The sequence below is a fragment of the Leucoraja erinacea genome, chromosome 8 (genome assembly GCF_028641065.1).
Source record: "Leucoraja erinacea ecotype New England chromosome 8, Leri_hhj_1, whole genome shotgun sequence".
NCBI classification, from domain to species: domain Eukaryota; kingdom Metazoa; phylum Chordata; class Chondrichthyes; order Rajiformes; family Rajidae; genus Leucoraja; species Leucoraja erinaceus.
The window spans coordinates 5,591,057-5,663,145 of NC_073384.1; the positions used below are offsets into that span (position 1 = coordinate 5,591,057).

The 72,089-nt window shown below is 48.8% G+C and overlaps 1 protein-coding gene across 3 annotated transcripts; it reads right to left on the reverse strand.

The window, feature by feature from the left end:
- Positions 1-2,523: 2,523 nt before the first annotated feature.
- On the reverse strand, positions 2,524-56,404 carry btbd3b (BTB (POZ) domain containing 3b). Of its 3 annotated transcripts, none has more exons than XM_055638920.1 (5): positions 56,182-56,404; positions 30,403-30,622; positions 21,907-21,997; positions 17,662-17,780; positions 2,524-3,808 (listed from the first exon to the last, which is right to left on the reverse strand). In XM_055638920.1, the coding sequence occupies exons 1-5, from the start codon at positions 56,216-56,218 to the stop codon at positions 2,776-2,778; spliced, it is 1,500 nt and encodes a 499-aa protein (XP_055494895.1). In that variant the 5' UTR covers positions 56,219-56,404; the 3' UTR covers positions 2,524-2,775. The 3 variants fall into 3 exon arrangements, with proteins under 3 accessions (XP_055494895.1, XP_055494896.1, XP_055494894.1); XM_055638921.1 differs by lacking the exon at positions 56,182-56,404 and adding an exon at positions 45,008-45,119; XM_055638919.1 differs by lacking the exon at positions 56,182-56,404 and having other exon boundaries at positions 30,403-30,762.
- Between the last annotated feature and the right edge of the window lie 15,685 nt (positions 56,405-72,089).

A 72,089-nucleotide genomic window follows, 5' to 3' on the forward strand; every position in this document is an offset into this window, starting at 1 on the left:
TACATCCTTAAATAAACCATTGTTTGTATAGAAACAGGGAACAGACAGGTTTGCTTTTAGGAACAGCTTATGGCTACGGATAAATATAGATCAAACTGATGATCAAGTGGCCGTCATCTTGCAATAAGGAGGAGCAGCCCAGACGCTGGTTCACACCGCAGATAGACACAAAATCCTGGAGTAACTCAGCGGGTCAGACAGCATCTCTGGAGAGAAGGGATAGGTGACGTCTCGGGTCGAGACCCTTCATCCCTGCACCCGAAACGTCACCTATTCTCCAGAATTGAATCTGAATCTGAATCTGAAATGCTGTCTGACGCTCTGAGTTACTTAAGGTTCCCCCAAAATGGAATTCCCTGCCACAGAGGGCAGTGGAGGCCAAGTCACTGGATGGATTTAAGAGAGAGTTAGATAGAGCTCTAGGGGCTAGTGGAGTCAAGGGATATGGGGAGAAGGCAGGCACGGGTTATTGATTGGGGATGATCAGCCATGATCACAATGAATGGCGGTGCTGGCTCGAAGGGCCGAATGGTCTCCTCCTGCACCTATTTTCTATGTTTCTAAAAGGTTCACGAGGTTAATCCCCGGGATGGCGGAACTGTCATATGAGGAAAGATTGAAAAGACTGGGCTTGTATTCACTGGAGTTTAGAAGGACGAGAGGGGGATCTTACAGAAACGTATAAAATTATAAAAGGACTGGACAAGCTAGATGCAGGAAAAATATTCCCAATGTTGGGGGAGTCCAGAACCAGGGGCCACAGTCTAAGAATAAAGGGGAAGCCATTTAAAACTGAGACGAGAAAAGACCTTTTCATCCGGAGAGTTGTGAATTTGTGGAATTCTCTGCCTCAGAAGGCAGCGGAGGCCAATTCACTGGATGTATTCAACTGAGAGTTAGATAGAGCTCTAGGGGCTAGCAGAATCAAGGGGATATGGGGAGAAGGCAGGCACGGGTTACTGATTGTGGATGATCAGCCATGATCACCATGAATGGCGGTGCTGGCTCGAAGGGCCGAATGGCCTCCACCTGCACCTATTGTCTATGTTTCTATGTTCTAATTTGAGTGTCTGCACCTGGAGGCCTAGGTTTAAGGATGAGCCTGTAGAAGGGTTCTGACCCGAAACGTCACCTATTCCTTTCACCAGAGGTGCTGCTTGACTCGCTGAGTTACTCCAGCATTTTGTGTCTATTTTCGGTGTGAACCAGCATCTGCGGTTCCTTTGTACACGATTTAAGGATGTGTTTGGGTAGAGTTTTGGGGAATTCCTCTCACTTAAAATGGACTCCATTAATAAAAAACAACAACAAAGTGGTGGAGGAACTCAGCAGGCCGGGCAGCATCTTGGGAGGGAACGTCTCAGGTCAGAGTTACTCTAGCATTTAGTGTCCATCTTCGGTTTAAACCAGCTTCTGCAGTCCCTTCCTGCACACATGACATTAGACTAAAGGGCCTGTCCCACATACGTGACCTTGTCTCGCAAATTACGCGACCTCGTGGTCGCTTGAGGCGTTTGGGCACCGTATGGCCGCGCGGGGCCGGTCCCACTTAGAAGCGCGGAGTTGTGCGGGACTGGTCCCGACATCGCGCGGGGCTCCGAAATTCCGACAGTGCCCGAAATCTTTGCGCGCCAACGGCCTCGGCACGCAGCGTCTTGACGTCGTACGCAGCGTCTTGACGTCGTACGCCAAGCGCGTGGCATTGCACGATGACATCACCCGCCCGCGTGACATTGAGTGATGACATCACTGCCCGATGCCCAAATTTGGTCGGCCCACCTCCTGCCCAGCTGATTGGTAAGCATGACGCAAATGACACCACTCGTGAACTTAGCGTGAACTTAGCGTGAACTCTGCTTCCTTTGGTCGGGCCAAACGCACACAATCGCAGGCAAGTGGGACAGGCCCTTAAACTGAACTGAACTGCTACATAACAATAATGAGTGTGGAAGAGTTCCCCTTACTGTCAACTTCATCTGTGAACATTTCAAGGCAAGAACCTTCACACCAGTTTAAAAGAAAGTACACCCGAGGGCCTGTCCCACTTGGCGAATTTTTCGGCGACTGCCGGCGCCATTGACCTACGTATCAGGGTCGCCGAAAGGTTTGGAACATTTCAAAACCCAGCGGCGACAAACAAAATGGCGCCGCACTCAAGGAGACGCCGCGCGTCAATACGTCGTCACGCCGCGACTTTTTCGGTGACCTGATGCGTCCGTCAACGATGCTGGCAGTCGCCGAAAAAAATCTCCAAGTGGGACAGGCCCTTTAGACACCAAAGTGCTGGAGTAACTCAGTGGGGTCAGGCAGCATCTGTGGAGAACATGGATAGGTGACGTTTCACAGAGTGCTGGAGTAACTCAGCGGGTCAGGCAGCATCTGTGGAGAACATGGATAGGTGACGTTTCACAGAGTGCTGGAGTAACTCAGCGGGTCAGGCAGCATCTGTGGAGAACATGGATAGGTGACGTTTCACAGAGTGCTGGAGTAACTCGGGGTCAGGCAGCATCTGTGGCTAGAACGCGGATTGGGTGACGTTTCGGGTTGGGACTGTACGTCAGGCTAGTTGGAGACTTACTCCAGCACTTGGTGATTTTTTTGAGTAAACCAGCATCTGCGGTTTCTTCGTTTCCGCCAGGGAGTGACACAGGAAGTGCCGCAACCTGGGAACCTTTGTAGTGAGAGGAGGAGGGCGTGGGCGGCTTGTGGCTTCTCCGTGAGAGGCCCCACAGGAGGTGCGGGTGAAGGGGAGGTGTGGCGGGCATCCCAACGCTCTCAGCCGTAGAAGATGAGCTCTGGCAGTTGTCCGCCCTGCACGCCAGTGCCGTTGGTGCTGTCGGACGAGCACTGGAACTGGAAGGTGACCTTCCCGCACTGGACCTCGGTCATGCCCTCCTGCCCGAAGTAGCTGAGCTCGCTGCCGTCCAGCACCACGCTGGCCGTGTAGAAGGTGTCGGCCTCCACCTGGACCGGGTGCTCGAACCAGACGGGGAAGGTGCTGCTGGAGCCGTCCGAGAAGAAGGTGCTGAAGTTCTGGCCCAGGACCAGCCCCTGCCGCTTCAGCTCCACGGTTACGGAGTATTCCGCCGAGCCGCAGCTCGAGCCGTAGAGGCCGAAGCCGGCCAGGAAGACGCGCCGGTCTGCGGCGAACTGGATGCTGTCGCAGCGGCCGCGGTAACGCCACTGGTTGCTGCGGTAGGCGCAGGACTGGAAGCGGTGGCAGCGCTGGGGGCTGAGTCCGCGGCGGGGCCGGCAGACGAACTCCAGCTCGGGCTTCTTGGCCGCCGTGTACCACAGGAAGATGTCGTTGGTCTCGTTGAGGGTGAGGAGGCCGGACTGGGCGGCGCCGTTGGCGAAGTCGTCCAGCGACATGGCGGGGACGCGGATGAGGTAGAGCGCTTTGCCCAGCACCTTGCGCTGGTTCTCCACGCTGGTGGCCAGCTCCTGCCGCTGGCACTCCACCTCCGCCCATCCCAGCGCCGCCTCGAACAGCGTGATCTCCTTGGCGTTGAGGCTCTCCCGGCTCAAGATGCTCTGCAGAGTCCGCTGGTCGATGTCGCAGAAGCCCTCGGACTTCAGGGCCAACTCGGCCTGGGCGTCGATGACCTCCCAGCACCTCTGGGTCAACTCGGGCTCTTCGAACAGGCAGCTCTGGGACAGCAGGACGCAGGCGTTCTTGGCGCTCAGGCTGGTCTCCAGGAAGTTGACGCAGGCTCGGGCCAGGTGAGGGACAATGTACTTCTTGGCCGCGTACAGGATGGCCAACACCGTGTCTGCGGCCAACTCAATCTCATCGCAGTAGATGTACCTGACACAACACAAGACAACATGGAATTAGCGGGGAAAGACCGACACACAAAGTGCAACACAGCACAGCAAACGGCACGGTGGCGCAGCAGCGGCAACAGAGTCACTGCCTTCAAGTTCAAGTTCAAGTGAATTTATTGTCAATGTGACCCTGATAGGACAATGAAATTCTTGCTTTGCTTCAGCCCAACAGAACATAGTAGGCATTTACTACAAAGCAGATCAGTGTGTCCATATACCATAATATAAATATATACAAACATGTTAGATTCTATTCATTTGTCTCGTTCTGCCCGTCAGCTGATTGCTTTTGCCACATCAATTGCCAGATCTATTTTATTTCAATGGAAAGACTAACCCTGCATTCGTACTCTGAAACGATATAGAAACATAGAAACTAGGTGCAGAAGGAGGCCATTCGGCCCTTCGAACCAGTACCGACATTCATTGTGATCATTGTGATTCATTGTGATATCATATATAAATTTAGAAAAATCAGGAGTGACATTGTTGAACCCTTGGTTAAATTTGATAAGACTTGGGGAAGATTTATTCAAGTTCAAGTTCAAGTTCAAGTGAGTTTATTGTCATGTGTCCCTGTATAGGACAATGAAATTCTTGCTTTGCTTCAGCACACAGAACATAGAAGGCATTTACTACAAAACAGATCAGTGTGTCCATATACCATGATATAAATATACACACACACATGAATAAATAAACTGATAAAGTACAAATAACAGATAATGGGTTATTAATAATCAGAGTTTTGTCCGAACCAGCCTGATGGCTGTGGGGAAGTAGCTATTCCTGAACCTGGTTGTTGCAGTCTTCAGGCTCCTGTACCTTCTACCTGAAGGTAGCAGGGAGATGAGTGTGTGGCCAGGATGGTGTGGGTCTTTGATGATACTGCCAGCCTTTTTGAGGCAGCGACTGCGATAAATCCCCTCGATGGAAGGAAGGTCAGAGCCGATGATGGACTGGGCAGTGTTTACTACTTTTTGTAGTCTTTTCCTCTCCAGGGCGCTCAAGTTGCCGAACCAAGCCACGATGCAACCGGTCAGCATGCTCTCTACTGTGCACCTGTAAAAGTTAGAGAGAGTCTTCCTTGACAAACCGACTTTCCGTAATCTTCTCAGGAAGTAGAGGCGCTGATGAGCTTTCTTGATAATTGCATTAGTGTGCTCGGACCAGGAAATATCTTCAGAGATGTGCACGCCCAGGAATTTGAAGCTCTTGACCCTTTCAACCATCGAACCGTTGATATAACTTACAGCGAATGCAGCGCCGTTCAATCCCGACTACGGGTGCTGTCGGTACGGAGTTTGTACGTTCTCCACCGTCGGCTTTCTCCGAGATCTTCCGTTTCCTCCCACACTCCAAAGACGTACAGGTTTGATTGGTTTGCAGGACTGGGTGTTACAGTCCCTAAGATTTCACTACAATTGACATTCTTGGGGGTGACCACGAGGTGAATTTGCCAACAATCAGACACATCTTCAGTTGTGTACCTCAATGTCACTGGTAGTGTATCGGCCTTTTATCACGACAACCTCAGTCGAGGCAGGCCCACCGCGGGGTGATCAGACCTGGGTGTGTGTCTTATTGTTGGCTTCTAGGTGGTGGCGTGGCAGAAGGATAATTGGCTTGGGAAATGTAACATTTGTCCCCAGTGTGTGTAGGGTAGCGTTAGTGTGCGGGGATAGCAGGTCGGCACGGACCCGGTGGGCCGAAGGGCCTGTTTCCGCACAGTTTCTCTAAACTTAACTAAACATGGAATTCGTGGAGAAGATGATTCCAGGAATGAATGGGTTAGCAAACGATGAGCGTTTAACGGCACTGGGCTTCTCTCCACTCGCTGGAGGTTAGAAGGTTGGGGGGGGGACCTAATTGAAACCTACAGAATAATAAAAGGCATAGATAGAGTGGATGTGGAGAGGATGTTTCCGCTGGTGGGAGAGTCTAGGACCATAGGTCATAGCCTCAGAATTATGGGGCTTTCTTTTAGAAAGGAGGTGAGGAGGACCTGAAACGTCACCTATCCATGTTCTCCAGAGATGCTGCCTGTCCCGCTGAGTTACTCCAGCACTCTGTGTCTATACTTGGCCTGAGGTCAAGGTCTGAAGAGAGGTCTCGTCCCCTAGCTTTCACTAGTGGGAGAGTCTAGGACTTGAAGGACATTCCTTTAGGAAGGTGATGAGGAGGAATTTCTTTAGTCAGAGGGCAGTTAATCTGTGGAACTCATTGCCACAGAGGGCCGTGGAGGCCAAGACAGTGGATATTTTTTAAGGCAGAGATAGACAAATTCTTGATTAGTACAGGTGTCAAGAGTTATGGGAAGAAGGCAGGAGAATGGGATTAGGAGGCAGAGATCAGCCATGATTACATGGCGGAGTAGGCTCGATGGGCCGAATGGCCTATTCTACTCCTATAACATGAACTTGTGAAGGTAGACACAAGGTGCTGGAGCAACTCAGCGGGTCAGGCAGCATCTCTGGAGAAAAAGGACTGGCGACCTTTCAAGGACGTAAGTGATAGGAGAAAAACTAGGCCATTCGGCCCATCAGTCTACGCCATTCAATCATGGCTGACCTATCTATCCCTCCTAACCCCATTCTCCTGCCTTCTCCCCATCATCCCTGACACCCCTTATAAACAAGATATCTATCCATCTCTGCCTTAAAAATACCCACTGACTTGGCCTCCACTGTCTTCTGTGGCAAAGAATTCCACAGATTCCCCACTAAAGAAATTCCTCCTAATCTCCTTCCCAAAGGAACGTCCTTTAATTCCGAGGCTGTGACCTCTAGTCCTAGACTCTCCCACTGGTGAAAACTAGGGGTCCAGACCTCTCTTCAGACCTTGACCTCAGACCAAGTATAGACACAAAATGCTGGAGCAACTCAGCGGGACAGGCAGCATCTCTGGAGAGAAGGAAAAGGTGACGTTTCAGGTCGAGACCCTTCTTCAGACTGTAATTCAGACTAAAATTCAGATCTATATTTTAATACTTTCTCCCTTATGAAGTCTAATGCAATCTCTGGGATAAAAAGAATCATGTTTAAATAATGAGCAAGAATAGCGGAGCTGAGCAGTAATGCACAAGGCCAGGAATATTTTCAATAAATGGCGATTCAGACTGTGGGTGGGGACTAGAAGCTCGAGAAGGCCAAAGCAAACCAGTGCCTGTCTACACATGACCTCAGGTGCATGCCATGTTTTAACATATTAACCATTATCAATTGTAAATGACTCTGTAAACAAGGAAGAAACACCTCTGAAGAAACAGCTTTCTCTCCTCCCACCACCCCCCCTCCCGTCCTCGTCCCATCCCCTACAATCAGTCTGAAGAAGGGTCTCGACCTGAAACGTCACCCATCCATGTTCTCCAGAGATGCTGCCTGACCCGCTGAGTTACTCCAGCACTCTGTGAAACGTCACCTATCCATGTTCTCCACAGATGCTGCCTGACCCGCTGAGTTACTCCAGCACTCTGTGAAACGTCACCTATCCATGTTCTCCACAGATGCTGCCTGACCCTGGGATGTCAGGACTGTCTTATGAAGAAAGACTGGATAGACTTGGTTTATACTCTCTAGAATTTAGAAGATTGAGAGGGGATCTTATAGAAACTTACAAAATTCTTAAGGGGTTGGACAGGCTAGATGCAGGAAGATTGTTCCCGATGTTGGGGAAGTCCAGGACAAGGGGTCACAGCTTAAGGATAAGGGGGAAATCCTTTAAAACCGAGATGAGAAGAACTTTTTTCACACAGAGAGTGGTGAATCTCTGGAACTCTCTGCCACAGAGGGTAGTTGAGGCCAGTTCATTGGCTATATTTAAGAGGGAGTTAGATGTGGCCCTTGTGGCTAAGAGGATCAGGGGGTATGGAGAGAAGGCAGGTACGGGATACTGAGTTGGATGATCAGCCATGATCATATTGAATGGCGGTGCAGGCTCGAAGGGCCGAATGGCCTACTCCTGCACCTAATTTCTATGTTTCTATGTTTCTATGACCCGCTGAGTTGCTCCAGCACTCTGTGAAACGTCACCCATCCATGTTCTCCACAGATGCTGCCTGACCCGCTGAGTTACTCCAGCACTCTGTGAAACGTCACCTATCCATGTTCTCCCAGATGCTGCCTGACCCGCTGAGTTACTCCAGCACTCTGTGAAACGTCACCTATCCATGTTCTCCACAGATGCTGCCTGACCCGCTGAGTTACTCCAGCACTCTGTGAAACGTCACCTATCCATGTTCTCCACAGATGCTGCCTGACCAGCTGAGTTACTCCAGCACTCTGTGAAACGTCACCTATCCATGTTCTCCACAGATGCTGCCTGACCCGCTGAGTTACTCCAGCATTCTGCGTTCTGCATCTCAATTCCAAAGTGTAGTATATGGGCAGAGGAGAATTATTGGGCGAATGTAACAATTCAGAGTTTAGAGTTTAGATTTGTTTACAGATACAGCATGGAAACAGGCCCTTTGGCCCATCGAGCCCAGGCCGACCATCAATCACCCTTTCACGCAAGTTCTATGTTATCCCACATTCACATCCACTCCTACACAACAGGGGCAATGTACAGAGGGCCGATTAACCTACAAACCCGCACGTCTTTAGCATGTGAATGGTGCAACTGGAGTAAACACACGCAGTCACAGGGAGAACGTGCAAACTCCATAAAGACAGCATCTGAGGTCAAGTTCGAACCTGGGTCTCTGGCGCCGTGAGTCAGCAGCTCTACCAGCTGTGCCCTTTTAGAAACATAGACATAGAAATTAGGTGCGGGAGTAGGCCATTCGGCCCTTCGAGCCTGCACCGCCATTCAATATGATCATGGCTGATCATCCAACTCAGTATCCTGTACCTGCCTCCTCTCCATACCCTCTGATCCCTTTAGCCACAAGGCCCACATCTAACTCCCTCTTAAATATAGCCAATGAACTGGCCTCAACTACCTTCTGTGGCAGAGAATTCAAGAGATTCACCACTCTCTGTGTGAAAAAAGTTTTCCTCATCTCGGTCCTAAAAGAATTCCCCCCTTATCCTTAAACTATGACCCCTTGTTCTGGAGATCTACACACTTCAGTGGGTCTAAAATCGGAGGAGTAACTCAGCGGGTCAGGCAGCATCTCTGGAGAACAGGGGCAGGTGGCGGTTCCGTTAGCCCATCTAATGATTTTAGAGGTTGGACGAATAATCTACGGTCTAGTTAACTCGCGCTCACTGTGGGGCGGGCACGACGGCGCAGCGGTAGAGTTGCTGCCTTACAGCGCTTGCAGCGCTGGAGACCCGGGTTCCATCCCGACGACGGGTGCTGTCTGTACGGAGTTTGTACGTTCTCCCCGTGACCTGCGTGGGTTTTCCTCCGAGATCTCCAGTTTTCTCCCACGCTCCAAAGACGTACAGGTTTGTAGGTTAATTGGCTTAGAATAAGTGTAAATTGTCCCCAGTGTGTGTAGGATAGTGTTAATGTGCGGGGATCGCTGGTCGGCGCGGACTCGGTGGGCCGAAGGGCCTGTTTCCGCGCTGTATCTCTAAAGTAAAAGCATTAAATAAGTTGTTGAAGGTGAGGACAAGTTCTGTCAGGCAGAGGAGAGGGGAATGTAATGCACACAGTTCATTAAATAAATCTGGAATCAAAAGCTATTAAACATGAAACTATCAGAATGACATTAAAACCCATCTGGAACAATACAACTGATGGTTTGTAAATATAAGTGTGGCAATCTCAGTAACGTGGCCAGCACTTCATTCTCCCCAGCAACAAGCCACAACCCACTCAAGGGCCATTGGGGATGAAGTCCTGCTGTGAAAACTCCAATTACCTGAATTCATAAAGAAAAAGAAAATGCACCAAAGAAAGTAATAGAAAGGAACTGCAGATGCTGTTTTATATCAAAGGAAAAACACAAAGTGCTGGAGTAACTCAGCGGGTCAGGCAGCATCTCTGGAGACCATGGATAGAGTGATACATTGAAACATAGAAAATAGGTGCAGGAGTAGGCCATTCGGCCCTTCGAGCCTGCACCGCCATTCGATATGATCATGGCTAATCATCCAACTCAGTATCCTGTACCTGCCTTCTCTCCATACCCCCTGATCCCATTAGCCACAAGGGCCACATCTAACTCCAGTGCGAAAACAGGCCCTTCGGCCCAACTTGCCCTCACCTGCCAACAATGTCCCAGCTACACTAGTCCCACCTTCCTGTGCTTGGTCCATATCCTTCCAAACCTGTCCTATCCATGTACTTGTCTAACTGTTTTCTTATACGTTGGGATAGTCCCAGCCTCAACTACCTCCTCCGGCAGCTTGTTCCAGCTCTGTGAAAAAGGTTACCCCTCAGATTCCTATTAAATCTTCTGAAGGTGGGTTCCCCTTAAATATTCTCCAGAGATGCTGCCTGACCCGCTGAGTTACTCCAGCACTCTGTGAAACGTCACCTATCCATGTTCTCCAGAGATGCTGACTGACCCGCTGAGTTACTCCAGCACTCTGTGAAACGTCACCTTTCCATGTTCTCCAGAGATGCTGCCTGACCTGCTGAGTTACTCCAGCACTCTGTGAAACATTATCTATCCATGTTCTCCAGAGATGCTGCCTGACCCGCTGAGTTACTCCAGCATTCGGTGTCTTTTGTGACCTCATCACACAGTAAAACAGGACATGAGATACTGTAGCTGTTTAGGAAGGAACTGCAGATGCTGGAAAATAGAAGGTAGACAAAAACGCTGGAGAAACTCAGCGGGTGAGGCAGCATCTATGGAGCGAAGGATAAGGGTTTTTGAAGGGTCTGAAGAAGGGTTTCGGCCCGAAACGTCGCCTATTTCCTTTGCTCCATAGATGCCGCCTCACCCGCTGAGTTTCTCCAACATTCCTGTCTACATAAGAGACTGTAGATTGGTTGAATGCACGCAGATGAAACCGGAACATCAAGGTTAAGTAGAGAGGGAGAATGAATCGTAAAGAATGACGTGGGAACAATGAACCAAGAACAAGAGCTCCATTATTATGAATTATAATTGCACTTTAATTGGTTCATTTTGAGCTTTAGAGTTGTTGGGATCAGAGAACGCTATAATGATATTGAAGGTGATTATTCGGTGTGTCAAGTATATGGTCATTCCTAAGAGAGAAAATCCCATTAGTTCCATTCCCTGTTCTTTTCCCTCTTCTATTACCCGTCTCGAGCTACGATGCGGCAACAGGCCCTTCGGCCCATCGACCAAGTCCGCACCGACCAGCGATCCCCGCACACTAACACTATCCTACACACACTAGGCACAATTTTACATTTAGACCCAGCCAATTAACCTGCAAACCTGCATTCAAAAGAGAGTTGTATAGAGCTCTTTGGGATAGCGGAGTCAGGGGATATGGGGAGAAGGCAGGAACGGGGTACTGATTGGGGATGATCAGCCGCGATCACATTGAATGGCTCGAAGGGCCGAATGGCCTACCCCTGCACTTATTTTAAGAATAAGGAGCAAGCCATTTAGAACGGAGATGAGGAAACACTTTTTCTCACAGAGAGTGGTGAGTCTGTGGAATTCTCTGCCTCAGAGGGCGGTGGAGGCAGGTTCTCTGGATGCTTTCAAGAGAGAGCTAGATAGGGCTCTTAAAAATAGCGGAGTCAGGGGATATGGGGAGAAGGCAGGAACGGGGTACTGATTGGGGATGAGCAGCCATGATCACATTGAATGGAGCTGTTGGCTCGAAGGCCTGAATGGCCTACTCCTGCACCTATTGTCTATTGTCTATGTATGTGCGGGGGGGGGACTGAAGATCTCGGGGAAACCCCACGCAGGTCACGGGGAGAACGTACAAACTCCGTACAGACAGCGCCCGTAGTCAGGATCGAATCTGGGTCTCTGGCGCTGTGAGGCAGCAACTCTACCGCTGCGCCACCGTGCCTTTCAAATGCCTCTCCAATTCTGAAGATCTCATTGAGCCTCCTTCCACCAGAGTGAATTTGCAGAGGGTTGTGGACGTATCCCAGTACATCACACGAACCTGACTCCCCACCATCGATGCCATCTACACTTCACGCTGCCTCGGGGAAGCAGCCAACCCAATCAAAGGCTCGTCCCACCCCGGTCATTCCCTCTGCTCCCCGCTCCCGTCCGGCAGAAGGTACGGAAAGCGCGCACCACCAGACTCAGGAACAGATTCTTCCCCTCTGTTATCAGGTTTCTGAACGGTCCTTCCATAAGCTAGGGCACTGTCCGATTCACCTCTACCCCATTGCGGACATTGGACCTGGGGCACTACAATACTGAGAACTATATTCTGCACTCTCTGCTCTGCTTATTATACTTGAGTTTGGCTTGGTTGCGTTTGAGTGAACTTCATTAGAGATGAATAAATTGATTTCAGTTTAGTTTAGAGTTGAGAACTACAGTACATACTGAACGCTGTATCTCTCGCCTTCCTCTACCTACTGTATTTGAGTTTGTCTTGATTATGTCTATCGAAAGCCAAGAACTAAAGGGCCTGTCTCACTTAGGAAACCTGAACGGAAACCTCTGGAGACTTTGCGCCCCACCTAAGGTTTCCGTGCGGTTCCCGGAGGTGGCAGGTGGTTGCCGGAGGTTGCAGGTAGCGGAAGCAGGTAGGAGACCGACAAAAACCTCCAGGAACCGCACGGGTGGGGCGCAAAGTCTCCAGAGGGTTCCGTTCAGGTTTCCTAAGTGGGACAGGGGCATAAGGGACTAGAGTGTTTTATTGTCATATGTCCCAGATAGAACAGTGAAATTGCATCGTATCTTATTGAAATGCATCGTATTATGCGGTTTGATTGGAAGGCATGCAAAACAAAGTTTTTCACTGTACCTCAATAGACAATAGACAATAGGTGCAGGAGTAGGCCATTCGACCCTTCGAGCCAGCACCGCCATTCAATGTGATCATGGCTGATCATCCATAATCAGTACCCCGTTCCTGCCTCCTCCCCGTATGACTCCGCTATCTTTGTCATGTGTACCTTGTTACATCCTTTCAGATCCCAAATTATGGCTGTGCTCCACATACTCACCTTTCTACAAAACGGTGGTCGGCATGGACTCGGTGGGCCGAAGGGCCTTTCACCATGCTGTTCCTCCCAAATCAATAAAATCGAGGCCTGGTAACTGGTAAATCCTATGAACCATTCACTAATTAGCGCGGGTGTCAGGGGTTATGGGGAGAAGGGCAGGGGAATGAGGTTGAGAGGGAAAGGTTGATTCAGCCAAGATTGAACGTGCAGACTAGACCTGATGGGCTGAATGGCCGACAGTAATTCCGCCCCTGGAACTTATGAACCGTGATACGCAGGGAATGGAGGGATATGGATTAACGTGCAGGCAGAGGGGATTAGTGGACCTTGGCATCAGGTTTAGTCAGTTAGTTAGTAGGCCTAATTCTGCTCCGAGAACCATCTACTTGTCAACCAAAGGAACAGCTGCCCATCACAATGTCACAATTAGAAGCCTATTTTTACTTCGACACGTCATTGGCACTCAGAATCAGATCCCACTAGGTGATCTTTACTCAATCAATCAGTCCCTTTGTGCTTCAAGCCAAGCGTGGAAACTGAAAACAAACTTGCCAAAGTTACAGCGCCCGAGACCTGGGTTTGATCCTGACCTCGGGTGCTGTCTGACAATAGACAACAGACAATCGGTGCAGGAATAGGCCATTCGGCCCTTCGAGCCAGCACCACCATTCAATGTGATCATGGCTGATCATCCCCAATCAGTACCCCTGTTCCTGCCTTCTCCCCATATCCCCTGACTCCGCTATCTTTAAGAGCTCCATCTAACTCTCTCTTGAAAGCATCCAGAGAACTGGTCTCCACCGCCCTCTGAGGCAGAGAATTCCACAGACTCACAACTCTCTGTGAGAAAAAGTGTTTCCTCGTCTCCATTCTAAATGGCTTACCCCTTATTCTTAAACTGTGTGGCCCATGGTTCTGGACTCCCCCAACATCGGGAACATGTTTCTTGCCTCTAGCGTGTCCAAACCCTTAATAATCTTATATGTTTCAATAAGATCCCCTCTCATCCTCCTAAACTCCAGAGTGTACAAGCCCAGCCGCTCCATTCTCTCAGCATATCACAGTCCCGCCATCCCGGGAATTAACCTTGTAAACCTACGCTGCACTCCTTCAATAACAATTTTATTGTGTTCTATCGTCATTCCAACCACAAATCCCACGTGATTGAGACAAACACCTGCACGGGTCCACCACTGATTTTCCGACAACTGGTGGTCCGGTGCCTCCTTTAATCCGGCCAAAATTACGAGAGCGCACTTGGAATCCTCCCGCTGAAGTCCCCCCCCCCCCCCCCCTCATAATGTGTCCCCTAGGCCGGGTGAGGCTGCCGATCTCATCGGGACTTGCGCGGCCAATCGGCCGGTGGAATTTTCCCCCCGTGGCCCGGCCGGAGCCGGCAGATCCGTTCCCGCGGCCGGCTTTGCGGGCCGCTATCTCGGCCCCTCGACAACCGAGGCGGGACGTTCCAGTACCGTTGAACTCCTCTCTGAGGCTGTGACCCCTGTTGGTCCTTGAGTATTGTGTACAGTTTTGACCTGGAGTATTGTGTGCAGTTTTGGCCCCCTAATTTGAGGAAGGACATTCTTGCTATTGAGGGAGTGCAGCGTAGGTTCACCAGGTTAATTCCCGGGATGGCGGGACTGTCATATGCTGAGAGAATGGAGCGGCTGGGCTTCTACACTCTGGAGTTTAGAAGGATGAGAGGATATCTCATTGAAACAATTAAGATTGTTAAGGGTTTGGACACTCTAGAGGCAGGAAACATGTTCCCGATGTTGGGGGAGTCCAGAACCAGGGGCCGCAGATTAAGAATAAGGAGTAAGCCATTTAGAACGGATGAGGAAACACTTTTTCTCACAGAGAGTGGTGAGTCTGTGGAATTCTCTGCCTCAGAGGGCGGTGGAGGCCGGTTCTCTGGATGCTTTCAAGAGAGAGCTAGATGGGGCTCTTAAAGATAGCAGAGTCAGGGGATACAATACAATACCATACAATACCTTTATTTGTCATTTGAACCTCATATGAGGTTCAAACGAAATGTAGTTTCTGCAGCCATACAATAAAAGAACCAAAACACACACCAACACTATTCACATAAACATCCATCACAGTGGCTCTCCTCCTCACTGTGATGGAAGGCAAAGTTCTTGTCTCTCCCCTGCATTCCATTTCCCTCCCGAAGTCGAGGTCAAAGCCCCCGGCGGGCGCTAGTCCGCGGCAAATTAAGGCCGCGCCGGGCGTTGTAGGGCCCCCCTCCAGGTCACTCTCAACCCCGCAATTCGGGCGGGAGAAGTCGCCACTGCCGGTGCCCCGCAAAGCAGCCTCCCACCGGGGATCCGCGAGCTCCCGTTGTTCCCGGTGTTGGGGAGAGTATGGGGAGAAGGCAGGAACGGGGTACTGATTGGGGATGATCAGCCACGATCACATTGAATGGCGGTGCTGGCTCGAAGGGCCGAATGGCCTACTCCTGCACCTATTGGCTATTGTCTATCAAAACGGATAACCCGGAAAGGCTCTGGAACCAAGGGTGCCGGAGAATCAGTGGTGGACCTGTACAAAGAGTGTTGGTCGTACATAATGATATCTAAAGCAACTGGTAACACAGTGCCTCAAGCTTGAGTACTTTGCGTAATGGAATTACCCTTCTATTTGACCTTGCCTTCACACTGAAATCCCTGCAGCACTCCAACTTTTATAAATTACCAGGGACCTCAGGGCCATGCAAGAGAGTTCCCCAGCATGACCCATTTAAAATATGAATGTAAATATTGTCCGTTGAAACATTTCTCTCTCCATCTCTCCCTCGCACAGAAACGACACATTCACACCTAGGTCTCAGTACTTTTTTCAGATGTGCTAATAATTAAACCCTATAAAACAAACAGTTGTACTCGATGACATTAAGGCTGCCTGTTTAACCGCCTGGCTTTGCAAACACTAACTGTTTGCATGTGAAGTTCATATCAAAAGTTCACCACCCTTGTAGAATGATCTCATTACTAAAAGACCTATTCAGCCGTGGTGGAATGTAATGTACCTCCTGAATGAAAATACAACCACAGTGCACAGTGGCTCAGCGGTAGAGTTGCTGCCTCACAGCGCCAGAGACCCGGGTTCGATCCTAACTACGGCTGCTGTCTGTACGCAGTTTGTACATTCTCCCCGTGACCTGCGCGGGTTTTCTCCGAATACGGGACGATCGCTGGCCGGCGCGGGACTCGGAGGGCCGAAAACTAAAACTACATTAATCTGTGGAGTTGATTGAGGGCTGCAAATATCTGAAGTTAACAGAAAGCTTTCGTTTTTAATTTGGTTTGGTTTAGCGATACCGCGCGGAAACAGGGCCGCCGGCCCACCGTGTCTGTGCCGTCCAGCGATCACCCTGCAGACTAACACTATCCTGCACACACTAGGGACAATTTACAATTCTTCCAAGCCAATTAGCCTACAAACCTGTACGTCTTTGAAGTGTGGGAGGAAACCGGAGCACCCGGAGAAAACCCACACAGTCACGGAAAGAATGTACAAACTGCGTACAGACAGCACCCGTAGTCAGGATCGAACCCGTGTCTCTGGCAGCTACTCACCGCTGTGCCACTGTGCCCTACAGTTTAGGTTTATTAATGTCACGTGTACCGAGGTCTGGTGAAAAGCTGTGTTTTCCATACTCTTCAAGCTAAGCAATGGTCAATGGTCAATGGTCCTTTATTATTCTTTACTTTGCATATAGTTCAGTCAGCGATTGTCAAACCTCAATCCTCCATTAGTAGAAGGAGCATAGAAACAGTCCACTGAGACTGCATGCAAAAATCGCTAGGTTGTGGCACCATTAAGGTCATAAGGTTATAAGGAATAGGAGTAGAATTAGGCCATTCAGCCCATCAAGTCTACTCCACCATTCAATCATGGCTGATCTATCTCTCCCTCTTAACCCCATTCTCCTGCCTTCTCCCCCTAAACCCCTGACGCCCGTACTGATCAAAGTCCAGTCCGGTCAGTAAAATTTAATCAGGGGGACAGTGAGGAACTAGGGTGGGGGAGGGATGGAGAACAGGGGGACTCGTCAGAGAACTAGGGTGGGGGAGGGATGGAGAGGAAAGAAAAGCAAGGGTTATTTGAAGTTAGAGAGGTCAATGTTCATACAAGTAACAAGTAGCCTTTATTGTCATTCAGATCTTGCGGTCTGAACGAAATCTTGTTGCCTTGCAGTCCTACATACAGTAAAAATGACAAAACACACAATAAACACTAATACAGCTGGGGTGTAAGCTGCCCAAGCAGAATATAAGGTGCTGCTCCTCCAATTTGGTTTGGGCCTTGGTCTGCATGATCTCCCGGTTGCTAAACACTCCCCCTCCCCCCCCCCCTCCCATTCTTGATGAGTACAGGTTAGATGTTATGGGGAGAAGGCAGAAGAATGGAGTCAGGAGGGAGAGATAGATGGGCCTTGATGGGCCGAAAGGCCCAATTCTACCCCTATCACCTATGACCTTGTGCCTACAATGACCTTTCTGTCTTGGATCACCTCCACTGTCAGAGTGAGGCCCAGCGCAAATTGGAGGAACATGAGGCCTGCCAGCAGTTCAAAGCCAAGTTACTGATGTTCAGTAATAATATATTGAACAGCTTTACATACAAGATAAATCTTAGATCAACTTTCTTGGGCATTTTAACAACAGATGTCTGGAACTGTTTGACACAATTTAATTTATGCTTCTCTCTTTCCCACTCCTGATTTACATAGACAGCAATTCTTTCATAACAAAACACTGATGCGTAAAGGGAGTTGAACAGAATTAATGAAAGGCTCCTTACTTCATCATAGCCAGGAATGCAGCGGGTTCAACATCAGGGATGCGGATTTCTTCCTTATCTTCAGCCAGTTCGCCATAGAACATGGCATGAAAGACCGAGCTCCCGACAGCCAAGACATACTTGGAGAAGAAAGAAGACGATGTTGTAATGATTGTATACATCGCTATAAAATCACCCCGCATCCTCCTGCGCTCCAAGGAGTGGAGTCCAAGGAATTCCAGAACCAGGGTCCACAGTTTAAGAATAAGGAGTAAGCCATTTAGAACAGAGACGGGGAAACACTTTTTTTCACAGAGAGTGGTGAGTGTGTGGAATTCTCTGCCTCAGAGGGCGGTGGAGGCAGGTTCTCTAGATGCTTTCAAGAGAGGGCTAGATAGGGCTCTTAAAAATAGTGGAGTCAGGGGATATGGGGAGAAGGCAGGAACGGGGTACTGATTGGGGATGATCAGCCATGATCACATTGAATGACGGTGCTGGCTCGAAGGGCCGAATGGCCTACTCCTGCACCCTGTTGTCTATTGAGTCCCGGCCTACTCAACCTCCTCTCCCTATCGCTCAGGCCCTCTAGTCCTGGCAACCTCCTCGTAAATCTTCTCTGTACCCTTTCCAGGTGGGACTTAGTGTAGCTGGGACATGTTGCCCGGAGTTGGGGAATCGAGGGTCAGAGGACATAGGGTCACGGTGAAGGGGGAAAGATTTAATAGGAATCTGAGGGGTAACTTTTTCACACATGGGGTGGTGGGTGTATGGAACAAGCTGCCAGGGGAGGTAGTTGAGGCTGGAACTATCCTTAAGAAACAGTTAGACAGGTACATTGGTCGGTGGGGGCGCTGTGAGTCGGCTGCCCTGCCAGCAGAGTGTTCGTTATTTGACTTTTTTTGACTCTGTGCTGCCCAGGTTTAATGTGAAAGGGACAACGTTTTTATTCAGAGGGTTGGTGGGTGCCTGGAGCGTGCTGCCAGGGATGGTGGTGGGGGCAACCACCATAGTGGCGTTTAAGGGCTTTTTATAATAGGCACATGGATATGCAGGGAATGGAGAGCAGGCGGAGAAGATCAGTTTAACTTGGCATCATGTTTGACACGGATATTGTGCGTCGAAGGGTCCCTGTGTCCACTTCTAGAAGATCACCCCTTATCCTCCTGCGCTACAAGGAATAGAGTCCTAGCCTGCCCAACCTCTCCCAGTAGCTCAGATCCTCTAGTCCTGGCAACATCCTCGTAAATCATCCCGGCACCTTTTCCAGCTTGATAACATCTTTCCTATAACACCTAGATCTAGCTCATGTTCATAAGTGATAGGAGCAGAATGAAGCCATTCGACCCACCAAGTCTACTCCGCCATTCAATCTATCTCTCCCTCCTAACCCCATTCCCCTGCCTTCTCCCCATAACTCCTGACACCCGTACTAATGGCGAACCTATCAATATCCACCTTAACAATATCCATTGACTTGGGCTCCACAGCCCACTGTAGCAATGAATTCCACAGATCGAAGACCAGATCAGTCTTTGGTAATCCTAAAGGGGAACTTTTGTGTTGCAACATTTTTTTTGTTGTCGCTGAATTTTGAAATGCTCAAAATTTTTGCCGACCATGATATGACGCCGGCAGTCGCCGAAATAATCGCTAAGTGGGACAGGCCCTTTAGTTTCCAACTGTTCCTTGGTTTCGCTCAGCGACCAAGACTCCAGTACATGTCTCTTCAATGCATTTGACTTAATGTACCGTCAAAAAGATGCACAGATCCTTGCACCTCGAATAACACATTTCTTAATTTGCAAGTTGACATTCAAGTACGCCCCACTATTTTCGGGAGAGGAAATGAGCTCCATAAATGTTCTCATCCCATTTAGGCAGCTTTTTTTGTTGTTGCTGTAAATGTATAAAATCATGAGAGGAATAAATCAGGTAGATCTGGGACTATCCCAATGTTTAAGAAACAGTTAAAGCCCTTTCCCACGGTACAAGCTCATTCAAGAGCTCTCCCCGAGTTTGCCCTGATTCGAACACGGAGATTTACGGTAATGGCCGCTCGTAAGTACTCGGGGCTCTCGTGGACATTTTTCAACATGTTGAAAAATCTTCACGAGTCTTCCCGAGCTTACCTGCCGTTCGCGAGTCTTTACCTGCCGTTAGCGTTACGAGCCGCTAAGAGACGTCCCCGCTACGTTCATTCTCCGTGCATTACCACGAGTTTGATTTTTTTTGTTAACTCGGGAGAGCTCTTGGAATGAACTCGTACAGTGGGACAGGGCCATGAGGCAGGTACATGGAACGGACAAGTTTGGAGGGATATGGACCAAGCGCAGGCAGGTGGGACTGGTGTAGATGGGGGCTTGTTGGCTGGTGTAGGCAAGTTGAGCCGAAGGGCCAGTTTCCACGCTGTATCACTCTACGACTCTAAGTGCCTGTTTTAATTCTAGCAAACGCACTTTATTTATTTTCCTTAGCTGGGGGTTTGTGGAAGAGGCTCCTCTGTTTAATCTTTTAATCACATGCAAGCACCACATGCGGTGAGCAGCAGTTGGCATGCCTCTTGTCATAATGCGATCAGTTTGACGGCTTTGTGGCCAATGCAGAATGATCAGCAATCCCTTTGCACCAGAAACTGGGTCACTGTCCAAGTGTCTGCCATGTGCACAGAGAACAGTGCAGCCCAGGAATAGATCGGGTAGATGCACAGAGTCTTCTACCTAGAGTCAGTGATCCGATAACCAGAGGACGTAGGTCAAAGGTGAAGGGGGAAAATATTTAATTGGAACGCAAGGGGTAACTTTTTTTTTACATAAAAGGAGGTGGGTGTGTGGTATGTCAGCCTGAAGAAGGGTTTCGGCTCCAAACGTTGCCTATTTCCTTCGCTCCATAGATGCTGCTGCTCCCGCTGAGTTTCCCAGCATTTTTGTGTACCTTCGATTTTCCAGCATCAGCAATTCCTTCTTAAACACAGGGTTTAGAGGGATATGGGCCAAACATAGGCAGGTGGGACTAGGTGGATAAAAATGCTGGAGAAATTCAGCGGGAGAGGCAGCATCTACGGAGCGAAGGAACAGGTGACGTTTTCGGGTCGAGACCCTTCTTCAGACCCTTGAACTCAACTCAACTCAACTTTAGCGGATGGCTGATTGCAGTTACAGAAATGGCTCCTTTTAAGCAGTCACAGGTAACTTGTGGGTGGACACAAAATGCTGGAGTAACTCAGCGGGTGAGGCAGCATCTCTGGAGAGAAGGAATGGGTGACATTTGTGGATGATCAGCCATGATCACAGTGAACGGCGGTGCTGGCTCGAAGGGTCGAATGGCCTACTCCTGCACATGGCCACCTACTATTGTCTGTTATCTATTATCCCCAGCCCTGCATGGCCTGGTTTTACCTTCTCCCCAAAATCCACAAACACAACTGCCCCGGCAGACCCACTGTTTCTGCCTGCTGCTGTCCCACTGAATTCCATCTCCACGTACCTCAACTACATCCTATCCCCCCCACCCTGGTCCAATCCCTCCAGGCCTATGTCCAAGACACCTCACACATCCCTTCGTCCCTTCAATGACTTCCATTTTCCCGGCCCCCACTCCCTCATCTTTACTAAGTCTGCAGAAGTTGTCTCGACCCGAAACGTCGCCCCGGCACGAAACCCGAAAAGTCTTCACTGGAGTTTAGAAGGATGAGGGGCAGGATCTTATAGAAACATATAAAATTATAAAAAGGACTGGACAAGCTAGATGCAGGAAAAATGTTCCCAATGTTGGGTGAGTCCAGAACCAGGGGCCACACAGTCTTAGAATAAAGGGGAGGTCATTTAAGACTGAGGTGAGAAAAAAACTTTTTCACCCAGAGAGTTGTGAATTTGTGGAATTCCCTGCCACAGAGGGCAGTGGAGGCCAGATCACTGGATGGATTTAAGAGAGAGTTAGATAGAGCTCTAGGGGCTAGTGGAGTCAAGGGGTATGGGGAGAAGGCAGGCACGGGTTATTGATTGGGGACGATCAGCCATGATTGCAATGAATGGCGGTGCTGGCTCGAAGGGCCGAATGGCCTCCTCCTGCACCTATTTTCTATTTTTCTATGTGTCTATGTCGCCCATTCCTTCTCTCCAGAGAGGTTGCCTCACCCGCTGAGTTACTCCAGCATTTTGTGTCTCCCTTCGATTCAAACCAGCATCTGTGGTTCTTTCTTACACAGGGAGGTCGCGGATTCATTTGAAGCTGATCGTAGTTATATAATGAGCAGGGATGATGTTTTACCTTGTGTCCCGGCAACCTTTGTGTACCGCCTTGAGGTCCGACCAAAAAATGAATATCAGCCATCAGATCATTGTTAAACATCACTGCATTTCTGGAGTTGGGGTTGTGGGGGGGGGGACAGAGAGAAGAACAGTCACACATGCTTTCCATTAGAAAATATTACGCAGATAAATACAATGTCCGTTCAAACATTTAGACCAGAAGACAGACAACAGCAAGCGCTGTCTGCGGAGGGCGCTCAGCATCGCCAAGGACTGCTCTCACCCCAACCATGGACTGTTTACCCTCCTACCATCCGGGAGGCGCTGCAGGTCTCTCCGTTGCCGAACCAGCAGGTCGAGGAACAGCTTCTTCCCGGCAGCTGTCACTCTACTCAACAACGTACCTCGATGACTGCCAATCACCACCCCCCCCCCCCCCCCCCGGACACTTATTATTATTTATTCAAATCATTTGCTATGTCGCTCTTCCAGGGAGACGCTAAATGCATTTCGTTGTCTCTGTACTGTACACTGACAATGACAATTAAAATTGAATCTGAATCTGAATCTGAATAGACACAAAGTGCTGGAGTAACTCAGCGGGTGAGGCAGCTTCTCTGGAGAGAAGGAATGGGCGACGTTTCGGGTCGAGACCCTTCTCTCGACCCGAAAGGTCGCCCGTTCCTTCTCTCCAGAGATGCTGCCTCACCCGCCAAACATTTAGACCAGAAGTTAGGCACAAAGTGCCGGAGTAACTCAGCGGGACAGGCAGCATCTCTGGAGAACATGGGCCAGTGAGGTTTCCGGGTCAGGTCTCGAGGGATTGCAGAAGGCTCGATGCAGGAAAAATGTTCCCGATGTTGGGGGAGTCCAGAACCAGGGGTTACACAGTTTAAGAATAAGGGGTAGGCCATTTAGGACTGAGATGAGGAAAAACTTTTTCAGCCAGAGTTGTACATTCTCTGCCACAGAAGGCAGTGGAGGCCAATTCATTGGATGTTTTCAAGCGAGAGATAGATTTAGCTCTTAGGGCTAAAGGAATCAATGGGTATAGGAGCAGGGAGAGGTGGATTATAGGAGCAGGGAGGTTCTACTGCAGTTGTACAGGGTCTTGGTGAGACCACACCTGGAGTATTGCGTACAGTTTTGGTCTCCTAATCCGAGTACAGAAAAGGTTCACCAGAGACTGTCAGGACTTTCATGTGAAGAAAGACTGGATAGACCCGGCTTGTACTCGCTAGAATTTAGAAGATTGAGGGGGGATCTTAGAGAAACCTACGAAATTCTTAAGGGGTTGGACAGACTAGATGAGGCCAGTTCATTGGCTATATTTAAGAGGGAGTTAGATGTGGCCCTTGTGGCTAAAGGGATCAGGGGGTATGGAGAGAAGGCAGGTACAGGATACTGAGTTGGATGATCAGCCGTGATCATATCGAATGGCCGTGCAGGCTCGAAGGGCCGAATGGCCTACTCCTGCACCCAATGTCTATGTTTCTATGATATGGGGAGAAAGCAGGAACAGCACCTGAGGTCAGGACCGAACCTGAGGGGGAATGATAGGGTGATGGAATGACAGAGTCTTTGACCCAGAGTTGGGGAAGCAAGAACCAGAGGATTAAGGTGAGAGGGACAAGATGGAGTTAACCTGAGGGGCAGCTTTTTCGCACAGTGGGTGGTGGGTGCATGGAACGAGCTGCCAGAGGTGTTGTTGAGGCTGGGACTAGAACAATATTTAAAAGATATTCGGGCAGGTACATAGACATGAAAGGTTGAGAGGGATATTGGCCAATTGTAAACAAATGGGTCTAGTGTAGATGGGGCATCTTGGTCAGCATGGACAAGATGGGCCTAAGAGCCTGTTTCCGTGTTGCATGTCCCTATGACTCTCGCACAGCTGCATTGTCCTTCAAGTCCTTTTTAAAATCAATTTGGTTTTAGTTTATTGAGATGCAGCGTTGAAAAAGGCCCTTCGGCCCAACAAGACCATGCCGGCCAACGATTACCCATGCACTAGTTCTATGTTATCCCACTTTCCCCTTGGTGTGTAGTACACACCAAGGGGAATTTACAGAGGGCCAATTAACCACGTCTTTGGGATGTGGGAGGAAAACCGGAGAGAACCCACGCTGCAGCAGGGGGAACGTGCAAACTCCGTAAAGACAGCGCCCGTTGTCGGGATCGAACCCAGGTCTCTGGAGCCGCAAGGCAGCAATTCCACTGCTGTGCCACCATGCCACAATTCAGCCAACCCGATTGTCCACTCCGGATCCCAGCAACCAGAAGGAATTGCTTTCTCCCTGCATCTTCAACTAATGACTTTAAAACAGGTTTTGCTCCCCAACCAATTTGCCAAAGAAACATTTTTATAGAGAGTCAGAGAGTCATACAGTGTGGGTACAGGCCCTTCAGCCCAACTTGCCCATGCCGACCACGGTGCCCCATCCATACTAGCGTCGTAGATAGAGTCATAGATTAACACAGTGTGGAAACAGGCCCTTCGGCCCAACTTGCCCATGCCGGCCAACATGTCCAGCTACACTAGTCCCACTTGCCTGCGTTTGGTCCATATCCCTCCAAAACCTGTCCTATCCATGTACCTGTCCAACTGTTTCCTAAACGATGGGATAGTCCCAGCCTCAACTACTTCCTCTGGCAGCTCGTTCCATACACCCACCACCTTCTGTGTGAAAAAGTTACCCCTCAGATTCCCATTAAATCTTTTCCCCTTCACCTTGAACCTGTGTCCTCTGGTCCTCGATTCCCCTACTCTGAGTAAAAGACTCTGTGCATCTGCCCGATCTAGTCCCGCCTGCCTGGGCTTGGCCCATATCCCTCCAAACCTGTCCCATCCAGAGTCAGAAGAAGGGCCTGGACCCAAACCGTCACCTAGTTCCTTTTCCTTAGAGATGCTGCCTGACCCGCTGAGTTACTCCAGCTTTTCCAGCCATTTTTCTGCCCTTTCTGCTAGTTTTAAAAAACTCACAGGTTTAAGAACTCACTCCCCATCATCACAGTTGTTTTTTTAGCTAAGTGGATTTTTATTCAAAGTAAAACCAGTGCAGGATTGTAAAGGTACACAAAAAAGCTGGGGAAACTCAGCGGGTGCAGCAGCATCTATGGGGCGAAGGAAATAGGCAACGTTTCGGGCCAAAACCCTTCTTCAGACTGATCTGGGGGGGGGGGGGGTGGGGGGGGACAAGAAAGGGAAAAGAGGAGGAGGAGCCCGAAGGATGGGGGATGGGAGGAGACAGCAGGGAGACTGAGGAAGGGGAGGAGACAGCAAGTTTATTGTTAGTCCTTGCTATCTCCTCCCCTTCCTCAGTCCCCCCCCCCCACCCCCGAACAGTCTGGAGAAGGGTTTTGGCCCGAAACGTTGCCTATTTCCTTCTCTCCATAGATGCTGCTGCACCCGCTGAGTTTCTCCAGCTTTTTTGTGTACCTTCGATTTTCCAGCATCTGCAGTTCCTTCTTGAACACAGGATTGTAAAGGTTGTTTTGAACTAGTTTTGACAAGCAATTTGCAGCATTTTTCTATTTGGGTTCAGAAGATCTTTAGGACACAGCTTCAGAGTGTTAAATGCTGTGGACATCCCCATTGTCTATTTAACACTCCAAGCTTTGAAGAGCAAAGAGCATTTGACCCAAATAGTACAAATGAGACACAAAATGCTGTAACTCAGCGGGACAGGCAGCAACTCTGGATAGAAGGAATGGGTGACGTTTCGGGTCAAGATCCTTCTTCAGTCTGAGGATTTAAATATTATCACTGCTGGCTGCGTTTTCCCCACATCCTCCAACCTTATTGATTCTTGCTATTGAGTGAGTGCAGCGTAGGTTCACAAGGTTAATTCCCGGGATGGAGGGACTGTCGTAGGCTGAGAGAATGGAGCAGCTGGGCTTGTACACTATGGAATTTAGAAGGATGAGAGGGCATCTTAGGGAAACATATAAGATGATTCAGGGTTTGGACACGCTAGAGGCAGGAAACATGTTGGTGGAGTCCAGAGCCAAGGGCCACACAGTTTATGAATAAGGGGTAAGCCATTTAGAACGGAGACGAGGAAACACTTTTTCACACAAGAGTGATGTGAGTCTGTGGAATTCTCTGCCTCAGAGGGCGGTGGAGGCCGGTTCTCTGGATACTTTCAAGAGAGAGCTAGATAGGGCTCTTAAAGATGGCGGAGTCAGGGGATATGGGGAGAAGGCAGGAACGGGGTACTGATTGGGGATGATCAGCCATGATCACATTGAATGGCGGTGCTGGCTCGAAGGGCCGAATGGCCTACTCCTGCACCTATTGTCTATTGTCTATTGTCCCCAGCCTGGTTTTACCTTCTCCCCAAAATCCACAAACACAACTGCCCCGGCAGACCCACTGTTTCTGCCTGCCTCTGTCCCACTGAATTCCATTTCCACGTACCTCGACTACATCCTATTCCCCCCCCCCCTGGTCCAATCCCTCCCGACCTATGTCCAAGACACCTCACACATCCCTTCGTCCCTTCAATGACTTCCATTTTCCTGGCCCCCACTCCTTCATCTTTACTGTGTCTGAAGAAGGGTCTCGACCCGAAACGTCAGGGAGGATCTTATAGAAACGTACAAAATTCTTAAGGGGTTGGACAGGCTAGATGCAGGAAGATTGTTCCCGATGTTGGGGAAGTCCAGAACTAGGGGTCACAGTTTAAGGATAAAGGGGAAATATTTTAGGACTGAGATGAGAAAATCATTTTTCACACAGAGAGTGATGAATCTCTGGAATTCTCTGTCGCAGAAGGTAGTTGAGGCCACAGTTCCTTGGCTGTATTTAAGAGGGAGTTAGATGTGGCCCTTGTGGCTAAAGGGATCAGGGGGTATGGAGAGAAGGCAGGTACGGGATACTGAGTTGGATGATCAGCCGTGATATGATCATATCGAATGGGCCGAATGGCCTACTCCTGCACCTATTTTCTATGTTTCTATGTCAGCCAGTCCTTCTCTCCAGAGATGCTGCCTGTCCCGCTGAGTTACTCCAGCATTTTGTGTCTATCTTCGGTGTAAACCAGCATCTGCAGTTCCTTCCTACACAAATAATTGAAAACGGCAAGCCAAGCTGTATAATATATCTTTTGAAATATCAGTGATTTCAGCCCCAATGCAACCAATATCCTTTGAATAACAGAGTCTTTCTGGAGCCATGGCAACCACTGACAATTATTTTATTGCTGCCCTAAATAAAAAGAGTATATAGGACAGGAACAAAAAAAATGATATATAAAAAAAACATTTTGTTAGAAAAGAGACACAGCGTTGAAAAAGGCCCTTCGACGGGGAAAAGATTTAATAGGAATCTGAGGGGTAACTTTTTCACACAAAGGGTGGTGGGTGTATGGAACAAGCTGCCAGAGGAGGTAGTTGAGGCTGGGATTATCCCAACATTTAAAAAAACAGTTAGACAGGTACATGGATAGGACAGGTTTGAAACATAGAAAATAGGTGCAGGAGGAGGCCATTCGGCCCTTCGAGCCAGCACCGCCATTCATTGTGATCATGGCTGATCGTCCCCTATCAATAACCCGTGCCTGCCTTCTCCCCATATCCCTTGACTCCACTAACCCCTAGAGTTCTATCTAACTGTCTCTTAAATCCATCCAGTGACTTGGCCTCCACTGTCCTCTGTGGCAGGGAATTCCATAAATTCACAACTCTCTGGGTGAAAAAGTTTTTTCTCACCTCTGTCTTAAGTGACCTCCCCTTTATTATAAGACTGTGTGTGGCCCCTGGTTCTGGACTCGCCCAACATTGGGAACATTTTTCCCGCATCTAGCTTGTCCAGTCCTTTTATAATTTTATAGGTTTGGAGGGATATGGACCAGTCGCGGACAGGTGGGACTAGTGTAGCCAGGACATTGTTGGCCAGTTTGGGCGAGTTGGGCCGAAGGGCCTGTTTCCACACTGTGTCACTCTTTATGACCCTACTTTGAATGAAAAAAACCTTACGGCTGACTGATTGCTGAGTGTCGATTGTTGAATGACGGAGGTGTGAAAACATTGGCATTAAATGGGTCAAATTTACAAGGCTGGATCTTTAACCTGTTCGTGACTAGATTCGGGTCATGTGGATAATGTGGAGAAACGGATTGAGAGGGGATCTTATAGAAACTTATAAAATTCTTAAGGGGTTGGACAGGCTAGATGCAGGAAGATTGTTCCCGATGTTGGGGAAGTCCAGCACAAGGGGTCACAGCTTAAGGATAAGGGGGAAATCCTTTAAAACCGAGATGAGAAAAACTTTTTTCATACAGAGAGTGGTGAATCTCTGGAACTCTCTGCCGCAGAGGGTAGTCGAGGCCAGTTCATTGGCTATATTTAAGAGAGAGTTAGATGTGGCCCTTGTGGCTAAGGGGATCAGGGGGTATGGAGAGAAGGCAGGTACGGGATACTGAGTTGGATGATCAGCCATGATCATATTGAATGGCGGTGCAGGCTCGAAGGGCCGAATGGCCTACTCCTGCACCTAATTTCTATGTTTCTATGATAGTGAAAAACAAAACTTGGCAGTGAATGGGTTAAGTTTTAGACACTCTTGTCGCCTGGCTAAATGTGAAGGTTTCCAGGCGTGAAGGATTCAGGTGGAGGATTCTCTACAAGTCACGTCTGATGCTTGGGGTGAAGGGGAGAGGGATTTAGGTGCAGATTTGCTTTTATCCTTAGGTTCTGAAACTTGAGGAGAAGGGGAAAGGAGGGGGGGAGGAGGGGGGAGAGGGATTTAAGAGGAGATTTCCTCATCTCAGGAGTCTGACATTTGGGGAGAGAGAGAGAGAGAGAGAGAGCGAGAGAGAGAAGGGTTTAGGTGGTTTAACCCAACATCTGCAGTTCCTTCCGACACAGGGTACAGGCAAAGATTTCCTTACCTGTCACATCTGATACTCGGGGAGAGGGGGAGAGGGGGAGACGGAGGGGAGGGGACGGAGGGGGGGGGAGGGGGGAGGGGGAAAGGGAGAGAGGGGGGAGGGAGGGGGAGAGGGGGGAGAGGAGGGAGGGAGACGGAGAGGGGGAGAGGGGGGGAGGGAGGGGGGGAGGGGGAGGGGGAGAGGCATTTAGACGGAGATTTCCTTACCTGCAGGTTCTGAAACTTTGGGAGAAGGTGAGACGGAGAGGGTTTCAGGTGGAGATTTCTTTTTACCAGTGGGATGTGATATTTGGGAAGAGGAGAGGGGTTTAAGTGAAGATTTGTTTACGCTGCCGGTTCACAGAGTGATACAGCGTGAAAATAGGCCCTTCGGCCCAACTTGCCCACACCGGCCAACATATATCATCCCAGCTATACACTAGTCACACCTGCCCACGTTAGGTCCACATCCCTCCTGACCTGTCCCATCCATGTTGATGGTTCTGCTACTTGGGAGGGGGATTAAGGTGGAGGTCTCCTCAGGTGCACAGTAGAGCGCATGCTGACCGGTTGCATCGTGGCTTGGTTCGGCAACTTGAGCGCCCAGGAGCGGAAAAGACTACAAAAAGTCGTAAACACTGCCCAGTCCATCATCGGCTCTGACCCCCCTTCCATCGAGGGGATCTATCGCAGTCGCTGCCTCAAAAAGGCTGGCAGCATCATCAAGGACCCACACCATCCTGGCCACACACTCATCTCCCCGCTACCTTCAGGTAGAAGGTACGGGAGCCTGAAGACTGCAACGTCCAGGTTCAGGAATAGCTACTTCCCCACAGCCATCAGGCTATTAAACTCAACTAAAACAAAACTCTGACCATTAATAGCCCATTATCCGTTTATTTGCACTTTATCAGTTTATTTATCCATGTGTGTATATATTTATATAATGGTAAATGGACACACTGATCTGTTCTGTATTCATGCCTTAATCATATAACAATTACAGCACGGAAACAGGCCATCTCGGCCCTACAAGTCCGTGCCCTACAAGTCCGTGCCGAACAACTTTTTTTTCCCCCTTAGTCCCACCTGCCTGCACTAATACCATAACCCTCCATTCCCTTCTCATCCATATGCCTATCCAATTTATTTTTAAATGATACCAATGAACCTGCCTCCACCACTTCCACTGGAAGCTCATTCCACATCGCTACCACTCTCTCTGAGTAAAGAAGTTCCCTCTCTTCTATATTCTATAGTCTGAAGAAGGGTTTTGGCCCGAAACGTTGCCTATTTCCTTCGCTCCATAGATGCTGCCTCACCCGCTAAGTTTCTCCAGCATTTTTGTCTGCCTACTATATTGTGTTGTGCTGAAGCAAAGCAAGAAATTCATTGTCCTATCTGGGACACATGACAATAAACTAACTCTCTTGAATCTTGACACAGGTGGGGGTTAAGGTGGAGGTGTCCTCACCTGTCCAGTCTGACACAATGTGAGACTTTGAGGAGGTGAGGGTGGGCGTGAGGAAGGTTTAAGGTGGAGGTCTCCTCACCTGTCCAGTCTGACACAATGTGAGATGGTTACTCGATAAGTTACTTTGAAGAGGTGGGGAGGGGAGGGGGACAGAGTCGCTGGCCGCTTACCTCTCTCTGATAGTTGGGTAGAGACCCTGCCAGTTGGCGGGCACTGTGTTGTTGTTGAGGTTGTGTTGGTGGCTCTGGGCGCTGGAGCTGGCACTCGCGTTGCCGGGCGCTTTCTTTGCGCTGTACATCTCCGCAGCCATCCGCTTCTTCAGGGTGAGGATCTCGTAGCAGACCGGCAGCCGGCTGCTCTTGGACGCCTTCTTCGACTTCTTCACCGCCTCTGGAAGCATCAGGAAGAAGGTGAGGCACTTCATGTTCCTGGTTTTGCAATCCACCATTGGTGCATTTGTGTCTCTCAGCCTTGGAGAGGCAACAGGGCTGGGGCAGTAACACAGGGGGGAGGATTCTCTCTACCCCCCCCCCCCCTGCCGCTGCAGAGGGTAAAACCTTTCACCCCCCCAAATCTCTCTCCCCCACCCCCGGTTTTTCTTTGCGCTTCAAGTAAGGTCCGAGATCAAGGAGATGTTCTCAGCTGCAAGCCCATGCATCTCCATCCAGCTGTGACTTGTACCATCCCCTCCAGATGTGCAGAGCCCGGGAGCTTCTCTGCTGATGCTGGCGACACTTGTTCTCAACTGAGTCCTGCCGCAGATCGGGCTAGAAAATAAACAAGTCTCTCTCTCGCTGCTTTTGCATTTGCGCTCTCTCTCTCTCTTTCTCCCTCTCTCCTTCTCTTATTTCTCCTCTCCTCCTCCTCCCTCCCTCTCCCACTCTCTCTCTCTCCCCCTCTTTTCTCTCTCTCTCTTCCCACTCTCCCTCCCCCTTCCACCTCTCCCTCTTTAGAGAGAGAGAGGGGAGTCTCTCCGTTCCCACTCTCTCTCTCTCTCTCCCACTTCCCCCTCTCCGTTCCCACTCCCTCTCTCCCTTCACACTCTCTCTCCCTCTCCCCCTCTCTTTCTCTCTCTCTCCTTCTCTCTCCCTCTCTCTCCTTCTCTCTCCCTCTTTCCCCTCTCTTTCTCTCTCTCCTCTCTCCCCCTCTCTCCTTCTCTCTCTCTCTCTCTCCCCCTCTCCCCCTTCCACGCTCCCTCTCTCCTTCTGCTGCAAGCACCGGCTCCGAGCTCCACCCTTTGGGATTCCTGCTTCTCCAGGCGACGCTGCAAGTTGCCGTGGGTTTAAAAAAAAAAATGTTTTCCCTTCTCCTCCCGACGTAAGGCAAATCAAAAAACAAGAAAACACAGCGAGCAAGATTGTCCCTAGGTGCTGAGAGAGACACAGAGAGAGAGAGACAGACAGAGCCTTGGAGAGCCGGCAGCGACCCAGCGCAACATCAACACTGACACCTACTGTAAGGATAAAGCGCTCGCCTTTAAAGGCGGTGGTTTTGTGCTGGAAGGACTTCAGATGCTGGTTTAAACCCAAGCCAGACACAAAATGCTGGAGTAACTCAGCGGGACAGGCAGCGTCTCTGGAGAGAAGGAATGGGTGACGTTTCTGAAAAAGGGTCTCATCTCGAAACTTCACCTGTTTAAGAGGGAACTGCAGATGCTGGAGAATCGAAAGTCGCTCCATAGATGCTGCTGCACCCGCTGAGTTTCTCCAGCTTTTTTGTGTAACCTTCGATGTGGCCTCGACTACCCTCTGTGGCAGAGAGTTCCACAGATTCACCACTCTCTGTATGAAAAAAGTTTTTCTCATCTCGGTTTTAAAGGATTTCCCCCTTATCCTTAAGCTGTGACCCCTTGTCCTGGACTTCCCCAACATCGGGAACAATCTTCCTGCATCTAGCCTGTCCAACCCCTTAAGAATTTTGTAAGTTTCTATAAGATCCCCCCTCAATCTCCTAAATTCTAGAGAGTATAAACCGAGTCTATCCAGACACAAACCAACGCAAGCCAGAGATGCTGTCTGTCTCGCTGAGTTACTCCAGCTCTTTGTATCTATCTCCTGGTATTTAAAGGGGAACAGGTTGTGCCTAACACTGATAGTCACAGAGTGGAAACTTTGGCCCAACTCCCCCACACAGGCCAACATGTCCCAGCTGCACTAGTCCCACCTGATTCCATTTGGTCCACATCCCTCCAAACCTGTCCTATCCATGTACCTGTCTGAAGAAGGGTTTCGGCCCGAAACGTCGCCTATTTCCTTCGCTCCATAGATGCTGCTGCACCCGCTGAGTTTCTCCAGCAATTCTGTGTACTATCCATGTACCTGTCTAGTTAGAGTTTACGAAGGAACTGCAGATGCTGGAAAACTGAAGGTAGGCAAAAATGCTGGAGAAACTCAGCGGGTGCAGCAGCATCTATGGAGCGAAGGAAATAGGCAACGTTTCGGGCCGAAACCCTTCCTCAAACCCGAAGGAAATAGGAAAAGAGTGATCTCTCAAGAATGAGGCAGCATCTCTGGAGAAACAAGGAACTGCAGATGCTGTTTTACCAAAAGAAGACACAAAGTGCTGGAGTAACTCAGGGTGACTGCAGATGCTGGAATCATGAGCAAAGCACAAAGTGCTGGAGGAACTCAGCGGGCCAGGCATCATCTCTGGAGGAGATTATGGCTTCTGAACAAATGTCCCGACCCAAAACGTCACCTATCAATGTTCTACAGAGATGCTGCCCGACCAGCTGAGTTACTCCAGCATTTCGTGTCTATCTTCCATATATCCTGGAAGGCACTGGGACTGTAGTCGCTGGAGTTTTGAAGGATGAGGGGGTAACCTTGTTGAAATGCACCGATTAGTGAAAGGCTTGGATAGAGTGGATGTGGAGAGGATGTTTCCACTAGTGGGAGAGTCTAGGACCAGAGGTCACAGCCTCAGAATTAAAGGACGTTCTTTTATGAAGGAGATGAGGATTACAGCATGGTATGGCAGCTGCACCATGGCAGACAGGGAGAGGCTTCAGAGGGTAACTAGGACAGCGCAGAAGATCATTGGTTGCCCTCTCCCCTCCCTGATGGACATCTACACCTCCCGCTGCCTTAGCAGGGCAAAGAATATTATCAAAGACAGCTCCCATCCTGCGTTTGGACTGTTCGACCTGCTGCCTTCTGGAAGGCGCTATAGGTGCATCAAATCCAGGACAAATAGACTCAGAAATAGTTGCTTTCCGAAAATTATAACTACTCTTAATTCAAATTCACACATGCACTGACTTCACAGCCCAACACCCGGACTTCCATCTGTATATATGTATATAGCGCCGCAGAATTGTGCACCTATCCCCCCCCCTTCTCCCTTCTGTTTTTGTTTTTCTGTTTCTTGTTTTTTGTACTAAATTATATGTATGCACTGAGTACGAGCAGCTTTCAATTTCACTGTACATGTATAGTGACAATAAATGGCATATCATATTAGGAGGAATTTCTTTAGTCAGAGGGTGGTGGTGAATCTATGGAATTCTTTGTAGGGCAAATCAGTGGACATACTTAAGGCAGAGATTAATAGATTCCTGATTAGTACAGGTGTCAGTGGTCACGGGGAGAAGGCAGGAGAATGGGATTAGGAGGGAGAGATAGATCAGCCCTGATTGAATGGCGGAGTAGACTAGATGGGCCGAATGGCCTAATTCTGCTCCTATCACTTATGATCCTGACATTGACCAAGGAGAATCGACCCTCAAACTGTTCACATTCTTCAGTACAGTCAATGGGATGTCTTTAGAAACATGGAAAATAGGTGCAGGAGGAAGCCATTCGGCCCTTCGAGCCAGCGATATGATCATGGCCGATCATCGAAAATCAGTATCCCGTCCCTGCTTTCTCCCCCCATCCCCTGGTTCCGTTAGCCCTAAGAGCTACATATATCATCTTCCTCGCAAAGAGAAACACATTCAGTGCAGTGGCGCTCAGAACCTTCCTCCCGCAGTGTGAGTGGCCAACACTAAACGTTAATGGAGATGTGTGGGGCAGGTTTTTTTGACGCACAGTGGTGGGGAGCTGGAACACGCTGCTGGGGGTGACAATAGACAATAGACAATAGGTGCAGGAGTAGGCCATTCAGCCCTTTGAGCCAGCATCGCCATTCACTGTGATCATGGCTGATCATCCCCAATCAGTACCCCGTTCCTGCCTTCTCCCCATACCCCCTGACTCCGCTATCTTTAAGAGCCCTATCTAGCTCTCACTTGAAAGCATCCAGAGAACCTGCCTCCACCGCCCTCTGAGGCAGAGAATTCCACAGACTCACCACTCTCTGTGAGAAAAAGTGTTTCCTCATCTCCGTTCTAAATGGCTTACTCCTTATTCTCAAACTGTGGCCCCTGGTTCTGGACTCCCCCAACATCGGGAACATGTTTCCTGCCTCTAGCGTGTCCAAACCCTTAATGATCTTACATGTTTCAATAAGATTCCCTCTCATCCTTCTAAGCTCCAGAGTGTACAAGCCCAGCCGCTCCATTCTCTCAGCACATGACAGTCCCGCCATCCCGGGAATTAACCTTGTGAACCTACGCTGCACTCCCTCAATAGCAAGAATGTCCTTCTTCAAATTTGGTGACCAAAACTCCTCAATGTGGTAGAGGGTGAAGGCAGAGGGTGAAATTACAGGAAAGATGTGGAGGCTTTGGAAAAGGATAGAATGAAGCAGCTGGGCTTGCACACTCTGCAGTTTAGCATGATGAGAGGGGATCTTATTGAAACATATACGATTATTAAGGGTTTGGACACGCTAGAGGCAGGAAACATGTTCCCGATGTTGGGGGAGTCCAGAACCAGGGGGCCACAGTTTAAGAATAAAGAGTAAGCCATTTAGAACAGAGACGAGGAAACACTTTTTCTCACAGAGAGTGGTGAGTGTGGAATTCTCTGCCTCAGAGGGCGGTGGAGGCAGGTTCTCTGGATGCTTTCAAGAGAGAGCTAGATAGGGCTCTTAAAGATAGCTGAGTCAAGGGGATATGGGGAGAAGGCAGGAATGGGCTACCGATTGTGGATGATCAGCCATGATCACATTGAGTGGCGGTACTGGCTCGAAGGGCCGAATGGCCTACTCCTGCACCTATTGTCTGTTGTCTATTGGTGGACAGTTTTATCCACGAGTCGCTGCTCTACTCAACAGCCAAACATCTGTGGTCGAGGGTGGAGGCAGATATGATAGTGGCTGTCCACTGGAAGTGCAGGGAATGGAGGGATATGGATCACATGCAGGCAGATGAGGTTAGCTCATCTTGGCATCATGCTCGGCACAGACATTGTGGGCCGAAGGGCCTGTTCCTGTGCTGTACTGGCCTATCTCCTGAAAAAGACGTGTTACATTTTCAGAAGGATAATCAAAGATGCTCTCGATGGAACAAATGCAGTAATTGCAGCGTACATTATTAGATCTTGCCTCGGGGAATTACACAGAGACTGAGAATAGTTCATGTGCTGTAGTGCTTATGCCTGTGTCGTTCGGTAAGAAGCAGCCAATCTCACCTCTGGTTCAGGATGCTGACCGTGAAGGCTGATGAAGGGTCACTGCCGACCTTTGGACAGTACAGCACAAGAACAGGCCCCTCAGCACCCAATGTCATAACCGAAGGGGTTGGACAGGCTAGATGCAGGAAGATTGTTCCCGATGTTAGGGAAGTCCAGGACAAGGGGTCACAGCTTAAGGATAAGGGGGAAATCCTTTAAAACCGAGATGAGGAGAACTTTTTTCACACAGAGAGTGGTGAATCTCTGGAACTCTCTGCCACAGAGGGTAGTTGAGGCCAGTTCATTGGCTATATTTAAGAGGGAGTTAGATGTGGCCCTTGTGGCCAAGGGGATCAGAGGGTATGGAGAGAAGGCAGGTACGGGATACTGAGTTGGATGATCAGCCATGATCATATTAAATAGCGGTGCAGGCTCGAAGGGCCGAATGGCCTACTCCTGCACCTCATTTCTATGTTTCTATGAACATGATGCCAAAACCAACTCTGACCTGCCTGCACGTGATCCAAATCCCTCCATTCCCTGCATATCCAAAAGCCTCATAAACACCACTATCGTATCTGCCTCCACCACCACCCCTAGCAGCGCGTTCCAGGCACCCACCACCCTCTGTGTAATAAAGGTTGCCCCACACAGGGTAGCCCGGTGGCGCAGCATTAGAGCTGCTGCCTTACAGCGCCAGACACCCGGGTTCAATCCTGTACGGGTGCTGCCTGCACAAAGTTCGCACGTTCTCCCCGTGACCTGCGTGGGTTTTCTCTGGGAGCTCCGGTTTCTTCCCGCACGCCAATGACACACGAGGCTGTAGGCTAACATAAGGTAGACACAAAATGCTGGAGTAACTTAGCGGGTGAGACAGCATCTATGGAAAGAAGGAATGGGTGACTTTTTAGGGTCGAGACCCTTCTTCAGACTGAAGCTCAGTCTGAAAAAGGGTCTCAACCCAAAACATCACCTATTAGCAAAAGGATTTGAGTATAGGAGCAGGGAGGTTCTACTGCAGTTGTACAGGGTCCTGGTGAGACCACACCTGGAGTATTGCGTACAGTTTTGGTCTCCTAATCTGAGGAAGGACATTCTTGCCATAGAGGGAGTACAGAGAAGGTTCACCAGACTGATTCCTGGGATGTCAGGACTTTCATATGAGGAAAGACTGGATAGACTCGGTTTGTACTCGCTAGAATTTAGAAGATTGAAGGGGGATCTTATAGAAACTTACAAAATTCTTAAGGGGTTGGACAGGCTAATGTAGGAAGATTGTTCCCGATGTTGGGGAAGTCCAGAACAAGGGGGTCACAGTTTAAGGATAAGGGGGAAACCTTTTAGGACCGAGATGAGGAAAACATTTTTCACACAGAGAGTGGTGAATCTGTGGAATTCTCTGCCGCACAAGGTAGTCGAGGCCAGTTCATTGGCTATATTTAAGAGGGAGTTAGATGTGGCCCTTGTGGCTAAAGGGATCGGGGGGTATGGAGAGAAGGCAGAGATGAGATACTGAGTTGGATGATCAGCCATGATCATATTGAATGGCGGTGCAGGCTCGAAGGGCCGAATGGCCTACTCCTGCACCTATTTTCTATGTTTCCAGCATTTTGTGTCTACCTTCGATTTTATCCAGCATCTGCAGTTCTTTCTTACACAGGTTGTAGGCTTATTGGCTTTGGTGTAACTGTAAATTGTTCCTAGTGTGTGTAGGATATTGCTAGTGTACAGTGATCGCTGGTCGGGTCGGACTTGGTGGGCCGAAGGGCTTTGCCCCACTCACCTTGAAGCTATGCCCTCTAGTCTTTGATATTGCCATCCTGGGAAAACGAGGCTATCTATACCTTTCATAATATTACTTCATACTTCTATCAGATCTTCTATCCATATAAACGGGACTGAGGTGGAGCGCGTCTCCAGCTATAAATTCCTCGGAGTACATATCTCGGAGGATTTGTCCTGGTCCCTCAACACCTCCAAGCTGATCAAAAAGGCACAGCAGCGCCTTTACTTCCTGAGGAGGCTCAAGAAAGCCCACCTGTCCCCCCAGATCCTGACCAACTTTTACCGCTGTACCATAGAGAGTATCCTGACCACCTGCTTCACGGTATGGTACAGCAGCTGCACTGCTGCGGACAGGAAGGCACTGCAACGGGTGGTGAAAACCGCTCAGTACATCATCGGTGCCCCGCTCCCTGCCATGGATGCCCTCCACCGAAAACGGTGTCTGAGACGGGCCGGGAAGATCATCAAAGACCCCTCACACCCCAACCATGGACTGTTTGCCCTCCTCCCATCAGGGAGGCGGTACAGGAGCCTCAGGTCACGTACTAGTAGGATGAGGAACAGCTTCTACAACAACACAATCACACTGCTGAACTCGGGAGGTCCCGACGATAGATTTCTCTGGTCCCTCCGTCCCCTTTGTTTAATTATTCTGTATTTTTTGATTATTCTGCATCTTCCCTCTTTCTATTTATTTTTTTTCTTTATGTACAACTACTACGGACTGACGCAAAACTGCATTTTGTTGTACTGATACTTGTATTTGTGCGATGACATTAAAGTTGAATTGAATTGAATTGAATCCCATTTTCCTGCAACCTCTGGTGTTCCAGAGAAAACAGTCCACGTCTGTCCCACCTCTCCCTAATTGTAAATTGTCCCAAGTGTGTGTGTAGGATAGTGTTAGTGTGCGGTGATCGCTGGTCGGCGCGGACACGGTGGGCCGAAGGGCCTGTTTCCGCGCGGTATCTTTAAAGTAAATTGAACGCAACTATCGTATTTGTCTCCACCATCAACGGCAGTTTTTAATCTAAACTAGAAAAACTAAGAGGAGTTCTATTTGAGTCCGCACCGACCAGCGATCCCCGCACAATAATATACACGCACCAGGGACTATTTACATTTAAACCTCCAAACCTGTAAGTCGTTTTTTTTGTTGGAGTGTGGGAGGAAACCGAAGATCTCAGAGAAAACGGGGAGAACGTTCAGACAAGCGCCCGTAAGGGCCTGTCCCACTTGGGCCGTCTCTTCTGCGACAGGCCGGTAGTGATTGAAGCGCGCAACGGTCCCGTGAGAGTCGCACGCGCCATCGTGCGCCCGCACAGCCGTCTGGCGCGCGTGACGTCATTTGAAGATAGACACAAAATGCAGGAGTAACTCAGCGGGACCGGCAGCATCTCTGGTTGAAGGAATGGGTGACATATCGGGTTGAGACCCTTCTTCAGACTTGGAGAGATACATGGATATGAAAGGCTTATATCGGGATACAAGCCAAACGCGGGCAGGTGGGACTAGAGTAGATGGGGCATCGTGGCCAGCATGGGCAAGTTGGGCCGTAGGACCTTTTTCCGTGCCGTTCATCTCTGTTGGCCAACACAGGAACAAGCACTTCGGAAAGAGGTACAGAAGTGTGAAAACGCACACCTCCTGGTTTGGGAATTGCTCTGCCAAGGACAAGAAGGCTCTGCAGAGAGTAGTGCGTTTGGCCGAACGCACTATGGGAACTTCACTCGCCCCCCTGCAGGAACTATACAACAGGAGGTGCAACTCCAGAGCAAATAAAATTATGGGAGACCCCTTCCACCCCTGCAACGGACTGTTCCAGCTGCTACGGTCAGGCAAACGCCTCCGTTGCCATGCGGCGAGAACGGAGAGGTTGAGAAGGAGTTTCTTCCCAGAGGCAATTCGGACTGTAAACGCCTATCTCACCAGGGACTAACTCTACTGAACGTTTTTCCTCCATTATTTATTATGTAAAAGAATATGTGTGTTATGATTGTGTTTATAATTTGTTTGGTTGTTTTGTTGTTTGTCTTTTGCACAAAAGTCCGTGAGCATTGCCACTTTCATTTCACTGCACATTTCATATGTGTATGTGACAAATAAACTTGACTTGACTTGACCTCCAGATTCAAGGACAGTTCCTTCCCAGCTGTTATCAGGCAACTGAACCATCCTGCCACCAACTAGAGAGCGGTCCTGACCTCCCGTCTACCTCATTGGAGGCCATCGAACAATCTTTCACCAGACTTTACTGGACTTTATCTTGCACTAAACGTTATTCCGTTTATCATGTATCTGTACACTGTGGACGGCTCGATTGTAATCAGGTGTGGCCTTTCCGCTGACTGGTTAGCACGCAACAAAGGCTTTTCACTGTACCTCGGTACACGTGACAATAAACTAAACTAACTAACTGACTAACATGATGCCAAGGTAAACAAATCTCCTCTGCCTGCAAGTGACCCCCATCCCTCCATTCCCTGCGTATCACGGTACAATGAACAAATCCGTTTATTGGCCAAGTATATTCACATACAAGGAATTTGCCTTGGTGCTCTGCCCGCAACACATAAGTTCATAAGTGATAAGGAGCAGAATTAAGCCTACTCCACCGTTCAATCATGACTGATCTATCTTTCCCCCTCAACCCCATTCTCCTGCCTTCCCCCCATAACCCCTGACACCCGTACTAATCAAGAATCTATCTATCTCCACCTTAAAGAAAATCCACTGACGGCCTCCACTGCCCTCTGTGGCAATGAAGTCCACAGATTCACCACCCTCTGACTAAAGTAATTCCTCCTCATCTCTTTTCTAAAGGTACGTCCTTTTATTCTGAGACTGTGGCCTCTGGTCCTAGAGTCTCTCACCAGTGGAAACATCCTCTCCACATCCCACTCCATCCAAGCCTTTCACTATTCGATATGAGCAGTAACTTTGCGAAAGACATGAAAGTTAGTGTCGCAGATCTTGAGGAAGTGTCACAGGTCGTCTCAGACTCCAGCGGGACATAGATTAGGTGGAAGGTTGAGAATAAGGTCATAAGTGATAGTGGCAGAATTAGGCCATTCGGCCCATCAAGTCTACTCTGCCATTCAATCATGACTGATCTATCTCTCCGTCCCAACCCCATTCTCCTGCCTTCTCCCCATAACCCAACACCCGTACTAATCAAGAATATATCTATCTCTGCCTTAAAAATATCAACTGACTTGGCCTCCACAGCCTTCTGTGGCAAAGAATTCCACAGATTCACCACCCTCTGACTAAAGAAATTCCTCCTCATCTCCTTCCTAAAAGAACGTCATTTAATTCTGAGGCTGTGACCTCTGGTCCTAGACTCTCCCACCAGTGGAAACATCCTCTCCACATCCACTCTATCCAAGCCTTTCATTACTTGGTAAGTCTCAACGAGGTCACCCCCTCATCCTTCTAAATTCCAGCAAGTACAGGCCCAGTGCCGACAAACCCTCATCATAGATTCACCCATCAAGGTACAAAGAAGATCTGTATGATTTATGATTCCATGAGCTAAACCAGGGGTGGGGAACCTTTTCATGTTGGAATGCCGCATTAAGTTAGCTGTAATCTAATAAGGTCGCATCCCAAGAAACTTCAATTTGATATAGGATTATTTCATTGACTGGACAAGCTCGATGCAGGAAAAATGTTCCCAATGTTGGGCGAGTCCAGAACCAGGGGCCACAGTCTTAGAAGAAAGGGGAAGCCATTTAAGACTGCGGTGAGAAACTTTTTCTCCCAGAGAGTTAGGAATTTATTGAATTCCCTGCCACTTAGATAGAGCTCTAGGGGCTAGTGGAATCAAGGGCTATGGGGAGAAGGCAGGCACGGGTTATTGATTGGGGACGATCAGCCATGATCACAATGAATGGCGGGTACACAAAAAAGCTGGAGAAACTCAGCGGGTGCAGCAGCATCTATGGAGCAAAGGAAATAGGCAACGTTGCCTATTTCCTTCGCTCCATAGATGCTGCTGCACCCGCTGAGTTTCTCCAGCTTTTTTTGTGTACCTTCGATTCTCCAGCATCTGCAGTTCCTTCTTAAACACAATGAACGGCGGTGTTGACTCGAAGGGCCGAATGGCCTGCTCCTGCACCTATTTTCTATCTTTCTGTGTTTCTATGTTACTCTTTGGTATTTTAAGTACGTTCATGTTAAGATTAAAATAAAAAAGAATGAATGACGAACAAAAACATATTAATAAAAATAAAAGGATTTGTTCTACAAAATTTGGATTCATTCAAAAGCCCGCACTTAGTGGCCTAGAAGGCAGCAAGTTCCCCACCCCTGAGCTAAACAGTGGTGATCGATGTGCAGATAAATCTCCCAATAACATTGGTAATATCAGTGATTCACAGTTGGACAATATAAGGCCAGTCCAATTACCTCATCGTGGTAGCCCACTACAGCTGGTGATTGAAGTTGATTTCATGCACATGATGTAGCTAATATCCAGCCTCTACACTTTTGTGAACACATCACCCTTTTTTTATGGGGAAAAGTTGCTGTAATTGTTGTCAGTTCCGTTTCCCTCTACTCTTTAAACAGACTTTTCCAAATAAATTGGTATTGGGGGTAGGGTACTGACATGGATAGAAAAATGGTTGGCAGACAGGAAACAAAGAGTAGGGATTAACGGGTCCCTTTCAGAATGGCAGGCAGTGACTAGTGGGGTACCGCAAGGCTCGGTGCTGGGACCGCAGCTATTTACAATATACATCAATGATTTGGATGAAGGGATTCAAAGTAACATTCGCAAATTTGCAGATGACACAAAGCTGGGTGGCAGTGTGAAGTGTGAGGAGGATGCTATGAGGATGCAGGGTGACTTGGGACAGGTTGGGGGAGTGGGCAGGTGCATGGCAGTTTAATGTGGATAAACGTGAGGTTATCCACTTTGGTGGCAAAAACAGGAAGGCAGATTATTATCTAAATGGTGTCATATTGGGAAAAGGGGAAGTACAACGGGATCTGGGGGTCCTTGTTCATCAGTCAATGAATGTAAGCATGCAGGTACAGCAGGCAGCGAAGAAAGCTAATGGCATGTTGCATGGGCGGAAATCGCTTTTAAAACATGGAGAGGACACAATGTGGCCGGGCATCTGGGGACAGGGGTGGGCAACCTACGGCCCACGGGCCGGGTCCGGCCCTTAACCCAAAATCATCCGGCCCGCAGGCGTATTTTTTTTCGATTCGTTTTCGTGACCTGGGAACTGAGCTAGTCCTGGGCAGTTTCACAAAACATGGGGGGGGGGGGGGGAATTGTCTCTCACCTTTCCAAACACGGGGGGACACCCCCCCCCCCCCCCCCTCAGTATTTCCGCCCATGCCATGTTGGCCTTCATAACAAGAGGAGTTGCGTTTAGGAGCAAAGAGGTCCTTCTGCAGTTGTACAGGGCTCTAGTGAGACCACACTTGGAGTATTGTGTGCAGTTTTGGTCCCCTAATTTGAGGAAGGACATTCTTGCTATTGAGGGAGTGCAGCGTAGGTTCACAAGCTTAACACCCGGGGTGGCGGGACTGTCAATGGAGCGGCTGGGCTTGTATACAGTGGAAGTTAGAAGGATGAGAGGGAATCTTATTGAAACATATAAGATTAGTTTTAAAGGCGAGTGGATATGGGGAGAAGGCTACTGAAGATAAGCCATGATTGGACACGCACCTAGAAGCAGGAGACACAAAGTAAACATGTTCTCAGCGGTAAGTTGCTGCCTCACAGCGTTTTCAATCCCGGGGTAGTCCAGAGTTTGTACGTTCTCCCCACCCGGGGATTTTCACAGGTAAAATTAAGTCTCTATAAGTGGTAGGTCACTTTAGATTTCTGCGCGGAGATAAATAAAAACTTCTTCACCCGAAAGTGAGAGTTGTGAATCTGCGGAGGTGGAATTCTCTGACCCTTCTCAGAAAGCAGTCGGAGGCCAATTCCCTGGATGCTTCATAAAGAGAGCTTGGTTAGATAGGAGGTCCCTTAAAGGGGATAGAATAAGGAGTCACGGGGGATAGTGGTGAGTCTGTGGGGAGGGCAGTGGAGGCAGGAACTAGATAGGGGTAGTCTGATTGGGGGATGATCATTGGGGCCATGATCACATTGAATGGCGGTGCTGGCTCGAAGGGCCGAATGGCCTACTCCTGCACCTATTGTCTAATGTCTAGACCAACTCTTGTTATGCCCGCACATGATCCATGTCCCTCCATTCCTTGCATATCCATGTGCAGATCTAAAAGCCTCAAACACCGCTATCGTATCTGCCTCCACCACCAACTCTAGCAGCGAGTCCCAGACACCCACCACCATCGGTGTAAACAAACCTGCCCCGCACATCTCCTTTAAACTTTGCCCCTCTCATCTTACAGCTACACCCATTATTATATCATATTTCCATCGCGGTAGAAAGGTTGTGACTGTCTACCCTATCTATGCCTCTCATAATTTTATATACTTCCATCAGGTCTCCATGCAACCTCCAACGTTACAGTGTAAAAAACACCGACTATCCAACCTCTCCATTAGGGTGCGCCAACTTCCTCGCTCCCAAATAAGGAACAAAAGGTCACAATAAGGGACAAATTCCCGACGGCAATTTGTTGACCCACTCGGCCGTGTCTGGGTGAATGATGAGTTGGGCCCGGGTGCTGGACTGCACACAAAGCCCAGCCGGCGGGCCAGCTGAGGAGTTTTGGCCCGGGCCGCGCGATGTCGCACGCAAAGTTCGGCGCCCCGTCCAACTCATGAACCGATAATCGGCCACAAGAAGGAGGGGTGGTGGTGGTGTCGGCGGTAAGCGAAGGCCCGAAGGTCGGACAGCTGGCCGGGCTGCCGCCGACCGACGGGGCCACGGGCGAGGCGCTGCTGCTGCTGCTGCTGCACTCCACGGGCTGCACTACGTCGGGGCGGGTGAGGCGGGGCCGGATGCAACGCTCCGACCCGACAGTCCCCTCGACCCGTGTAGTAGCGGTCAAATACGGGACAAGGGCGGTCCCGTACGGGACAAACCAATTTATCCCAATATACGGGATGTCCCGGCTAATACGGGGCAGTTGGCAACACTAGTCTCCCTGTAGCTAATACCATCTAATCCAGACATCATTCCCCCTCCCCCACCCTAGTCGTTCCACTGTTCCCATCCGTGTCCCCCTTCATTATCACCTCTTCCCCAGCCAACAATGGGCCATTGTGGGCTCCACTCTTAATCATCTATTGCCAGCCCTGCTTTGTTACGGCCTTTTCCTACCTCAATGTCCCCCCCCCCCCCCCCCCCCCCCCCCCCCAAATCTACGTACGTTCAGTCTGAAGAAGGGTTCCGACCCGAATAGTAACCCATCCTTTTTCTCCAGAGATGTTGCCTGACCCGCTGAGTTATTCCAGCACTCTGTGACCAAATTCTTCTCATCCTTCCTCTAATGGGGTGATCCGGGCCGCACACAATACTCTAAATGCGACCTGACCAATAGTCCCATAAAGCCGCACCTTGAAGCAAAACTGTCAGGACACGCTTCAGAATGGGGACTGACAAATCTTCTCCAAGTGACAGCAAATGTTGCTCTTCCCTATATGTCCACTAGCATGGTTTGCATGCAACCTTCCCCTGCAAGAAAGAACAGAGGCTGTTATAGATTTTTTAGTTTAGTTTAGAGATACAGCACGGAAACAGGCCCTTCGGCCCACCAGCGATCCCCGCACACTAATACTATCCTACACACACACACACAAAAAGGTGGAGCTTCAAATTGATTCGGAACCGCACAGGGAGCCAGTGGAGAGAGGCCAGAGTAGGGGTGATCTGGTCCCTTTATCCGGTGACTGTCAGGAGTCTCGCTGCGGCGTTTTGGACCAATTCTGACACTGAATCCCCAACAATCGACATAAGTTGTCGATGTGTTTAAAATTAGTTTGTCGGCGGCACAACTGCGCAGGAAAGGTCTTTGCAATTTGGCGATGTTTGTTGGAGTTGTCAAGGATACTGCTGACTTGGCAGAAAACAACACATATACTCCAGCTAATTATAGGATATCCTGTGCTCTTGTTTTATTTATCAGTAGGATGTGGATGAGAAGAGAGCAAATGCCGGCCATTTCCCCGTTAGTTTGGGCACAATGAGTCTGCCTTTGTATGTTAGTTACTGTGGATGTAGCCCAGTCGTCGAGTGATACAGTGTTGGAACAGGCCCTTCGGCCCAACTTGCCCACACTGTCACGTTCTGGCGCTGGCAAAGTTATAAAAGTTCGCCGAACATTCCTATCTACTGCCGTGGCGGTAGGGTTGTCAACTGTCCCGTATTAGCCGGGACATCCCGTATATTGGGCTAAATTGGTTTGTCCCGTACGGGACCACCCTTGTCCCGTATTTGACCGTTACTACTCGGATCGAGGGGACTGTCTGGTCTCCGGGCCCGCCTCACCCGTCCCGACGTAGTGCAGCCCGTGGAGTGGAGTGCAGCAGCAGCAACAGCGCCTCGACCGCGGCCCCGTCGACCGGCTGTCCGACCATCGGACCTTCGCTTACCGCCGACACCACCACCCCCCCTCCTTCTCATGGCTGATCATCAGTTCATGAGTTGGACGGGGCGCCGGACTTTGCGCGCGGCGCGGGCCAAAACTCCTCAGCTGGCCCGGCGGGCTGGACTTTGTGTGCAGTCCAGCACCCGGGGCCAACTCATCATTCACCCAGACACGGCCGAGTCGGTCAACAGATTGCCGTCGGGAATTCGTCCCGTATTTTGGCCTTTTGTCCCTTATTTGGGAGTGAGGAAGTTGGCGACCCTACATGGCAGCAAACCCCCCCCCCCCCCCCCCCCGCTGGGTCCCCCCTTCATTCTATGCTGGCCCAACTCCAGAACTGACCAAAGGAATGTCTTTTAATTCCGAGTTTATAAGGGAAAGGATTTCATTCTGTTTCCACTACACGGATGTGGACACTAAAATCCTCACAGAAACATTGAACTGTCCTAGATTCCATGTCCTCTGCTTTCAAACGTATGATGAGCGTTTGTCGGCACTGAGCCTGTACTCGCTGGAGTTCGGAAGGATGAGTGGGGACCACATTGAAACCTACCGAATAATAAAAGGCCTGGATAGAGTGGATGTGAAGAGGATGTTTCCACTAGTGGGAGAGTCTAGGACCAAAGGCCACAGCCTCAGAATAGAACGACGTCCCATTATGCCCCTGTCCCACTTAGGAAACATGAACGGAAACCTCTGGAGACTTTGCGCCCCACCCAAGGTTTCCGTGCGGTTACCGGAGGTTGCAGGTGGTTGCCGGAGGTTGCAGGTAGTGGAAGCAGGTAGGGAAACTGACAAAAACCTCCGGGACAGGGGCATTCGGAAGGAGATGAAGAGAAATTTCTTTAGTCAGAGGGTGGTGAATCTATGGAATTCTTTGCCACAGAAGGCTGTGGAGGCCAAGTCAATGGATATTTTTTAAGGTGCAGATTGACAGATTCTTGATTAGTTCGTTTGTCAAGGGGGGGTGAGTCAGGAGAATGGGGTTGAGAGGGAAAGATAGATCAGCCATGATTGAATGGTGGAGTAGGCATAATGGGCCGAATGGCCTAATTCTGCTCCTATCTCTTATGAACTGATGAGCATTGCATGTTCACTGTGATATTCTGTCCTTTTAATGACATAACATACAGGGAAATTAATTACAAGGCAGTAATTATATCAAAAGTTGGAAAGACACTATGAACAGGAGTATATTCCACATCAATCCCTGTAACTGGAATACCTTGGAGCTACCACCATGGAATTGCTTTTCACTTATAAAGAGCATCAAGACAATGGGCTTAGCAGCATTTATTAAGCTTATTCATGAAGTAAATGTAAAATGCTCTCTGATTATCTGCCTGAGTCTGGTAATTATAAGCTTGTTTGCTATAAATTGCCATCTGGCTTGGAACATTGAAGCAGGAGTAGGCCATTTAGCCTGTCGTGCCTGCTCCACTATTGAATGAGATGGTGACTGATCTGCTTCCAAAGCAGTTCATGCCACAAAGTCCTTTAACTAACTCGATTCGCAAAACCCCATTAATCTCCGATATAAAGTTAAAACCCTGTCCCACTGTACGAGCGCATTCAAGAGTTCTCCCGAGTTTCCCCTGATTCGAACTCGGAGATTTACGGGTAATGTCCGCACGCAGGTACTCGGGGCTCTCGTGGACATTTTTCAAACATGTTGAAAAATCTTCACGAGTCTTCCCGAGCTTACCGCGTTTCCCTAGTACCTGCCGTTAGCGTTACGAGCCGCTAAGAGACGTCCCCGAGCTCCGACGTACCCGCTACGTACATTCTATGTGCTTAACACGAGTTTGATTTTTTTTTTAATTAGCTCTTGAATTAGCTTGTACCGTGAGACAGGGCTTTTAAACAGCCGATTTTGTAACAATGTCACGTTCTCAAGTTATAGGAGTAGAATTAGGCCATTCGGCCCATCGGGTCTCCGCCATTCACTCATGGCTGATCCCTGCCTCCTAATCCCATTTTCCTGCCTTCTCCCATAACCCTTGACACCCGTCCTAATCAAGTATCTATCTCTGCCTTAAAAAATATCCACTGACAGTCTCCAAAGCCCTCTGTGGCAATGAGTTCCACAGATTAACCACCCTCTGACTAAAGAAGTTCCTCCTCACCTCTTTTCCAAAAGAGCGCCCTTTAATTCTGAGGCTGTGACCTCTGGCCCTAGACTCTCCCAACCTGTGCCTTTCATTAGTCTGTAAGTTTCAATGAGTTTCAATTTCCATTTGCAGAATAGAAATAAATGCAGCATCTCTGGAGAGAAGGAATGGGTGACGTTTCGGATTGAGACCCGTCTTCAGGCCTATTTGCAGAATTCTAAGTTCTTACCGTACTGTATAGATAAATGCTTTGAGCTAATAACAGAACACTATTTCTCTAGACATAAGAAACTGCAGATGCTTTAGGCTTTAGAGATACAGAGCGGAAACAGGCCCTTCGGCCCATCGAGTCCACTCCTGTACACTAGCACCATCCTACACGAGCCAGGCACAATTTTACAGAAGCCAATTAACCTACAAACCTGTACGTCTTTGGAGTGTGGGAGGAAACCGGAGAAAACCCACGCAGGTTACGGGGGGGGAGAACATGCAAACTCCGTACAGACAGCACCTGTCTCTGGTGCTGTGAGGCAGCAACTCTACCGCTGCGCCACTGTGACACACTGATACTGGTTTACAAAAATAAACTCAGCGGTTCAGGCTGCATCCCTGGGTAACCTACAGGCGACATAGAACATAGAGCAGTGCAGAAACAGGCCCTGGAAAATAGGTTCTGACTGTCTACCCTATCTACGCCTCTCTCTGCCTGACTTTTGGGGTCAGCAGGCTGATTAGTAATGGGGAGAAAGCTGGAAGAGAGGTGGGGGTGGTACAATGCCTGGCAAGTGATGGGTGGATAAATACACAAAATGCCGGAGTAACATGGGGCTGTCCCACTTTGGCGATTTTTCAGCGGACTGCCGGCGACTGTCAAGTTGCCAGCACTCGCCTGATAAACCGGCAACTGGAACGGCGACTGTCAGAGTGGAACACACACACACACGCACGCACACACACGCACACACCCACACACACACACACACACACACACACACACACACACACACACACACACACACACACACACACACACACACACACACACACACACACACACACACACACACACACACACACATACATACACACACACACATACACACACACACACACACACACACACACACACACACACACACGCACACACACACACACACACACGCACACACACGCACGCACACACACACACGCACACACAGACACACGCACACACACACACACACACGCACACGCACACGCACACACACACACACACGCACCCACACACACACACAAACACAAACCCACACACACACACACACACACAAAAACACACACACGCACACGCACCCACACACACACACACGCACACACACACACACACACACACCCACACACACACACACACACACACACACACACACACACACACACGCACACTCGCACGCACCCACACACACAGACACACACACACACATACACGCACACACACGCGCACACACACACGCACGCACTCACACACACACACACACACATCGCTTCCTTCACCAGCCCATGTGAATTTTTTAGACAGCGCCCCCCCCCCCCCCCCCCCCTTGCCCTGCCTAAAATGTTCACACGGTGCAAACCCAAGATCACTTTAAAGGAGGGGGGGGGGGGAGGGAAGGGAGAAGGGGGGGAGGCACAACTTTTAAGAAGCAAGAGATACACGGCTGTGAAGCTCGGCGGAACATTTAACATTACCGGTGGGTTATCCTCGGTTCTGAAAACTACTGCTCACCTATTTTTCCCCAATGAACCAATGAAATTCACCAGTCAGCACCGGCTACAACCTACGAGAACCTTCGACCTCCTGGCGACCCGCCTACGGCACGCAAATTCTCGCTACTCTCCATGGCGGCTTCGTTCCAGTCGCCGCTAATTTGTCAACATGATTCACGGCGACCATAACGAGGCCGCGACTAGTTCCCAGGATGCGGGAACTCCTCACGACCATGAAGGCGACTCCCCGGCAACCACTCGCGAACATGTGGCGACTGCATAGTCTCCTGCAGTCGCCTAAGAAGTCACCTAAGTGGGACAGGGCCACCAAAAGCAATGGTTGACGTTTCGGGTCGGGACCCTTCTTCAGACAGAGCTGTAACGTAGGCTCATATGGCTCAGTCTAACAGCAAAATGAACAGCGGGGGCACTGATTAAAACACGAACACTGTACGTGCAAACTAGCCATTGATCCATTGTCTGACACGCGAGTTACCACATGGTGTTTAAATGCAGCTGAACAGGAAGCCTTTAAATGGCAGGAAAACATGTTTCCACCCATCTTAAAGGGGCCTGTAAAGGGGCTGTCCCACTTGGGCGACCCAATTCGCGAGTTTAGAAGAGTTTTGGAGAGTTTGAAGAAATGACATGTTGAAGACCTCCTTCGACTATGTTGAAGACCAGCTACAACTAACTTCGGGAAAATTGGACACCGAATAGTGGAGAGTGAAGCCGACCTCCCTCGATATCCTTCGACCTCCCTTCGACTATGATGAAGACTATCTACGACTACCTTCAACTACCCACGACTAACATGCCGACCTACTACGACTAAACCTACGAGTTTAAAAAAGTATTGATTTTTTTCCATGGCGACCTTTTTTTACTCGCGGGCATTTGTCAACGTTGAAAAGAAACGCCGCGACCTAGCTGAGGCCTCGAGTACGCGGGGACTATTCTCGAGCATGAGGGAGAGTTAGGAAGACATCCTACGACCTCATGTCGACCATGCTGCGAGTATGAATCGAGGGCAAACTAGCCAGAACTGGCCGATTAGGTCCCACAAGTGGGACAGGCCCTTAATTTGGCTAAAGTGCCCGACGAAAATGCCTTTCGGACAAGTAGGAAAGAGATGGTACAAGTATTTGTGTTAATATAATATCTACGCATCCATTTGCCAAACTGTGCAAACTGTAAAGTGAAATTAGAAACTGGACAAGAGGTGCTGGATTGTAGGTACAATGAACTGTATAAATGCCTTCCATTATCCCTGAGTGGTCCTATGCTCTCCATAGCTGCCCTCCTGTTTGTAGAAACATTGAACTCAGTCTGAAGAAGGGCCTCGACCCGAAACGTCGCCTCTTCCTTCGCTCCTCACCCGCTGAATTCCTCCAGCATTTTTGTCTACCTTCGATTTTTCCAGCATCTGCAGCTCTTTCTCAAACATGAACCGAAGATGCTGGTTTATACCGAGGATGGACACAAAGTGCTGGAGTAACTCAGCGGGTCAGGCAGCATCTCTGGAGAAAAAGGATGGGTGACATTTCGGGTTGGGACTCATCTTGAGGATGAATTCTGAAGAAGGATCCCGACCCGAAACGTGACTATCAATGTTCTCCAGTGATGCTGCCTGACCTGCGAAGTTACTCCAGCACTTTGTGTCCATCTAAACTAAAACTTAGTCTTTGGACTAAATAGACAATGGACACTAGACAACAGGTGCAGGAGTAGGCCATTTGACCCTTCGAGCCAGCACCGCCATTCAATGTGATCATGGCTGATCATCCCCAATCAGTACCCCGTTCCTGCCTTCTCCCCATATCCCCTGACTCCGCTATTTTTAAGAGCCCTATCTAGCTCCCTCTTGAAAGCTGAGTACTCAGCAGGTCAGGCAGCATCTGTGGAAGGAGAATGTGTAGGAAGGAACTGCAGATGCAGGTTTAAACCGAAGATGGTCACAAACTTACAACCCGGCATTATGAATGTTGATTTCTCTAGCTTCAAGCAACCCTTGCACCCCTTGCCTGTCTCGCCCCCACCCTAGTCATCGTACTAGTTTCATTGTCGCCCTGTTGAGTTTCACTTTCGGTGTAACTTGTTATCACCTTCCCCACAACCAACAATGGACCATTGTGGGCTCTACCTTTCCTTGATCATTGTTACTTTTTTGAATATCTTTCATTCTTTTGCTCTCTATCTCTCTACATCACTGTCTATATCTCTCGTTTCCCTCTCCCCCCGACTCTCAGGCTGAAGAAGGGGCCTCGACCCGAAACGTCACCTATTCCTTTTCTCCAGAGATGCTGCCCAACCCGCTGAGTTACATTGTTTTTTTTGTGTCTATCTTCTGTTAGTCTTCAGAATAACTTGTTTTCTCTGGCCAAGGCTAATTTGTTTTGTCAGTTCTGGTAAGGGTCTTAGCCCTGAAACATTAACTGTTTCCCCTTCCACAGATGCTGTCTGACCTACCGAGTGTTCCTGCCATTTTCTGAATTTATTTCAGAACTTCAGCACCTGCAGTTACTTTGTTTATTGGAATCTACTTACCGAGTTCGATCCCGACTACGGGTGCTGTCTGTACTGAGTTTGTACGTTCTCCCCGTGACCCGTGTGGGTTTTCTCCGAGATCTTCAGTTTCCTCCCACACTCCAAAGACGTACAGGTTTGTAGGTTAATTGGCTTGGTATCAGTGTAAATTGCCCCTGGCATGTATTAGTGTGCAGGGGTCACTGGTCAGTGCGGACTCGGTGGGCCGAAGGGCCTGTCTCTGAGCTGTATCTCTAAACTAAAATCAGTGTGGGGTACTCTAATATGCGAGGACATTTTGAGATTAAGGTAGAGATGGCGTTGGGTCTCTTGAAGAGCATTAGGTGGATAAGTCCACTGGACCAGATGGGATCTATCCAGGGTGGTGGAGTTACAGGCAGTGAAGAAGGCTGTTGAAGCCTCCAGCAGGAAAATAGATCAGCTGCAGAAATGGGTGGAGAAGCGGCAGATAGAGTTTAATCTCGGCAAGTGTGCAGTGTGACACTTTGGGAAACCAAATGTAAGGAGAAAGTATACAGTTAAATGAATGGCAGGACGTTTAACAGCATATAACCCCTGCCCCACGGTACGAGTTCATTCCAAGAGTTCTCCCGAGTTTGCCCTGATTCGAACTCGGAGATTTACGGTAATGGCCACTCGTCGGTACTTGGGGCTCTTGTGGTCATTTTTCATCATGTTGAAAAATCTTCACGATTCTCCCCGTGCTTACCTGCCATTAGCGAGTCTTCCCGAGTACGTGCCGTTAGCGCTAAGAGGCGTCCCCGAGCTCCGACGCACCCGCTACGTTCATTCTCCGTGCTTACCACGAGCTTGATTTTTTTTAAACTCGGGAGAGCTCTTGGAATGAACTCGTACCGTGGGACAGGGCTATTAGTGTACAGAGAGACCTTGGGATCCAAGTCCACAGGTCCCTGAATGTGGCATCACAAGTACTTAGTTTGGTTTAGTTTAGAGATACAGCGCGGAAACTGAACTTTGGCCCACCCAGTCCGCGCCGACCAGCGATCCACTATCCTACACACACTAGGAACAATTTACAATTTTACAAAAGCCAATTAACCTACAAACCTGTGTGTCTTTGGAGTGTGCGAGGAAACCGGAGCTTCCGGAGAAAACCCACGCAGGTCACAATAGACAATCGACAATAGGTGCAGGAGTAGGCCATTCGGCCCTTCAAGCCAGCACCGCCATTCACTGTGATCATGGCTGATCATCCACAATCAGTACCCCGTTCCTGCCTTCTCCCCATATCCGCTTTCTCCACTATCTTTAAGAGCCCTATCTAACTCGCTCTTGAAAGTATCCAGAGAACCGGCCTCCACCGCCCTCTGAGGCAGAGAATTCCACTGATTTACAACTCTCTGTGTTTCCTCGTCTCCGTTCTAAACGGCTTACCCCTTATTCTTAAACTGTGGCCCCTGGTTTTGGACTCCCCCAACATCGAGAACATGTTTCCTGCCTCTAGCGTGTCCAAACCCTATGTTTCACAGGGAGAATGTACAAACTCCATACAGACAAGACCCGTAGTCAGCGGGTCTCTGGTGCTGTGAGGCAACACCTCTACTGCTGCGTCACCGTGCCTCCCAATACTTAACACGGTAAAGAGGGCAAATTGTATATTTCATTAGCAAGGCCATTGGGGCTCATGTTGTCGACCTCCCTGCGGTGAGCCCTGTCAACTGACCTCAGTTAGGTGAACGACAACAGGGACAGCAGCAGCATCGCAGCTTGCGCCAACCCGAAGCATGCGCCCTTTTTAGGGCGGGCACCTATGCATGTCGAACCGGATGGCATCGCCCTGTTGCAGACTTCTGCTGCCTCAAACACAAGAAGCAGCAGCAGGGCCATTAAGTATAAGTGCCAGGAAGTCATCCATCCAGGTATGCTGCCTGTCCCGCTGAGTTTCTCCAGCATTTTGTTCCTATCTAGTCATATTGAAGTGTTGTGTGGAGTTCTGGACACCCCATCACAGGGAGGAAGGGTGCAGGTTTTGGTGAAGGTGCAGTAAAAGTTTTACCAGGATGCTACCTGGAGTTGGAAGGTATAAGGTTTAATGAGAGGAGACACAAAATGCTGGAGTAACTCAGCGGGACAGGCAGCAGCATCTCTGGAGAGAAGGAATGGGTGACGTTCCGGGTCGAGACCCTTCTTTAATGAGAAGTTGGACACACTTGGATTGTTTTCACTGGAATTCTGGAGTTTGAGGGGAAACCGAATTGAAGGATATAAAATTTTGAGAGACATAGATTGGGTAGAGAATCAGAACCTTTTTGACTAGGGTAGAAATGTCAAAGACCAGAGGGCATTACTTTAAGGTGAGAGGGGGAAAGTTAAACGGAGATGTGCGGGCAAGTATTTTTACACTGGGTGCCTGGAACGCGCTGCCAGGGGTGGTGGTGGAGGCAGATATGACAGTGGGATTTAGGAAGGTTTTAGATACATAGATATACAGGGAATGGAGAGATATGGAGAATGGAGAGATATGGCAGAAGAGTTTAGTTTATTTTGGCATCACGTTCAGCACAGACATTGTGGGCCGAATGGCCTGTTCCCGTGCTGTACTGTTCAATGTTCTAAATTCCTGTTGCCATGTACAAGTCATGATCGTTAACATTCATTATGGTTTCTTTTTTTAAATCAATTGCTGTACAAATATCACATGCTGCCTAGATTATACACACTACAAAATGGACTTCATACTATGTTCTGGGATGCCCTGAATAAATTGCAAAAAGACTTCCTGTCATAAAACTAAACTTAAACCACATGGCTGCTGAGGCTCGAATGAGATGGCTGGTTTAAAAATAAAGAGTGCTTAGAATAAGTTGTAGTTTTACCAAAGTTGCTCTCAAGGAGAGAAAAAAAAACCGACAAACTTCCTCAGTTATTTTCCTAAAACTGAGATCTCGGGACACGATTCAAGCCCTCAAATCCGAAGGGGAACGCAGGCCGCCTCCTCACCCTCCTTGCATAGTCCTCTGATGTTGGAAAAATACGATCTGGAAAACTGTGCTGGCGATATAAGTGTAACAAGGCAACGCTGTTGAACGAGGCGTGTGTGTTGTGCTGGTAATTCACCTTGTTGCAATTCACACTGTTGCAATTCACACTGTTGCAATTTACACTGTTGCAATTCACACTGTTGCAATTCACACTGTTGCAATTTCACCGCCTGCCCTCCCCGCCCCAAGCCCGGGGCTGTGCAGAGATGTTTCATAACCCCCACTCCCTCCCTACCCCACCCCACCCGCACCCTCCCGCTACCGCTCTGCCCCACCACCCCCTGCTAACCCACTGCAATATCACTGACCTGCTCCGAAGCGCCGGGTGGGATGTAGAGACGTGGGAGGGAGGAGAGAAAAAAAGGGAGGGATACTGAGAGGGGGAGGGAGATGGGGTGAGAGAGGGGGAGATGAGGAGAGAGAGACAGAGAGGGAGACGGAGAGAGAGAGAGACGGAGAGAGAGAAGGGGACAGTGAGGGAGACAGAGAGAGAGAGAGGGGAGGGGAGAGAAGGGGACAGTGAGGGAGACAGAGAGGGGGAGCGAGAAGGGGACAGAGAGGGAGAGGGAGGGAAGGCTACAGATTCCTCCACCTCTCTAGCCCCAGACGGCACGGCAGCGTCCAAGTCGGGATCACCCGCCCCCGTATTTCTATAGAAGCTGTTTTTACAAACCAGAGTGGGCTGGGAAGAAGGGAGGGAGGGAGAGAGGGAGAGAGAGATCCAGGGACTGTGGGTCTCGTACCTCTGCGAGCGCTTCCAAAGGCGAGTTTCCTCGGCATCCGGCCGCTCTCCCCATTGCAGGGCCCCACCGCTGCTCTGGAATTAGCGGGGCAGGGTACAAAGGATTGGCTGATCCTGTTCCTCACATCCTCCGCCAGATTTGTACACAATGGGGCCTGCCTGTGTGGCTCTGAACAGTGAAACACTCTCTCACTGACTGGGCTTTCCCGTGGTGTGCAGGGAGGAACTGCAGATGCTGATTTACATCGAAGAGAGACACAAAATGCTGGAGTAACTCAGCGGGACAGGCAGCATCTCTGGGGAGAAGGAATGGGTCGAGACCCTTCCTCATTTTGTGTCTATCTTGGTCTATTCCAATGCCCCCCCCCCCACACACACACACATACACAACTCTTTAGACTAGAGATACAGCGTGGAAACAGGCCATTCAGCCCACCGAGTCCATGCCGACCAGTGCTGGAGAAACTCAGCAGGTGAGGCAGCATCTATGGAGCGAAGGAAATAGGCAACGTTTCGGGCTGAAACATTTCTACAAACATGTTCGTCTTTGGAGTGCTGGAGGAAACCGGAGCACCCGGGGAAAACCCACACGATCACGGGGAGAACTTCGTACAAACTCCATACAGACAGGATCAGGATCGAACCCGGGTCTCTGGTGCTGTGAGGCAGCAACTCTACCGCTGCGCCACCGTGCCGCCCGAACTCACAACTAACTAGCCAGGATCTCGGACATTCAGGAAAAAAGGCAGGGTCACTTTTATGAGTATTCGAAACTCAAGTCAAGTCAAGTCAAGTTTATTTGTCACATACACATACGAGATGTGCAGTGAAATGAAAGTGGCGATGCTCGCGGACTTTTGTGCAAAAGACAAACAACAAAACAACCAAACAAATTATAAACACAATCATAACACACATAACACACACAGGAAGGATAGACAGAAAAGAAGACGAGGTGGGGTGGCATTGCTGGTTAAAGAGGAGATTAATGCAATAACAAGGGGGAGACATTAGCTTGGATGCTGTAGAATATGAACTGTGAAATAGCCAAGGGCAGAAAACGCTTGTTGGTCTTGTGTACAGACTCCAACAAGCAGCAGTAAGGAGGTTGAGGATAGCATCAAGCAGGAAATTAGGGATGTGTGTAGCAAAGGTACAGCGGTTATCATGGGTGACTATAATCTACATATAGATTGGGCTAACCAAATTGGTAACAGCACTGAGGAGGAGGATTTCCTGGAATGCATACGGGATGGGTTTCCAAACCAATATGTAGAGGAACCGACTAGAGGGCAGGCCATCCTAGACTGGGCATTGTGTAATGAGGAAGATTTAGTTAGCGATCTTGTTGGGCAACAGTGGCCATAACATGGTGGAATTCTGCATTAGGATGGAGAGTAACACGGATAATTCAGAGACGAGGGTCCTGAAATTAAAGAAAGGAAACTTTGAAGGTATGAGACGGGAATTGGCTGGGATAGACGGGCAAATTATACTTGAATGGTTGAAGGTAGACAAAAAGCTGGAGAAACTCAGCAGGTGAGGCAGCATCTATGGAGCGAAGGAATGGGTGACGTTTCGAGTCGAGACCCTTCTTAGAAACATAGAAACAGATATTAGGTGCAGGAGTAGGCCATTCGGCCCTTCGAGCCTGCACCGCCATTCAATATGATCATGGCTGATCATCCAACTCAGTATCCCGTACCTGCCTTCTCTCCATACCCTCTGATCCCCTTAGCCACAAGGGCCATATCTAACTCCCTCTTAAATATAGCCAATGAACTGGCCTCGACTACCCTCTGTGGCAGAGAGTTCCAGAGATTCACCACTCTCTGTGTGAAAAAAATTCTTCTCATCTCGGTTTTAAAGGATTTCCCCCTTATCCTTAAGCTGTGGCCCCTTGTCCTGGACTTCCCCAACATCGGGAGCAATCTTCCTGCATCTAGCCTGTCCAACCCCTTAAGAATTTTGTAAGTTTCTATAAGATCCTCTCTCAATCTCCTAAATTCTAGAGAGTATAAACCAAGTCTATCCAGTCTTTCTTCATAAGATAGTCCTGACATCCCAGGAATCAGTCTGGTGAACCTTCTCTGCACTTCCTCTATGGCAATAATGTCCTTCCTCAGATTTGGAGACCAAAACTGTACGCAATACTCCAGGTGTGGTCTCACCAAGACCCTGTACAACTGCAGTAGAACCCCCTGCTCCTATACTCAAATCCTTTTGCTATGAAAGCTAACATACCATTTGCTTTCTTCACTGCCTGCTGCACCTGCATGCCTACCTTCCATGACTGGTGTACCATGACACCCAGGTCTCGCTGCATCTCCCCTTTTCCTAGTCGGCCACCAAAGGAAACTTTGAAGGTATGAGACGGGAATTGGCTGGGATAGACTGGCAAATTATACTTGAATTGTTGAAGGTAGACAAAAAGCTGGAGAAACTCAGCGGGTGAGGCAGCATCTATGGAGCGAAGGGTCGAGACCCTTCTTCAGACTTAAAGGGTTGACGGTGGAGATGCAATGGCAAAGGTTTAAAGACCGCATGGATGAATTCCAAAGATTGTTCATCCCTGTCTGGCGAAAAAATAAAACAGGGAAGGCGGCTCAACCGGGGGTTACGAGGGAAATCAAGGATAGTGTTAAATCCAAAGAAGAGGCAAATAAATTGGCCAGAGGAAGCAGCAAACTGGACAACTGTGGGACATTTAGAACTCAACAGAGGAGGACAAAGGGGTTAATTAAGAGGGGGGGGGGGGAAAAATAGAGCATGAAAGAAAGCTTGCGTGGAATATAAAAACTGACTAAAAGCTTCTTTAGATATGTAAAAAGAAAAAGATTAGTGAAGACAAATGTAGTTCCCTTACAGTCAGAGACAGGTGAATTTATAATGGGAAACAAGGAAATGGCAGAACAGTTAAACAAGTACTTTGGTTCTGTCTTCACGAAGGAAGACACAAACAATCTCCCAGAAATACTAGGGGACCGAGGATCTAGTGGGAGGGAGGAACTGAAGGGAATCCACGTTAGTCAGGGAATGGTGTTAGGTAAACTGTTGGGACTGAAGGCAGATAAATCCCCAGGGCCTGATGGTCTGCATCCCAGAGTACTCAAGGAGGTGGCCCTAGAAATCGTGGATGCATTGGTGGTCATTTTCCAATGTTCTCTCGACACTGGATCAGTTCCTGTGGACTGGAGGGTAGCCAATGTAACCCCACTTTTTAAGAAAGGAGGGAAAGAGAGAAAACGGGGAATTATAGACCGGTTAGCCTTACATCGGTAGTGGGGAAGATGCTGGAGTTGATTATTAAAGATGTAATAGCAGCGTATTTGGAAAGCAGTGACGGGATCGGTCAAAGTCAGCATGGATTTATGAAGGGAAATCATGCTTGACTAATCTTCTGGAATTTTTTGAAGATGTAACAAGTAGAATGGATAGGGGAGAGTCAGTAGATGTGGTGTATCTGGACTTTCAAAAAGCCTTTGACAAGGTCCCACACTAGAGATTAGTGGGCAAAATTAGAGCACATGGTATTGGGGTAGGGTATTGACATGGATAGAGAACTGGTTGGCAGACAGGAAGCAACGAGTAGGAATTAACGGGTCCTTTTCAGAATGCCAGGCAGTGACTAGTGGGGTGCCGCAAGGCTCGGTGCTGGGACCCCAGTTATTTACAATATATATTAACGATTTAGACGAGGAAATTAAATGTGACATCTCCAACTTTGCGGATGACACAAAGCTGAGTGGCAGTGTGAGCTGTGAGGAGGATGCTATGAGACTGCTGCAGGGTGAGTGGGCAGATGCATGGCAGATGCAGTATAATGTGGAGAAATGTGAGGCTATCCACTTTGGTGGCAAGAACAGGAAGGCAGATTATTATGTGAATGTTGTCAGATTAGGAAAAGGGGGGGTACAACGAGACCTGGGTATGCTTGTACATCAGTCACTGGAAGTACGCATGCAGGTACAGCAGGCAGTGAAGAAAGTTAATGGCACGTTGGCCTTCATGAAGAAAGACTGGATAGACTTGGTTTATACTCTCTAGAATTTAGAAGATTGAGAGGGGATCTTATAGAAACTTACAAAATTCTTAAGGGGTTGGACAGGCTAGATGCAGGAAGATTGTTCCCGATGTTGGGGAAGTCCAGGACAAGGGGTCACAGCTGAAGGATAAGGGGGAAATCCTTTAAAACCGAGATGAGAAGAACTTTTTTCACACAGAGAGTGGTGAATCTCTGGAACTCTCTGCCACAGAGGGTAGTCGAGGCCAGTTCATTGGCTATATTTAAGAGGGAGTTAGATGTGGCCCTTGTGGCTATAGGGGATCAGGGGGTATGGAGAGAAGGCAGGTACGGGATACTGAGTTGGATGATCAGCCATGATCATATTGAATGGCGGTGCAGGCTCGAAGGGCCAAATGGCCTACTCCTGCACCTAATTTCTATGTTTCTATGTTTCATTGCAAGAGGATTTGAGTTTAAGAGTCGGCAGGATACCTTTAGGATAGACAGTAAAGGTGGCACAGTGGTCGAGTTGCTGCCTTACAGCGAATGCAGCGCCGGAGACCCGGGTTCGATCCCGACTATGGGTGCTGTCTGTACGGAGTCTGTACGTTTGCCACATACCCCGTTCATACTAGTTCTATGTTATCCCACTTTGGCACCCCATCTGGACTTAGTCCAAAGAGCAATTTCTTTTAGTTTTGTTTTAGTTTAGTTTGGAGATACAGGGTGAAAACAGGCCCTTCGGCCCACCCAGTCCACACCGCCCATCGATCCCCGATTCACACTAGTTCCATGTTGTTCCACCTTGGCATCCACTCCCGACACACTAGGGGGCAATTTTCAGAGGACCAATTAACCTACAAACCTGTACGTCTTTGGAGTGTGGGAGGAAATCGGAGCAACCGGAAGAAACCCATGCGGACACAGGGAGAACGTGCAAACTCCACGCCGACAGCACCCGAGGTCATGATCGAACCGGGGTCTCTGGCGGCTGTGAGGCAGCGGCTCTACCCGCTGCGCCGGCAGAACATCGAAGACATGTCACAAATGTGCAGTATGAAATAGTTAATCCTATAACCATATAACCATATAACAATTACAGCACGGAAACAGGCCATCTCGACCCTTCTAGTCCGTGCCGAACACATAATCTCCCCTAGTCCCATATACCTGCGCTCAGACCATAACCCTCCATTCCCTTCCCATCCATATAACTATCCAATTTATTTTTAAATGATAAAAACGAACCTGCCTCCACCAGCTTCACTGGAAGCTCATTCCACACAGCCACCACTCTCTGAGTAAAGAAGTTCCCCCTCATGTTACCCCTAAACTTCTGTCCCTTAATTCTCAAGTCATGTCCTCTTGTTTGAATCTTCCCTATTCTCAGTGGGAAAAGCTTTTCCACGTCAACTCTGTCTATCCCTCTCATCATTTTAAAAACCTCTATCAAGTCCCCCCTTAACCTTCTGCGCTCCAAAGAATAAAGCCCTAATTTGTTCAACCTTTCTCTGTAACTTAGTTGCTGAAACCCAGGCAACATTCTAGTAAAGTTTGGAGATACAGGATGAAAACAGCCCCCTAGTAATCCTGGTGGATTTCACAAAAAATCTTTTGTTCAATTAGTAATAATGAAGGTGATTATTGCCCTTTCACAGTGACTCCATTTTCTCAGTTCATGAAAAGATGTGCAGGTGGTCTGCTGAAGATACACGTGGTCCAGTGTGCAATGAAACCACTTTTACACGGGGGCACGTCAAAGTCAGAATCTCAGGCACTTTTGGCAACTGTGGAAAATGACGAAAGGACATCTGGAGCAAACTTCTTGATGTATTTCTTGATGACTATTCCTGACCCAATTAATTTGGACAATTAATGCACACTTCATTAAGGGAGTTCTATTTGCAGATGGGTTCCATGGTTGCCATGCACCTTATCTTTCGAGAAATTAATGCCCCTGTCCCACTTAGGAAACCTGAACGGAAACCTCTGGAGACTTTGCGGCCCACCCAAGGTTTCCGTGCGGTTCCACTACCTGCTTCCACTACCTGCAACCTCCGGCAACCACCTGCAACCTCCAGGAACCGCACGGAAACCTTGGGTGGGGCGCAAAGTCTCCAGAGGTTTCCGTTCAGGTTTCCTAAGTGGGACAGGGGCATAACTGCCTAGCCGCCGTTTGGATGAGCATGGCTAAGGGGAATATCTTCGATATGCATGCGAGCTGGCTCAGAGACCTTCAGAGCTTCTTCACAAACACACAGTCTTTTGATGAATAAATGCTTTATTGTTGATAGAAAACCTAATTTGAGGAAGGACATTCTTGCTATTGAGGGAGTGCAGAGTAGGTTTACAAGGCTAATTCCCGGGATGGCGGGACTGTCATATGCTGAGAGAATGGAGTAGCTGGGCTTGTATACTTTGGAGTTTAGAAGGATGAAAGGGTATCTCATTGAAACATATAAGATTGTTAAGGGTTTGTACACGCTACAGGCAGGAAACATGTTCCTGATGTTGGGAGAGTCCAGAACCACGGTCCATAGTTTAAGAATAAGGAGTAAGCTATTTAGAACGGAGACGAGGAAACACTTTTGATGCTGGAGTTAACAGTCATCTGAGTCAGCATGGATTTACGAAGGGGAAATCATGCTTGGCTAATCTGGAATTTTTTGAGGATGTAACTAGGAAAATGGACAAGGGAGAGCCAGTGGATGTAGTGTACCTGGACTTTCAGAAAGCATTTGATAAGGTCCCACATAGGAGGTTAGTGGGCAAAATTAGAGCACATAATATTGGGGGTAGAGTGCTGACATGGATAGAGAAGTGGTTGGCAGACAGGAAACAAAGAGTAGAGATTAACGCGTCCCTTTCAGAATGGCAGGCAGTGACTAGTGGGGTACCACAAGGTTCAGTGCTGGTATTCGCAGCTAGTTACAATACACATCAATGATTTGGATGAAGAGATTCAAAGTAACATGAGCAAATTTGCAGATGACGCAAAGCTGGGTGACAGTGTGAACTGTGAGGAGGATGCCATGAGGATGCAGATGGACTTGGACAGGTTGGGTGAATGGGCAGATGCATGGCAGATGCAGTTTAATGTGGATAAATGTGAGGTTATCCACTTTGGTAATAAAAACAGGAAGGCAGATTACTATCTAAACGGTGTCAAGTTGGGAAAAGGGGAAGTACAACAGGATCTGGGGGTCCTTGTTCGTTAGTCAATGAAAGTAAGCATGCGGGTACAGCAGGCAGTGAAGAAAGCGAATGGCATGTTGACCTTTATAACAAGAGAGGAGTATAGGAGCAAAGAGGTCCTTCTGCAGTTGTACAGGGCACTTGTGAGACCACACCTGGAGTATTGTGTGCAGTTTTGGTCCCGTAATTTGAGGAAGGACATTCTTGCTATTGAGGGAGTGCAGCGTAGGTTCACAAGGTTAAATCCCGGGATGGCGGGACTGTCATATGCTGAGAGAAGGGGGCGGCTGGGCTTGTACACTCTGGAGTTTAGAAGAATGAGAGGGAATCTTATTGAAACATATAAGATTATTAAGGATTTGAACACGCTAGAGGCAGGAAACATGTTCCCGATGTTGGGGGAGTCGAGAACCAGGGGCCACGGTTTAAGAATAAGGGGTAAGCCATTTAGAACGGAGACGAGGAAACACTTTTTCAACAGAGGTTTGTGAGTCTGAGGAATTCTCTGCCTCAGAGGGCGGTGGAGGCCGGTTCTCTGGATACTTTCAAGAGAGAGTTAGATAGAGTTTTTAAAGATAGAGTTGTCAAGGGATATGGGGAGAAGGCAGGAACGGGGTACTGATTGAATTGAATTGAATTCCTTTATTGTCATTCAGGCCTTTCGGTCTGAACGAAATTTCGTTGCCTGCAGACATACATATAATAATAACTAACAAAAACACACAATGAACACAAATTTAACATCCACCACAGTGACTTCACCAGGCACCTCCTCACTGTGATGGAGGCAAAAGTCTTAAAGTCCTTGTCTCTTCCCTCCTTGTACTCCCTCTGCGTTGAGGCGATCCAGGCCTCCGATGTTGTGACCCCGCCGGGCGATGGTAAGTCAGTCCCGCGGCTCAACCGAGCTCCGCGAACGGGCCGGTTCAAACTCCGCGGCCCGGGGTGGTCGAAGCTGCCGAAGCTGCCGCCCTCCAGTCCAGCGGACGAAGCTGTTGCTGGAGCTCCGGAAAAACAGGTCACCAGCGATGCGAGCTCCCGACGATGTCGTCCACTGGGCCCGCGGCCGAGCCCCGAATTCAGGTCGCCAACGCCGGAACGCCGCCACAACCCGAAGTCGGCCAGCCTCACGTTGGTAAGTCCTGCTTGGCTCTGCCTCCGGAGCCTCGAGGTCGGTCGCAGTTGGAGGCCAACCAGCTCCGCCATTAGGCCTCAGCGCAGACGAAGGCAGAGAAGGGGGATACGACAAGAAAAATCGCATTCCCCCGAACGAAGAGACAGAGAACATGTTTCCCAGCTATTTACAATATATATTAATGATCTGGATGAGGGAATTGAAGGCAATATCTCCAAGTTTGCGGATGACACTAAGCTGGGGGGCAGTGTTAGCTGTGAGGAGGATGCTAGGAGACTGCAAGGTGACTTGGATAGGCTGGGTGAGTGGGCAAATGTTTGGCAGATGCAGTATAATGTGGATAAATGTGAGGTTATCCATTTTGGTGGTAAAAACAGGAAAGCAGACTATTATCTAAATGGTGGCCGATTGGGAAAGGGGGAGATGCAGCGAGACCTGGGTGTCATGGTACACCAGTCATTGAAGGTAGGCATGCAGATGCAGCAGGCAATGAAGAAAGCGAATGGTATGTTAGCTTTCATTGCAAAAGGATTTGAGTATAGGAGCAGGGAGGTTCTACTGCAGTTGTACAGGGTCTTGGTGAGACCACACCTGGAGTATTGCGTACAGTTTTGGTCTCCAAATCTGAGGAAGGACATTATTGCCATAGAGGGAGTGCAGAGACGGTTCACCAGACTGATTCCTGGGATGTCAGGACTGTCTTATGAAGAAAAAGACTGGATAGACTTGGTTTATACTCTCTAGAATTTAGGAGATTGAGAGGGGATCTTATAGAAACTTACAAAATTCTTAAGGGGTTGGACAGGCTAGATGCAGGAAGATTGTTCCCGATGTTGGGGAAGTCCAGGACAAGGGGTCACAGCTTAAGGATAAGGGGGAAATCCTTTAAAACCGAGATGAGAAGAACTTTTTTTCACACAGAGAGTGGTGAATCTCTGGAAATCTCTGCCACAGAGGGTAGTTGAGGCCAGTTCATTGGCTATATTTAAGAGGGAGTTAGATGTGGCCCTTGTGGCTAAGGGGATCATGGGGTATGGAGAGAAGGCAGGTACGGGATACTGAGTTGGGTGATCAGCCATGATCATATTGAATGGCGGTGCTGTCTCGAAGGGCCAAATGGCCTATTCCTGCACCTGTTGGAAAAAGACAATAGGTGCAGGAGTCGGCCATTCGGCCCTTCGAGCCAGCACCACCATTGTTGTCTATTGTCTATTGTCGAAAGGAATCAAGGGATATGGGTGGAAAACAGGAACACGGTACTGATTCTGGATGATTAGCCGTGATCATTTTGAATGGTGGTGCTGGATCGAAGGGCCGAATGGCCTACTCCTGCACCAATTTTCTATGTTTCTAACTAAACTAAATGTCTTCAGGTGTGGTTCCTGTGTCTCTAATAATTTCCACCAGTGTTCTCCCCCTAGTAACTCTTTCACAGTCACAATGATTAATTTAGTAAAGATCATTTCCACAGTCAAAAACGTATTACCTCTCTAGTTTACTTTGATTTCTTTTCATAGCCAAGATAATTTATTTATAACGGCCTGCGGGTAGCACAACTGAAAATAGCTGTGAGAATAAGACTTCTGCATATTCAAGATTCCAACAGCATGAAGAAGTTTTGCTATTTGAAATCTCTAGAGTACAGATATTTTCTTTTATACTCTCAGGGACTTATTGAGTAGGACGGAAATACAGATGCTGGTTTAAATCGAAGGCAGACACAAAATGCTGGAGTAGCTCAGCGGGTCAGGCAGCATCTCTCTGGGGAGAAGGAATGGGTGGCGTTTCGGGGCGAGACCTTTCTTCAGACTGAACCATCACCCATTCCTTCTCTCCAGAGATGCTGCCTGACCCGCTGAGCTACTTACATGTATAGGACAGTTTTGGAGGGATAAGGGCCAAACGCGGGCAGGTGGGAATAGTGTAAGTGGGACATGTTGGACGGTTTAATGTAGTTTAGAGATACTGATCGGAAACAGGCCCTTCGGCCCAACGGGTCCGTGCCAACCAATGATCACCCCACACATTAACTCTATCCTACAATTCTCAAGGGGTTGGACAGGCTAGATGCAGGAAGATTGTTCCCGATGTTCAGGAAGTCCAGAACAAGGGGTCAGATTTAAGGATAAGGGGGCAATCTTTTAGGACCGAGATGAGAAAAACATTTTACACACAGAGAGCGGTGAATCTCTGGAACTCTCTGCCACAGAAGGTAGTCGAGGCCAGTTCATTGGCTATATTTAAGAGGGAGTTAGATGTGGCCATTGTGGCTAAAGGGATCAGGGGGTATGGAGAGAAGGCAGGTACGGGATACTGAGTTGGATGATCAGCCATGATCATATTGAATGGCGGTGCAGGCTCGAAGGGCCGAAAGGCCTACTCCTGCACCTATTTTCTATGTTTCCATGTTTCTATGTTTCTACACACACAAGGGACAATTTACACATACACCAAGCCAATTAACTTACAAACATGTACGTCTTGGGGATGTGGGAGGAAACCGAAGATATCAGAAGTTGTCAGGATCGAACCCGGGTCTCCGGCGCTGTAAGGCAGCAACTCTCCGGCTGCACCACCGTGCCACCCTGGCCTTGCCCTGGTCGAGGTGGCCAAGTTGGGCCAAAGGGTCTGTTTCCACGCTGTATCACTCTATGACTCTATACAATGGAATTTAGGACGAGAGGGGATCTTATAGAAACATTTAACATTCTTAAGGGATCGGACAGGCTAAATGCAGGAAAAACGTTCCCCATGTTGGGGGGAGGCCAGAATCTGGGGTCACAGTTTAAGAATAAGGGATAGGCCATTTGGGAATGAGATGAGGAAAAACATTTTCACCCAGAGAGTTGTGAATCTGTGGAATTTTCTGCCACAAAGGGCAGTGGAGGCCAATTCACTGGATGTTTTCAAGAGAGGGTTAGATGTAGCTCCTAGGGCTAATGGAATCAAGGGATATGGGGAGAAGGCAGGAACGGGGTACTGATTCTGGATGATCAGTGCTGGCCATGGGCCGAATGGCCTACTCCTGCACCTACTTTCTATGTTTCTACTTCTCCTTAGTTGGGTCTTTCCGACCAACCAGGGATGACTTGTTCTTGCTGGGTTGCACTGTAGTTTGAGGTCTCTCAGTTTCCATCTTTGCATAGAGTCATAGAGTGATACAGCACGGAAACAGGCCCTTCGGCCCAACTAGCCCACACCGGCCAACATGTCCCAGCTGCACTGGTCCCATCTGCCCGCGTTTGGTCCATATCCCTCCAAACCTGTCCTATCCATGTACCTGTCTAACTGTCTCTTAAATGTTGGGATAGTCCCAGCCTCAACTGCCTCCTCTGGCAGCTCGTTCCATACACCCACCACCCTTTGGGTGAAAAAGTTACCCCTCAGATTCCTATTAAATCTTTTCCCCTTCACCTTAAACCTATGTCCTCTGGCCCTCGATTCCCCTACTCTGGGCAGGAGACTCTGTGCGTCTACACTCTCTGGATCTCTGGAATTCTCTGCCACAGAAGGTAGTTGAGGCCAGTTCATTGGCTGTATTTAAGAGGGAGTTAGATGTGGCCCTTGTGGCTAAAGGGATCGGGGGGTATGGAGAGAAGGCAGGTACAGGATACTGAGTTGGATGATCAGCCATGATCATATTGAATGGCGGTGCAGGCTCGAAGGGCCGAATGGCCTACTCCTGCACTTTTTTTCTATGTTTCTATGTTTCTACCCGATCTATTCCTCTCATGATTTTGTACACTTCTATAAGATCTCCCCTCATCCTCCTACGCTCCATGGAATAGAGACCCAGCCTACTCAACCTCTCCCTGGAGCTCATAGGTCTATCAGGAACCCTCAGAATACACACACCCATCATCTCTTTTCTCCTTCACCTTAAACCTGTGTCCTCTGGTCCTCGATTCCCCTGCTCTGGGCAAGAGACAATCAGCCATGATCACATTGAATGGCGGTGCTGGCTCGAAGGGCCAATGGCCTACTCCTGCACCTATTGTCTATTGTCCATTGTCTATTGAGACTCTATGCGTCTACCCGATCTATTCCTCACATAATTTTATTCACAGTGTATTTGCAGTTTCACTGTACATTTGCAACCCATTGGGAAAACTAATCTTCATTCAAAGAAACTTTTTTAAAATATGTTTTAAGCCGAGTTGTGCATGAGCAATCCCACAGCTCAGCTTGAGAGGATCTTGCTGGAAGGGCTGGAAGATCGGGAATTTCGTCATTAAATCTCTCCCTTAAACCTCCCTCTTTGACCAGCATTTAATAAATTCTCGTTCCCTTAGCATCAAATTGTACTTGTGTAATCCTTGCATAGTTTTACTTCAGTCAGGGTGACATGACAATGCAAACCCCTGTTTCAGATTCAGTTTTTTGGGCGGCACGGTGGCGCAGCGGTAGAGTTGCTGACTTACAGCGCCAGAGACCCGGGTTTGATCCCGACAACGGATTTGGTGCTGTCTGTACGGACTTTGTACGTTCTCCCCGTGACCTGCGTGCGTTTTCCCCAGGTGCTACGGTTTCCTCCCACACTCCAAAGACGTACAGGTTTATAGGTTAATTTGGCTTCCGGTAAAAGAAAAAAGTGAATTGTCCTTAGAGTGCAGGATTGTGCTAGTGTACGGGTTGGCACGGACTCGATGGGCCGAAGAGTCTGTTTCCACGCTGTATCCCAAAGGAGATCAGGAGGAATTTCTTTAGTCAGAGGGAGGTGAATTTGTGGAATTGCCACAGACGGCTGTAGAGGTCAAGTCAATGGATATTTTTAGGAAGGAGATAGATATATTATTGATTAGTACGGGTGCCAGGGGTTATGGGGAGAAGGCAGGAGAATGGGGTTGGGAGGGAAAAATAGATCAGCCATGATTGAATGGCAAAGTAGACTTGATGGGCCGAATGGCCTAATTCTGCTCCTAGAGTTTAGCAAGATGAACATTTGCAGTTCATTATTTTGAGCGTTAGAAACTCTCAATCATGGTTGACATATGATAAGCGTTTGTCGGCACTGGGCCTGTACTCGCTGGAGTTAAGAATGATGAGTGGGGACCTCATTGAAACGTACTGAATAGTGAAAGGCCCGGATAGAGTGGATGTGGAGAGGATGTTTCCACTAGTGGGGGAGCCTAGGACTAGTGGTCACAGCCTCAGAATTAAAGGACATATTTTTAGAAAGGGGATGAGGAAGAATTTCTTTAGTCAGAGGATGGTGAATGAGTTCTATGGAACGCATTGCCACATTGCCACATTGCCACAGAAGGCTGTGCAGGCCGCCAGTGGGTATTTTTAATAGACAATATCAATAATATAGGTGCAGGAGTAGGCCATTCGGACCTTCGAGCCAGCACCGCCGTTCAATGTGATCATGGCTGATCATCCACAATCAGTACCCCGTTCCTGCCTTCTCCCCATATCCCCTGACTCCACTATTTTTAAGAGCACTATCTAGCTCTCTCCTGAAAGCATCCAGAGAACCTGCCTCCACCGCCCTCTGAGGCAGACAATTCCACAGACACCACTCTCTGTGAGAAAAAGTGTTTCCTCGTCTCTGTTCTAAATGGCTTACTCCTTATTCTTAAACTGTGGCCCCTGGTTCTGGACTCCCCCCCCCCCAACATCGGGAACATGTTTCCTGCCTCTAACGTGTCCAAGCCCTTAATAACCTTTCAATGAGATCTCCTCTCATCCTTCTAAACTCCAGAGTATACAAGCCCAGCCGCTCCATTCTCTCAGCATATGACATTCCCGCCATCCCGGGAATTAACCTTGTAAACCTACGCTGCATTCCCTCAATAGCAAGAATGTCCTTCCTCAAATTAGGGGACCAAAACTGCACACAATACTCCAGGTATGGACATTGACAGATTCTTGATTAGTGCGGGTGTCAGGGTTTATGGAGAGAAGGCAGGAGAATAGGTTTGAGATGTTAAGATAGATCAGCCATGATTGAATGGAGGATTAGACTCGATGGGCAGAATGGCCCAATTCTGCTCCAAGAACCTATGTACTTATGAAAGTGAAATAGAGTCAGTGTAAACTCTATGAATCAATCAGACTAGCGTGGTGTGTACTCTTATGCTGGCAGATCAATCATTGACCTCCCATTGTACCAAAGATCCAGCAGATGAATAAGGCCCATTGTGTAGATGCCCATGTCTGCGTTGTGGCAAGGAGTGAAAAATGTCGCCCGTTTACTGAGAAAATCCCTTTCTCGTGAGAGTGGCTGCACAAGGAGAGGCTGTTCAAGGGCAAAAGGAGAGAGAAAAATAATTAAAACACAGTCTCTGAATTTGGAGACATTTTCTGGTCCTCTACGCAGTTGCCTTCAGGGTAATTGTAGCTCGACAATGAATAACTTTGGTGAGCACCAGGCAGGTCATCCATTAGCAGAGAACAAGAATAACTCAGAGAGGTTGTATGAGCAACCTATCTAATAATCGTACGGTATTCTTTATGCTTAAATATATATATATATAACCATATAACCATATAATAATTACAGCACGGAAACAGGCCATCTCGGCCCTACAAGTCCTTGCCGAACAAATTTTTTTTCCCCTTAGTCCCACCTGCCTGCACTCATACCATAACCCTCCATTCCCTTCTCATCCATATGCCTATCCAATTTATTTTTAAATGATACCAATGAACCTGCCTCCAACACTTCCACTGGAAGCTCATTCCACACCGCTACCACTCTCTGAGTAAAGAAGTTCCCCCTCATATTACCCCTAAACTTCTGTCCCTTAATTCTGAAGTCATGTCCTCATATATTTAAAAAAATTTCAAAATAGACTTTATTCAGGTAATAAATATATACAGACGTGAACCGTGCGAAAATTTCATCCGACATTTTCAGACGCTGTACAAATTGTTCAATACAGTGTTTATACATTTCTCAGATTTCACAAATCTGTCCCCCACCCATGCCACTCATGTGGCCCCCTGGCATGGGACACCTTCCCTTATTTTGAGGGGCGTCTCCACCATACCATGCCCCCCGTGTCCAGCAGCGGAAGGACCCTAGACTGTGGTCCTCCCCCACCGAGCCTTGGCGTTGGCTGCACCGAGCTTCAGTGCGTCCCTCAGCACGTACTCCTGCAGTCTGGAGTGGGCCAGTCGGCAACATTCCCCGACGGACATCTCGCTCTGCTGGGCGGTGAACAACGCTCGGGCAGACCAAAGGGAGTCTTTCACCGAGTTGAATATAGAACTGCGAATACGGCTGGACAAGGTTTTCACATAGCACCTACAATTTAAAGTATTCCATATATTAACATCTCAATAATTCCTCTATGGCCAGAGTGAGTCCCACCGCAAATTGGAGGAGCGGCGCCTCATATTTCGCTTGGGTAGTTTACACCCCAGCGGTATGAACATTGACTTCTCCAATTTCAGGTAGTCCCTGCTTTCTTCCTCTTTCCCCTCCCCTTCCCAGCTCTCCCACAGCCCACTGTCCCCACCACTTCCTTTCTTCTTCCCGCCCCCCCACATCCACATCAGTCAGAAGAAGGGTCTCGACGCGAAATGTCGCCTAGTCCTTCTCTCCATAGATGAGTTTCTCCAGCAT

Bases quoted from the DNA above. Each gene is read 5' to 3' on its own strand.
- btbd3b (XM_055638919.1), bottom strand. From the start codon at position 30,680: ATGGTGGATTGCAAAACCAGGAACATGAAGTGCCTCACCTTCTTCCTG. The intron at 17,781-21,906 runs GTAAAACATCAT...TTCTTCTCCAAG, and splicing joins AAAGGTTGCCGGGACACAAG to TATGTCTTGGCTGTCGGGAG. The intron at 3,809-17,661 runs GTAAGGAGCCTT...GTGTTGTGTCAG, and splicing joins GCATTCCTGGCTATGATGAA to GTACATCTACTGCGATGAGA.